Below are 68,704 nucleotides of genomic sequence, written 5' to 3' on the forward strand. Positions count from 1 at the left end.
TTGTAGTTATCATAAATGATTGTGTGCTTAACTTTAAAATATGCATGATTTGATTTTTTTTTTTGAAAATGATTGCTAATATCATTTATAGAAATGAACTAACAAAAAACATTTTTATTGTCCATGAAAAATATATAGATATAAATTTCCGTTGATAATAGAAATATTTTTCATCACCTCACTATTTCAGTGGATATAAATGATCAATTTTTGATTTTTTTTAAATTTATTTTTTGTGAAATAAATAGGATTAAAGATTTTTTTTTTTCAAAGTAAGAGCATAGAGGCATGACTTCTTCTATCATTTTCTGTAAAGGCGTGACCTGGCCCTTTTATGGCTAGGAGCCTAGGACCATAATAATTCCAACAAAGTGAGGAGTTGAATAGTACATATTACGAGGTGGGCTAGTCGACTCATCGGGAAAATTGTTCAGAAAATCATAAACTTATAATATGACAGCCAATTTAATTCTAAATTTTTTACTTTGACCAAATTAGTCCTAAAACCTTTTCACAATATATCGATGTAGTCCTAAAATTTTCCATTTTTTTTTTTATCCTTTTCTTTCGTCCCCTCTCCATCACCCTATTTTTTTTTTCCTTGTCCGTTTGTTGGTTGTTGTGGCCTTGGCAATGGCTGGGCGCCGTGGCTCTTACCAAATTCGGGCACGGGCTTGTGAGGGTATCTTTGCCATTGCCTAGCCAGCGATTTTCACTAGCCATATTTGAAGCCCTAGTGAATGGTGGAGGTAGGAGAAAAAAAAAGAATAAAAATGAAAGAAAAGAAAAAAATGATTTTTTTAATTGCAAAAATCGTTGATGTCACCTTGGACTGTACTACGTAGGACAGCCGACATTCACTTTCGAGATGGCTAACCAAAATTGATTGGATGTATGATAAATCTTTAAAAGGTTCAAAATTAAATTGATCATATTAAAAAGTTTACAATTAAATTGATTGTCGCACAAATAAATATAGTTTCATGACTTTTGTAGAATTATCCTTGACCCAACTCAATGTCCCACTAATGATGAGTATTTCGAGTGCGACATAACGAGTGCATCATTATTCTTTAGATCACACGCGCATCAGATTGCTCAAGGAGAATTAGTTTCTTTCCACATTTCGAGTCTGAACGTCATTTAAAAAAAAATAAAAATTAAATGGCGAGGGAACTGCCTACGAAGTACCTAATTACTACTTATGAACAAGGCAAGGCGTGAGCCAAAGCCCAAGGATCGGCAACCACGACTTTGTCCCTTTTTCTTAGCAGAATAGAGAGGTCGTGTATTATTTCACAGCCATAGAGTCCATAATCTAAAGAGAACAACTTATATTTGGATTTTTCCTAGATGAGTTTGCGTTTTGATTTTTCTTTTCTTTTTGCATGGAGAGATTTTGTGTAAATTTAGGTAGAAAAGCTGTTTTTGCGGTCTTCTGCAAACTGAGATTTCGACATAATCGCTGCTCATTATCTCATTGCTCGAGTCCATCGGCAAGAGATTGAATCACGTATCTACGTGTTCCCTATGCCCTTTATAGATTGTCTTCTCTCGAGCAACTATGATAATGACGTCTATATAAAAAATGCACACGCATTTATTATATATAGAAGATTAATTATTGCTGCCGTCCCTTCCCGTTGTCTTGTGAAACCGAAGTGATCTACAGTATCCTCCGACTCAAAAAAACTAATCCCCATGCAAAAAAAAAAATAAAAAAAATAAATTTAAAAGAAGCAGATAATGCAATCTTGATACTTAATATGTGCCATTGTCTCAAATAAGAAACCCTAGCCAAGTGACGATGAGGGAGACTAAAGTTGATACGATATATCTTGATAATTTATTATAAGGGCTATCTAAAATAAGATATTTGCTTCAACAAGGAATGCCGACGCAACATGGCCAGACCAATCAATTGTCGGGGTTCGTTTCCAGCCATCCATTAGTCCAATAGGAAAATGTTTGGAGGAAAAGAGAAATCGATGCCGTGCTTGGATGGAAATGATGACTCCTATCATATTCGATTTCATACCGATAGCTAGGGTCAATACCATTTATAGTATCGAATCAGCTCGAGGGAGATTCCTGTGGATGCTAGGAGTGTTTGAAAACAAAATAAGAGAGATGCCGAAGGCCATTGAAGAGAGAGAGAGAGAGAGAGAGAGAGAGAGAGAGAGAGCTTAAGAATGGAGTGTTCAAGTCCCACCAAACCCTCATCAAGAATAGCGTTCGGATTTATTAGGTCAATTTTGACCTTAAGAATGGAGTGTTCAAGCCCAAAATAAGAAGGCCTTGCGCGAGCGGGCCATCGGATTATCTCAAGCGTACAGAATTTGAAGCGAGCTCCCTCAGGTCCGACTCGTCCAAGCCCAGCGATCTGATTACTTGTCCAGCAGCAACGACAGATATCCTGCGACAAGGTACAGCCTGTAAGAAGACCAACTCTCATGTAGACCACAAGGATCTGTTCATCGACTCGTGATAATTCGCAGCAGCATTAGGTAGAATGACAAAGGACTTGATGTACACGGGCTCTTGCGCATCCAGGATTGAATCCAAAATGTGGCCTGTTGATCTTTTACTCATTTTCGATTGAGCAAACTTAAGAAATTTCACCATATTGATTATGAGATTAAAGCCCTGTTTGGTAACTATCCAAATATTGCCAAATTCCGATTCTTTGTTTTCCGGGAAGTAGTTTGTAAACGTAATCATGTTTAGTGAAATTTTTGTTTCCAGGAACAAATTTCTATTTTTTTGTTATTGGAAGTAAATTTGGAATAAAATCAAGAATAAAAAAAAATTAATTCTTGTTCCTGGAACAAATCTAAGAATCAAAACAACTCTTCTTCTTCTTCTTCATCGATTGCCTCGTTTGCCACCGTCCGTCACCTCTGCCATCGCTGCTGCTGGTCGCCGCCACTGTCTGCCGTTCGTCGGCTATCGCCGCCGTCCACCGCCCGTCGGCCGTCGCCGCCGTCCACCACCGTTGCCCGCCACCCGTCGGTTGCCACCCGCCGTTGTTCGCCACCGTTGCCTGCCGCCCGTCGACTGCCACCCGCCGCCGCTCGCCGGGTTGCTAGCGAGCCTTCGGCGAGGCTCGCCCCCCATCGGTGGCTAGGTGGGCCTCACCCGCCCCTAGCGAGTCCCGCCTGGCCACCGGCAAGGCTCGGCCTCGCCGACGCTAAGCAAGCCTCGCGACACCCAGCCTCGTCAGTGGCCAGGTGGGCCTCACCCAGCCCCAGCGAGGCTCGCCTGGCCACCGCGAGGCTCGGCGGGGTTGGGCGAGCCTTTCCGCGGGCCTCACCTAGCCCCGGGAAGGCTTGCCCAGACCCAGCGAGGTTGGCTTGGCCACCGGCGAGGCTCGACCAACCCACCAACGAGGGTTGGTGACGCTCCAGTGAGGTCGCCGGCCCTCGTCTGGCCGGTCGCCGGTTCGACGATCGGCTTGAAGAAGAAGAGGAATAGGAGAAAAAGAAAAAAAGAAAAGAAAATAAAGGAAAAAAATGAAAAAAAAAAAATATAAAAATTATTTAAAAATTAAAAGAAATTGATTTGGAACATAATTAATGAGCACGGTACCAAACACAATTCTATTCTAGAATAAAAAATTTCAGATGGTTACCAAATAGCTTAAAATGCTTAGAATTTGTTCCCAGAAACAGAAAAAAAAAACATTTTTGATTAAAATCTATTCTCGATAATAGAATCGTTACTAAACGCGCCCTAAACAGGGTTCAAGCACTGACATGCTGAAGACTTTTAATTTGGGGCAGTTGAATTCTTTCCATCAGTGGATGGGAACTTCCATTTCATAAATGCCTCTGTTACGATGGTGGTATATCATACGTTAATCCCTAATGTTACGAGTTGGCCCTTCACCTGCGATGGCGGTTTCTTTAGCAAACCGCCGTCGGTTCGTGGATGTAGAATCTTCTTCTCTAGGACTATGGCGCCCTTGGATGTAGAATCTTCTTCTCTAGGACTATGGCGCCCTTGGACTTAGTAAACCAAAGAGGAAAAACGAACGTTGTTTCTAGATTTTCTCGAGAACGTTGTTTGATTCGATCAAAGAATACACACGCGATCCGAATTCAAAAATATATCGTTGCTGCTCCTCAAGCGCCAAGTACGAAAAAGTCGAACAGTGACTTTTCTTTAGTCGGTTTTCGAGTCGGCCCATCTTGACCTTTAGCCTTGAAAAAACAGTAATCACTATTCAAACCCTAAATGCTTAGACTCATTATTATAAGAAGCAACGGAAGATTTCGTGTGACTATTCTAATGCACACATTTTCTTTTTGTCGCTTTAATAATTCCTCCAAATCATATAATCTCAATTGGGCTATTCATAACCCCGTTAAACGGGTTGTTTGGGCCGGGTCGGATGAAGTTCGGGTATCGAAATGGCAAACATGGAGCTGATTTTACTTGGTCCGAGCCTCGTCGAAGAGCTGTTCAGTGTGACGTGCGGCTTAGACATGGAAGATGTCGGATTAATGGAGCTACGGAAGTGGTGAGCTAAACACATTGCATGCTGAAGTTTCAGTGGATGACCTTGACCGTTGTCCACAATATCCCTATATAAACAACATCATAAATATTTAATGGGTATTTAGCATGAGTTTATCTTCTTTTTCTTTTTATTGTTACAATATTATAGAGCATAATTTCTATTTTTTTTTTTTTTTGGAAATGAAGACAGAATAATAATGACAAGCAATCAAGAGGACAAAAAGAGAAAGGAAAATGAAATTGGTGTCACTAGAAGCTGGGATCAAGGTTACCGTCTCTTTATTTTATTCACCCCGTTATCGGGATACCTACTTGATGCCCATTTTAGTCATATAGTTGAACAAAAATGATCTTTAGAAGATTATTATGGTTAAAAAAAAAAAACTTGACAATTGCAATGAATAGAATTATCTGTAGTTATTGTTTATTTCTTGTACAAGTCGTGTGTTGGAATATTCAAATATTAAGCTGTTCATTCATTAAAGAACTTGATTTTACAAAATAATTAACAAGTGGTCCACAAAATCCTACATTTTGACTGAATGGGCATCAAGTGTGCTGTTTATTTGTACAATAAGTAATCATGATTATAAAACTAATCATAGTGTGCTACAGAAAAATTAAATACTGGAATTCTGTAACCAACCCAATTTTTTTTTAAAACAATATATATATATACATGGATATCAAGTCTATAAACTACAGCTCCATGATTGAAAAGACAAGGACCATATCACTCCGTGTACCCACTAGTTTTAGCACCAACGTATGAAAATGGCCATCCGTCAATCATGATGAGAGCATTACATAGATTTTGCTCTCCTCTTTTCCAAGAGAAAACAGTGAAATAGAGAAACAGGGTTTTGATCGGTGAGGTCACAAATGACCACGCATGAAGTAAGCAGCTAGATTAAAAAAAAAAAAAAAAAACCAGCTAGCCGCCATTTCTATGGACCTTCGTGGACAATCAATTGAACTCTTATCCCTTTAACATTAATTTCTCCTATATAAATTAAAGAAAAAGACCGGTGTCAATTGTTATTTAAAAAAATCATCATCCTAATATGTTAATTGAACTCTCTCTCTCTCTCTCTCTCTCTCTAATCTTCATCACCTCGTTCCTTTGTCAATTTCCCTTACATATACGTATTTATGTAGGTCCCTTTGCTAATTTCCCTTACATATATGTATTTATGTACCTCATCAACTGTTGAATTTTAAGCTAACAGTTTCTTGATTCATTGCATAAATTGAACTTGCAAACGAAAAGGTGCGATAACGTAGATGCATGTAGCATGAGGGGGGAGATTATCAAATCAATTATAAACTTATTGCATCGATACTAATTTAGTTTTAAATTTTTTAATTTTACAAATTGAGTCCTAAATTCTTGCGCGAAATTCTAATACAGTCCTTCCGGTTAATTTCCGTCGGAAACTATTGACATGACGATCCAACCATCATTACAGATCACTGCATAAGCAAATACTGCATTGGAATTTTATGCAAATATTTATGATTAAATTAATAAAATTGAAAGATCTATTATTGAATCGGTATTCAAATAGTAAGTTTAGTGGATAATTCCCCCTAGCGTAAGGTATGGTCAGTTGTGTCATTTTTAAGCTCGATGAGCAGATTAGGTGAAGCAAAGGCAGTGAACATCTCATCGACCACGTGATAGTTACGGTCATAATGTATGCATTTAAGAATCGTGGGCGGTGTTAAGGGCGTGCCGACTCACGTCAATTATTCTCTCTTGCTTGGGGGAGAACTGGGGCCAAGGAAATTGCGGTCGATTTTAAACGCGAAGTGGACCGAATATGTTTTCTTGTGGGCAATCTCAAGCGGCCGGCCAATTACATCGAAGTGACACGATGGAAAACCGGGAATTGTTTCCACACGTCCCACCCGTGTATTCTCCGGGGCCATGATTATACCTCAAAAGTGGGAGCCCGGTTGGCTCTTCACTCTTCAATGGTCACCTAAGGTAGAAAATGCTCCCCAAGCGCATTGGATTTTCATTGGAGAGAATGTAAAATGCAAATCACACGTCTTTCTCTCTCTTACTTTTGCGGAAAAATGAATGATTGATCAATAATTTCATTAAAATAATCGCTTTTTTTACTTATTACAAAAACAAATGAACGAAAAATATATATATCGTTCGGGAATATATTTAGACATGAGCTGTTATTAATAACGGAAAAATAATTTTCATCTGCTAATTATTTCGAGCGATACAAATGATTATTTTCAATAAGTTGTTTTTCAATTCATTCATTTTCTATAAAATAAGTGGAGCATGATGGATGAAACTCACTTTGGTTGGGATCAACACTTCAAACTTTGAAATAGACAACAAGGGTTTTTTAACTTATAGCATATCAATTCTATCAATCATGTCAATTAGAACTTTATGTAAATATGATGTGATATGTTGTTGAATCATGTCAATAAGAGAACTTAGTCGATTAAACGCTTCAAATTCATGTTGTGGAGATAGTTACCAACTTTGATTTGGCTTAATTCTACTTTTGACCTAATTTGAAATATTTACGGGAAAATTATCTAATTTTTTTTTTAAATTTATTGCACTTTGAGCAATTCAGTTATAAATATTTCAGTTATGCTCATTGAGTCCTAAATTTTTTCGCATTTAGTCAATAAAGTCTATCTAATTAATTTTGATTCGAAATTGCTTATGTGAATACCAATTGTTCTATGTGGCATGCAACACATGGACATTTTTAAATAATATTTTTGAAAATTTTCAATTTTTTTTACTTTTCTCTTTTCTTTTTTTACTTTTACTTCAAGTGAGTGTTCATGGCCCTTGCCCAGCCCTCTCAAGCCATCATTGGTGGCCAACCATTTTTGAGACAAGCCACCGACAAAAAGAAAAGAAAAATAGAAAAAGGAAAAAATAAAAAAATAAGAAAATTTTAAAAAAAAAATATTTATGTCAATGCTAATATGTCATTCGAGATGATCGGCGCTGATTGGACCATCACATCAGTATTTTTCATTCAAAATTGACCAAATAGATTCAATTGGCAAAACATAAAAATGTTCATAACTCAATTATAGGTTTAAGACTAAATTGGTAAAAGTGAAATAGGTTTAAGATTTTTTGAATAATTTTCTCAAATATTTATACTTGGAACTTGATAATTTTCCCATAACGGGTTTGAAAGATGCAACGCTTACTGTGGGTGGAAGTTGTTTTTTTTTTTTTAAATAACATTATCCTGGATGATGTTTCGGGATGTTCGTGTATCGCGTTTGACGCGTTCCACATCTTTAATGCAATGTCAGGCTTTCAAATAAACAAAAGATGTCAACGTTTCAAAAGGTGGGTCGGCCACATATTAAATGATATCCACCGTCGACTGATTTCACAATCTAACGCAGTATAAGTGGGTGATTTTGAAGAATTTAAGAGGTTAATCGGATGTAATTTTAATCGATGTTCTTGGTAGATATATAAAGAGAAAATGTATGTTCATGAGAGAATACAGGGTCATATGTAGGCTGTACAAAACTCTCTATATATGAAATTTTCGATCAATCCTACACTATTGTAATTTAAGATTGCTATTTTACGCGCGCGCGCATATATATATTAATATATGTGTATAAGTAATGGATGTAGTAGCTTATGAAAAAGCTATGAATAGAGCTTCAATTCTTCTTTTTCCAAGGTAGTTTGTAAAGGAGGCAAATCAATATAATATAGGTAGCTCTAGTCAATAAAGAAGCTCAATCACAAGTATTGAACAACCATTGATGTGAATATCAACCATTCTATGCAGCGTAGATGATGTTGACATGAACGATATTTACCTTTCTTTTTTTTTTGAATTTCTTCCTTTTCTTTCCTTTATTTCTCTTTCCGAGGCCTTGACAATGGTTGATGGAGATTGCTAGCCACATGCAAGGGCTAGTGAATGTCTCCTACACTGGCCCAACCTATTGATGGCAAAAAAAGGTAAAAGAAAAGAAAAAAATTGATAAAATTTAGAAATATCATACAAATCGTCCACATTAGTGTAACCTTACCATGTTGGATGGTTAGTGTTCACGTAAATCATTTCGGGCCAAAATTGGACAAAAATACTACGTTGATGAATCATCAAAACATTAATGATTAGGGTGATTAAATTGAAAAGTTTAGAGATAAATTGACAGCTATATAATAAATTTAGGACTATTTGGATAATTTTCTTGAAAAGGGGAGGAGTGATGTTTTATATGTTATCCATTCTTTTGGGAGGTGCTACGTTCAATTCTTTTGGCACCTTGGCCCAATTCTTCTTCTTTTTTTACCAATCCTTTTTCGTATGTTTCGTTTGTTTTTTCCCTTCTAATTATGATTTCTACAAATACATTGCACTTAAATAATGTCCAATACATATACTAAAAAAGGTATCCTTCAAATTACAAATCATTTATGCTTTGATGTAATTATTAAGGATTCCTGATATGTTTTTTTTTTTTTATCATAAATAGTAACGCCCAAGTTACGATGACAGTAAATATAATAATTATTTTAATTGAAAATGAAACACGTCATGTAATTAATTCTCCTTCACATCGATTGATATTTCATTCATTTCGTTTTCGGTAGTACGTCTAAAGTAAAATGTCAACGAGGCATTAACCATTGATTAGAATCTGATAGCGTCTTATCAAGGAGATTAGTTTTCCCCCACTCTTACTCTTTCTTTTGTTGCGACACGGTATTGAAAACAACAATGAATTTGTCTTGACTGAAGAGGAAATAATTGATTTACATAAATGCAGTCCAACGCACCAACTTCAAATTTTTTTTCTTTGTTAGTGTTATGATCAATAGAGAGAGTCTCTTAGATTTTCAACATTTTCAAACTCTTTAAAAAAGTCCATAGAGAATTAAATTTGAAAAGACTATATTGCATCTAAGTTGTGGCTTAAGCAAGTAAATATATGCAATTGGAGGGGCAAAGTGAGATTTGGAAATACTAAAAGATTTAAACTTAGGATCTTCTATATTGATACTATGCAAGATCTTATAGGACTATTGCTAATTGTTCTGAAAATTTAAACTAGATGAAAGTAATATTTTTTATTTAAATATTCTAATAACAAGCATACCGACAAGAAATGAAAATGACATTAAATTTTATCTCAAGAATGGGCACAGATTAACAAGACGTTGGCGGACTTTCAGTGTGGGAACGGCAGGTCATCTATTTGTCCGAATCATACTAGTGGCATGGAAACTGTTTTGGGTCAGAATCACACGTGGCGGAGGCTGCTCGTGGGGCTTACAAGATCTTTGGTCTGACTGCAATTATATTACAGATGTCCCCAACTTACCAGAACCACCTAATCCTCTATAGCGACGGCCCTGATTGATCTTGAAATGACGTCCTCACGATAAGGACGTGGTCCATACTAAAGCACAAATCACATGGGCATGCGGAAATTCTTTTGCGTCGTGTCTAAAGATTTAGATTTTTTTTTTTCAATAAATTTCAATAAGTGTTAATAAATATCGTAAAAGTATTGGTAAGAAAGATTGACATGTGATTCTTTTTAATAACTTATTGATTACTTACCAATACTTTTTATAAAATCACCAATTTTCTTTATTGTTTGCAAAGTGCGAAGTTTTTTCCTACTAAAGTTAACATTTTTTTTTTTTTTGGTATATCTTACTAAAACTTCAAATTCATCAAAGTAAGAAGATTTGATGATTTGCAAATTGTCACAATGAGTTGGTAATTTCATAAAATTGTCAGTAAGTTACCAATAAATTATTGGAAAATGAAGTAATCGGTTCATAATTTTTCTTATAAGCATTTTTTTGACAGTTCTTGGCTCTTTTAAAGATCTATCACATTGGGAAAAAAAGGAAGAAAAAGAAGTCTATCTTCTTAATGGAACAGTAAAATCGTTAGATAAGAATAAGGTTGGAAATGAGCTTTGTATAGTATTAGCTTACCATCATAAGAAAAATTTGGACATGAAAATTAATTTGCCCTTATAGCATTTTCACATTCGTTCTGAATTAAGGAGTGAAATAAGTATCATTTATATAGTTAAATTCTAATCGGTTGACTTCAGGATCAAACTCTCGAGGGGTTTTGCCAAGTTTCACCGGCCTTATTAGGGTTTCACAGGAACTAATATTAGCATTTTTTTTCCACATGTACTATATGATATATATATAATATATCATGCCAGACAATCTAATATTTTATTTAATTGTAGTATCTAAAGTGACACGTGATATGAAATGCCATTTGATTGCATAACGACAACAAACATTATAAAAAGAAACGTCATGCATACATTTTCTTAGCATAAGATGGGATTGCTTCATCACATTGTATCATATGACATAGTTAAACAGACTCTTAATCAGTTGCTTAATTTGCTTCCTACTCTTTCTTTGAGAGGGACTTTTGAGGACTCGTTGTGATTTTATTTTAACTTAGAAAGGATAACTTTGCCGCTGAGTCTAGTATTTGCCCGTTTGAGATGAGAATAAGACATCTTAAGTACAACAATTATGAGTTAGGTGTTAGATTGAAATGCTGTTGATATTTTTAGTCCTATGATTTACGCAACCTTAGCTAATAAGTTAGCACGGATGAGATTTTTGTTTTTGTCATTATACATGTGTCTATAGAACATCACATATGATGCGCATGCTGCAGTCCATTTCCAAACAACCAGTGTGAAGTAGGAAGCTGCGTTGTTAAGCAAGGTAAGTTGATTAGTTATATTTGAAGCCGAGGATATGCGCGGTTTTAAGGATGTTTGTATTTACAACGATGGCATTGATGGTGATCTTCCGTTAATTTATTTTCTTTGATGATTTAAATAATGGAAAAATGAGAAAAATATTTATTTTTTTTTGGGGAATTTTTTTGCGAAATAAACAGATTTTAAATTGATAGAAACTCAAAAGAACTCTTGACTTTGTGGAGCAAAATGGAAAATCTGCGCCACAAATTTTTAGGCCTATTCACGAGACATATAGAAGTGTAGCTAGAGGCTGCGTCTAATGGGAAACCATCCATATCAAAGGACTTTAGAAGGATGAGACTTATATTAGGGTTTGACAATTTCTGTCTTGTAATTCTGTTCATGTTGGACATATCCTCATAATTTTGTAACAGTTGCAAACAGCTTCACCTAAAAAATCCAAAAAAGAAAAAAAAAAACCTTTCACTAAAATATACTAGAACGTTTTAAGCCGTGCCGATTTTAAGTCAATAATAATAAAAAAATCCTTCGAGATTTATGCCATATATGAAATCTTTAGCTTTTCATGTCACATCGTCAATTGAATCCCCCTAAATGGAGTCTTAAGGAAGAGGTTAATCTGAAGTTTACGTTCTCTACCATAATTATTTGGGTATGTTTTGCTTAATCACATAGCAGGACGCCATGCAACACGAGTTGGTCACCAGTAATACACCAATCAAGAATGCGATTGCTATTAATTTAGCCCTTTAAAGTCAGATTTCATTTCACCAAGAAAGATTGCTTAAGCGTCAATGAATGTCCCTTGTCCCTATCGCGTAGCAATTTGTCATGGTGATGGAGAGAGAGAGAGGCGTACCTGTGGACTTCAAGCTGATGCGACGCATACTAGCAAAACCTTGCGCTGACCGATACTTTGCTTGTTGAATGGCACAACTTCAGCAAACGAGTATTCTATTTTCGCCCCTTCAAAATTATATACTAAAAAAATACCCCTTGAAATGTCAAACAGGTTTTTTATATTTGCCCTTCTAAATCGGGACGTTGAAAAAATGTGTTTCATCTCGCGCTCTGACCTAAGTTTTTGCGGTCATAGGGAAGCACCTGTCACTTTAGGGTATTTGCGGGGAAATATCGAATAATCATAGGATGTGCCTTACCACAAATATCAAGACAGTGAAGGTGTGTGCAGCCGAATGTCCGTTAATTGTATCATCAGAAATTTCGAGTATTTTATTAAGCATGACCCTTGAGATATTTTGTGATCCTAGAGGAATCTTCTCATGGATTCAAACCTTATTAAGGCAAATAGGATATAAATGGCGCATCATTAGTGTCTAGAAAATGTCCCTACTGGACTCTCCACCATGGTGGACGATTATTCTAGACTAAATAAACCATTTAACATTTTCATTTGGGTAAAATTGTCTCTGATCGCTACCCAAAACAGAAACAATAATTATTTGTCTTTAGAAAGAAATTATGTTGAACACGCATTATCACATGTCAATTATAAAATGGTGAATTTTTTTTTTCCGATTCCATATTCTATTATTGGTAAGTTGACGGATGGGTGAGGTGGAAATATATTTTCTCCATAGTTCGTTTTTATTTTTCAGTAAATTTCTCGAAAAAAAGACCGGAACAATTGCAGTCGTCTTGGGATAGCTACAGCCCTATATAGGGGTGAGCTGAGCATATCAAACCAATTGAATTGAGAACCGCTTATATTGGACCAGATCAGACTGATTCTTTTTTGTAAAGTATTTTTTAATTTCTTAAAAATAGCAATAAATTCTAAAATAGTAACAACTCTAGCATTTTTTTTTAATTTTTAATTTTTTTGGCTAATTAGTCAGTTCCATTGGACTGGACTAGTTGGTTCGGTTCGGTTTTTAGTTCCAAGATCGTTCAATCTTATTCCCGATCTTAAAAATTGGGAATCAGTCCTCCTGATTTGGTTCTTGGTTCCTAGGTGGGACCAGACCGGATTAGAAACTGATCACCTCTAATTCTATACGGATTCATACATCTCGAATTGTGCACTTCTATTATTGATCTTAAGCATGCGCTTCCCTACAAGAAACTGGTGCTTTGAAGGTTTTGCTTTACAAGATTTGAACCCAAGATCATAATGATGACTAAACTCTCTTGCTATCCAAGCTGGCGCATTTCTAACAAGCGATTGATAACTCATTTTACGGAGCGTGAACTATAGATCGACCTTGATATTTATGTTGGTGGCGATGTGATAGATTGAGCACGTCGAGCATTTTTTAGCTTATAAGTGAACTTAACTGGATGTAGGTTTTAAGTTGTGGTTGAACCGTCTCTCACCAAACTCGTCAGGTCAGTTCAAGATTTGTAGTTTTACCGTGTCTTTATGTGTTCAGAAGCTCTTCATAACTGCGACGGCCACGAAATGATGTTGAACTCGAGTGCAAGAACAACTCATCACATGAAGTGAAGGGAAGAAAAAGAAGTTGTAACAAGAACATGGGACAAAAAAAAAAAAAAAAAGGCCGCTTTTTTTTTTTGGTAACCTAGATTATTAAGACATGGAGGAACTATAAGCTACACGGGCTGTGTTAAAAAAAGTCTCCACAAACAGTCTCATCCATTATCGATTCGATGGTTGGCAAGACAGTGGATTGTTAGAATTCTCTAACCAAGGTGGATTATGCTGCTCGTATAAAGTTTTCATTATACAGATGGCGTGCGCTCTAACTTTCTCTAAGATATAGAATATGTTCCACAACATGTTCGAACATCTTACACTTTTGGAATCGACAGTAAAGGAATGTAATTATCTTGATATGAAAACTATATTAAAGAGTGGTATCTCACTGATTTCCGGCACACGTGTGAAAGAAATGCCAAAGCCAACTCAGGGAAAAATAAAGCTTCATAGGGTCTTTCTATTCAAGTGCAGGTAGTCAGCATCTTCTAATTAAGTTTATCTTGATAGTAAAACCACACTACGAGGATATGCTAAATAATTCGCTACAAATACTTTATTATTATTATTATTATTATTATTATTATTATTATTATTTGCAATAAGTACATTGTTGACTTGGCCTTTTTTATTAGGAAATGGTAGACCAGGCAAATGGGTACGTCTTATCCAGTTTGGGTGGAGTAAAAAATGCTCCGATCTAACTTGATTCATTTAACTTGTTTTGACTCATTTTCATACATGAAGATGGGTTGAGTTTAAGTAAGTTATCAACCCAATTTACGATATTTTTACTAAATATAACTAACTCATATAACGACATATCCCATCAAATATGGATTATGAAATGGGTTTATGGTGCATTTTGGCAGGTCTAAGAAACAAGTCGAAAATGGATTTAGAAAATAGATTAAATTCTTAGGGATAATTCTCAAAGGAGAAGATCTCTTTTGGTTCAAAATATCAATGAATCGTGTTCACTTAGCGATGCTTTTGGTGGATTGGGACACGTCCACTTCATTCTTCTTATGTGAGCGGTGACGGGTTTGTTCCCCAATCTACGCGAATCGAGGAGACTATTCAAATGAGGAGATTTTCGGAGGGTTCGAGAATGGTTCGAACTTGTTGTGGTCTGGAGGCGGGAAACCTGTCTCTACAGTCGCTTTTGACTTCCTCAATTCTCTCTCGATTTTTCTTGGTTTCGACCGATTGACCCGAGTGCCGGGGCAAGGCATGCAAACAAAATACATATACCTTTCTACCATGACGAGTGGGGAAGGCCAAGGGCATTAAAAAAACAAAAATGCCAGTTGTTTGACCTTGATGCTTCTAGAAATCGATATCCCGAAATCAATTCATTTCTTTTGGTCAAAAGATATTTATAAGAATGATAGCAACATCTGTATTATTAATATTTCACTAGTCAGATCAATTCTCAAGAAGGAAATGTTCGATAAATGCACCTGCGACATTGGTTAACATAACCCACGTGCTATACCATGTTGGGTAGGGAGGCGAACGTCGTCTTGCAATGGCTAAGCCGTCGAGGTCGTTCGAGTGGCGTGGAGCGGCGGGCGAGCACCGTGCGAAAGTTATCACGTGACTAAGAAAGGCAGACAAGCAGGGAAGATAGGGAAGGGTGACGTCACAGTGATGACAATACACGCAATCCGATTAATTTATTCGGGGGTGATTTCTCTTTTTCAAATTGGGAAAATGAAGTGAACGTGGGGGAGATGGAGATGAGGCCGAATTACGGGTCGGACGTCACGGCCCCCGTGACAAGCGACCGGAGACTTTTATCGCGGAAAAGGTTCCGGATCAAATCTTTCGCCCTCGGTTCTGATGGGAGATGGCGCCCTTGAATCTGAGGGTGGGGGCCCCCCTGGGGCCCACTTCTCCCAACACGTGGCGCTGCCGCAGTAGCCCGTCGAATTGAAAATTTCAAACGCTATCTCCCCGTGGTAGGTGGAAAGGTGAGGAAGGGTTCTTTTTTTTGGTAAAGGTAAAATATTCCTTCGAGCCCCTTTTTTGCCCTCATTAATTCGAATATGTTGATTTTTCACGTGGGATGCGTCTGTTTGTCGTATGGTCACATCCATTTCTTGTGTTTTGTGTGAAGAATATATATAAAAAGTAACATATATCAGGTAATGGTAAATACGGTATGCGAAACTATTTATATAAACTTGTTAAGTATTGAGATGAACTTCCATACTTACGTATTTGTGGTATCGAAATTAAATGTAATTATTCATTTATATAACCGATATATGTAGACCTAATAGATTGAGTCGATGATAATACTAAGATAGAGAGAGCTTAATAGAGTTTCCTGATCCTTATCATTTTTCAATGCATGCAACAGGCTCAAATCGTTTTACGCGAGAAACTTTACCCCGGCCTTCACTTGCTCACGGGAAGAAGCACTTGGGGCCTGTACAAATAAAGGAAAGACCCATTCCGGATTCCGTACTTATGACTCCATTTCATCAGGTCGCCAAACAAGAATTCTCAGCACCAGTTTCTTCCATTTGACTCAATATTATCCCAATCGCACCAAGCACTTGGGAGGGCGCTTGGTAGGGTTCTTCTTCAATCAACTTGATTCTCGTAGGACCAGGCTCCAATGCCAAGGTTACGGAGCCATCTCGTCGGCAATTTCACGCGTGTCCAGAACCATCGCCAAATAAAGAAATCGCACCAAATTTGACTCGAATTTCCTCAGCCATGGTGGATCTACTTACTCGTTCAACGCGTTTCCACCACCCAAAGTTATAGAGTTAGGGTTCGAGAGAAGCTCAAATCATGAGCGTTTGGCCAGCCCCTTTCTTCTTTCCCTATGTTGTCCAATCATTATTTGGAAAATGCACTTCGATTTGGAGCTACACTTCAAGTAGTTAGTTATATGTCCGTCCTTACTTACTTTCTACGCAATGAGATGATGAGCTGAAAATGATCTCGGCCCTCTAGAAGATGAAACATCTCCATGAATTAGACCCGAAAAAAGAAAAGTGGGGAAAGAACTCGTTGTTATTTCAGAAATGCTTTTCGTAAGGTTTTGGGAGGGAAAACAAGCAGTCCAAGTTCCAACCACAACGTGACAGAGACATGATGTAAATCTGATACGAACTTTCATCAGCTTGACGCTTCTCCGACGGGCATACAAGACAACATCGGTCTACCCTAATTTATTTTGGTTGCAGTATGATATTGATTTTGTGGACCATGTCGTTTTTAGAATGATATTCCAAAAATAATAAATAAATTGGGTGTACCCAGTCCATGCAAGGCTCATACATTCAATTTTTCTTTAAATGTTTCGACAGTAATTGTTTCGTACGAGAGCGATATGCTACTTAAAGACAAAAATTGTGTCTACTCAATCCATGCAAGGCTCATAAATTCAATTTTTCTTTAAATGGTCCGACGGTAATTGTTTCGTACAAGAGCGATATGCTATTTAAAGATAAAAATAGTGTGGAAAATAGATTTGAGAAGTGTTCATATATTTCGATTTATCACAGCAAAGATTTTATCGACCTATTTTAGGCTTTATAGTGTGACTATTTAAGATAACGAATATTAATCAAGAGATGCACAATTAATAAGAGATATTCTCACGATCTTGAGATATATAGAAACCGACAGAAAATATATTGATTATCTCTAATATAGAATAATATTCTAGAGAAGTATTGTAATTGTGACCACCAACTAAAATGGGGCAGACAAAGTAGAGGGCCAGGTATAGTCAAGGCCAGTGAAAAGGAAAATGAAATGAAATAAAAGAAAAGAAAAGAAAAATCAAATCCTCCAACTTGTGTACAGGATACACCCGAAGCTTTGTGTATATAAAGGCCACTTAATATCTCCTCCAACCTAGCAACACATTCGAAAGATAAGTTGCGCTTAAATCCTCTCCAAAAGAGCTAATCCATGGATATTTTCTATTTCTATTCCCAACTCCAGTCTCTTGTTCAAACTCAACTCCAGCAATCTCCCATGACCCTCCTCCTCTCCGTCGTCCCTCTTCTCCTCTTCCTCGGGCTCGTGGCTCGGCTCCGGCGCAAGCCGCCCTTCCCACCGGGCCCGAGGGGCCTCCCGGTCATCGGGAACATGCTCATGATGGGCGAGCTCACCCACCGCGGCCTCGCGAGTCTGTCGAAGAAGTATGGCGGGATCTTCCACCTCCGCATGGGCTTCCTGCACATGGTTGCCGTGTCGTCCCCCGACGTGGCCCGCCAGGTCCTCCAGGTCCACGACGGGATCTTCTCGAACCGGCCTGCCACCATCGCGATCAGCTACCTCACGTATGACCGGGCCGACATGGCCTTCGCGCACTACGGCCCGTTCTGGCGGCAGATGCGGAAGCTGTGCGTGATGAAGCTCTTCAGCCGGAAGCGGGCTGAGTCGTGGGAGTCGGTCCGCGATGAGGTGGACACGATGGTGCGCACCGTCGCGGGCAGCGAGGGGACCGCCGTGAACATCGGCGAGCTCGTGTTCGAGCTCACGCGGGACATCATCTACCGCGCGGCCTTCGGCACGAGCTCGACCGAGGGCCAGGACGAGTTCATCAGCATACTGCAGGAGTTCTCGAAATTATTTGGCGCCTTCAACATAGCCGATTTTATCCCGTACCTGAGCTGGATCGATCCGCAAGGGCTCACCGCCAGGCTTGTCAAGGCGCGCCAGTCGCTGGACGGGTTCATCGACCACATTATAGATGATCACATGGACAAGAAGAGAAACAAGACTAGTTCCGGTGGAGGCGATCAAGATGTCGATACCGACATGGTGGACGATCTGCTGGCCTTCTACAGCGACGAAGCGAAGGTGAACGAGTCCGACGATTTGCAGAACTCGATCAGGCTAACGAGAGACAACATCAAGGCCATCATCATGGTAAGAAATCAACGCGGTTTTAACTTGATCACCTCTCGCTATCGAGGAAACCTAATCTTGCTCGGTTCACCAGGCGATGTGTCGTGAAAGAAAAAAGAAAAAAACAAAGAAAAACACGGTTTCCATAAATGGTGTGGGGGGGGACGGAAACCGACATGCACCTGTCGAGCTTCCTACACCGTTCTTTTATAATCAGAACAGGACTTAATTTGGACGTGTCGCTAGATGTTTCGCGTATATATTCGGGACGTTAGGGTTTCCATCACATTAAGTAAGTATATGCGAGTTATTATCAGTTATTATTTTCTTTTTACGCTAGCGAAATAAAAAGTGTATTTTCGTTTTCCTTTATGGAGGGTGGAGATTTAGGTACTGATATAATATGCTATACTCACCGTTCTTGGCGTAGAAAATTAGGTATAACTGAGCAATAATTGAAATTGGTTTGAGAAGTTTATACACAAAAAAGTGGGATTTATTTTTTTCATTAATGGTGGGTCGATAGTAGTGTACGATTAATCGCCCGTATCTGGACGCCATCTCTCTTTTGCGAATTACACGTGCATGCATAATTTATTTGGAGTTGTTAGGAAGACATTCCACTTGACAATTCGTGCAGCCTAGCTTTTGTTCTTCGGCTGCAGATCTTCCACGTCATAAACTTCTCAAAAATTTCAAAATTCATCAACGAGTGTTCATGGTAGATGTCCTTTAATTCTTTATCTGTTCTACTTGTGTTTCGTTTAGGACGTGATGTTCGGCGGGACGGAGACCGTGGCGTCAGCTATCGAGTGGGCCATGGCGGAGCTCATGCGAAGCCCCGAGGACCTGAAGAAGGTCCAGCAAGAACTCGCGGATGTCGTGGGCTTAGACCGGAGAGTCGAGGAGAGCGACTTCGAGAAGCTGACCTATCTCAAGTGCTGTCTCAAAGAGACCCTCCGCCTCCACCCGCCGATCCCGCTGCTCCTCCACGAGACGGCAGAGGATGCCGTGATCTCCGGCTACCGCATCCCCGCACGGTCCCGGGTCATGATCAATGCATGGGCCATCGGGCGTGACCCCGGCTCGTGGACCGAACCTGACAAGTTCAAACCGTCCCGGTTCCTGGAGTCAGGCATGCCCGACTACAAGGGGAGCAACTTCGAGTTCATCCCTTTCGGGTCGGGCCGGAGGTCGTGCCCAGGGATGCAGCTCGGGCTCTACGCGCTCGACATGGCCGTGGCCCACCTCCTGCACTGCTTCACGTGGGAACTGCCCGACGGGATGAAGCCGAGCGAGATGGACATGGGCGACGTCTTCGGGCTCACCGCGCCGAGGTCCACCCGGCTCGTGGCGGTGCCGACTCCGAGGTTGGTGGGGGCTCTATATTGAGCAAGCAAATGGAGGGTCGGGTTGGGGGGTGCGGGGAGGGGAACGTATTTTTCAGCTCCTGGAGGGCTGCAAGATTTGGAGTGCATAAACCCATCCATACAAGGGCAAAAGAGGGTGGTGCCAAAATGATTTGCATGGATTTTTCGATTTTTGTTTTGTATTATAAAAAAGGTCAAATAACCGAAGAGGACAAGAAAGACAAGAAAAAGAATTGAGACGGAACTTGAATCAATGTTGTTCTGTTCTCTCTTTCTATTTCTTTGTGGATATTACAAGACTTATCTCATTTGGTGGGCTTTTCTTTTCTTGTGATTTCTTTGATCTTGTCATACACAAATAAATATGGAATGAAGAAACCTTTCCATCATCAAGGGACCGATTCATGTTTGTGTACTTGGAAAGAGCTGGTGATTCTTGCCCTAACCTCTCTTTTGCTTTGTTTGCTCACCATTTCTTGGATGCGTTACTTTCGCCGCCACAAGATGGTCCCTAATACGGAAGAAAAGGACCAATTCACCTCTCCTTTTCCATTCTATTTAGGCGACCAAGCTCTTCCATTTACTGTTCGAGATTTCGTGTCTCGAAGAAAGCTACTTACTTTCAGGAATGGACATAATTAGAGGGTCGTGCCCGTTTAGATGTGCTGCCCCTATAAGCGGAGTCTTATATGATACGCGAGGACAAAGTAATTTAGGGGTTTTAAGCTGCCCGATAAATTCTCTTTGGGACGAATACGGGATTACTTGAGATCAAATCATTCTTTAGAGGTTTCAACATGGCGTGTCTCCTAATTCATGGAAGATAGGTTAACCTCGTACACACATGGAATGTTGCAATGGCATGGTATGGCACGACAGCAACATAAGCCGAAGTGCAGTTCACATGGGGTCAGCCAAAGTTGGTGAAGTCGACGTGTTCCGAATCGAAAAAGAAAGGAGCTCCTATCCAAAAGGGACTTCTCCTCCCCCCATCCATATCGATCGGTATAGTTTCCCGTTCCGTGCAGTGAATTTTGGAAATTCGCAACCGAATATACCGACGGTTGAGACCGGTAAGGAAACAATACAACGACTGAGAGAGCGAGCCTTGTCCTTCTTATTGCATAGACGTGGTCATGTGTATGAATGTCTCCATCGAGAATTCATTCATCATTGGGCATGCGCACGATGGCGTGCTAGTGATCCATGTTGAAAGACGATCCTTTCCGATGGTGATAGAGTGAACAAAATTCAATAGGATTTCGCCAAGAAGAACATGATCCGAAAGAAGATAGCAACATGTACCGACTGGGAGATAGAACTAGGAACATTGTAGGACCATATAATGTTATTTCATCTGCCCAAGGGTTAATGTGCTTCGCCTCTGTTCAGCCTACAGTATCCACGCATTTTAGAGACAGAGACAGACGGGAAACTGGGTGGGAATCGAATGAAAATTGGGGAGGGGCGATTTAGGTGGGAGATGAGGGGGACGTGAGGCTTGCAATTGTTTTTCTTTACATACAATGATAATGATGCTGGAAAAAGAAGCTTTGTGGGGGCAATTTCTTTGTTTGTTTTTCTCTTGGTTTAGTTTCACTGTCAGCAACTTCATCAGAGATAAGGTCCCTTCCTCTCTCTCTCTCTCTCTCTCTCTCTCTCTCTCTCTCAAGATCTCTTCTCCCCCACATCTTTTTCAGCTGTTAAATCCTCAACTACTTCTCAACATTCCCAGCATCATTAGCCAAGCGTTCATAGCCATAACCCCCTTTGAAACTCTCTCTCAAGTGCCCCTGTCCACACTCAACATCCTCCACCAACTCTTCTCTCCCCCTTGAAAATCACTGGACCACGACTCTCTGCAATGTTGGCTCATCAATACTTCACCTAAAAACTAAACTTCGCCGTAAAAAGGAAGAAGGAAATTATCCATATGTCTAGAGAACCAACTGATGTTCGGTTTAAACAACGACTAACCTTATAAATTCCAATATCAATATACGAAATCAATTTACAAAGTCATGTTTTAGATTTCTAGTGGACACCATAGTGATTTAGCCGGGTTCACGTGAGCCAAGCAATGAGAAGAAAGCGCTCTGAGTAACCTCAAAATGTTGACCGTTTAGGATATAACTGTTTAGGGTATTTATTTATAAATTACTCCATAGGGCCTCTCTCATCTGATATGGAATTAAGGATGTGCCGAAAGTCTATGACAATACATGATATTCTAAGTTGACCTGATTCTCACATTAAAAAATAACGAGAAAAAATCACCAAAAACCCTAAACTTTGCCAATTCTGATACATTTTCTTTAATTTTTTTGTAACACTAAAAACTCCAAAATTGTAATGGTATGACATATTTACCTCAATTTTTTTTTATGACGCCAAAAACCCCAAACTTATATTTATGTAATAGATTTACCCCAATTTTTTGACACTAAAAATCCCAAACTTTTTATGTGACACCAAATTTTTCAGGTAAAGGCGTCACATAAAAAGTTTGTGATTTTTAGTGTAAAAAAAGAGATTAAAGGTAAATGTGTCACACTATACAAATTTGGAATAATATGTCACATGAGTATAAGTTTTGGATTTTTGATGTCACAAAAAAAGTTTAGGATAAATGTGTCAGGCGGCCAAAATTTGTTTTTTTTTTTTTTTTTTTTGGTGGCTTTTAACCCAATATAACCAATGAACAATGTTTATGGAAAATGAGTTGCTTGCTCCATTGGTCTCTCTCTCTCCATTGTACGCGGGTCGACGGCCAGCACCTGGTGCGCCCATCACTTGGAGTTGGGCCGAGGAGGATTCTACAGAATTGACACCTAACCCAGATTATATCAGAAGCGGACAAGCTCTACAAACTTGCAGCCAATGTCACAGCTGGTCCCGGCTCTTGAAGATTGGTTGGTTTATTTCACTGTCGCTACCGTGAAATCTCCTTTCAAACCCTCGATCGCGCGTCTCCTTCAGCACTTATGTCATCTGTATCGCCTTTTAGCTTATAAATTATAATAGATGCACGTCAAAAGAAATAGCTTTCGGAGTTCTTCAGTTTTGACTCTCGGAAATCTGCGTTCCATTGAATTGTCAACTTTATACACTCGAGCGCCGGAGCGTTCTGGGGTCGGAGCATATGTGCACGGTTTGAAATTGGGAGATGGCCAATCTTTCAATCTGGAATCATATTTTGTATTATCGATATGGTCAGATGAAAAGTCAAAGAAGCTTCTGAACTGCATTAATACCTAGCTTGAAGGCCAGCAAATAATCTGTCATTATATATAGACATGCGTAAATGAACCCGACATGATCTTTGTCTTAGTCCTCCCATCCACACTAGAATGGCTTTGAACATATAAGAAATATCTGGAAGAGAACTGCATAATTTTCGTGAAATTCCTAAAGAAGTGCTAGATGCGACTCGAGCTTTTGCTTGTGTTCAAGTAAATATATGCAGCCGCCCAAATCGACACAAAATACGTATGAACATATCAATTTTCTTCTTGGATGATCTGTACAGGGAGAAAGAAGACACTATGGACCATTCAGCGATTTGGTATGCATTTCTTAGGAAAGGAATTGACAGCAACATTATGTATGTTCAAGTAAATATATGCAGCCACCCAAGTCGACACAAAATATGTATAAACACATCAATTTTCTTCTTGGATGATCTGTACAGGGAGAAAGAAGACACTATGGGCCATTCAGCGATTCGGTACGCATTTCTTAGGAAAGGAATTGACAGCAACATTACGTATGTTCAAGTAAATATATGTAGCCACCCAAGTCGACACAAAATACGTTTATGAACACATCAATTTTCTTCTTGGATGATTTGTACATGGAAAAAGAAGACACTATAGACTATTTAGCGATTCGGTACACATTTCTTAGGAAAGGAATTGACAGCAACATTACGTATGTTCAAGTAAATATATGCAGCCGCCCAAGCCAACACAAAATACGTAAGAACACATCAATTTTCTTCATGGATGATCTTTACGGGGAGAAAGAAGACACTATGGACCATTCAACGATTCGGTACGCATTTCTTAGAAAAGGAATTGACAGGAACATTACGTATGTTAAAGTAAATATATGCAGCCGCCCAAATCGACAACAAATACGTAAGAACACATCAATTTTCTTCATGGATGATCTGTACAGGGAGAAAGAAGATACTATAGACTATTCAGCGATTCAATATGCATTTCTTAGGAAAGGAATAGACAGCAACGTTACGTGTTCCCACCGATTCGAAGTAAGAGTTCCCAAGGAGTAGACTTGTGTATCGGATGAAAGTCAAAACAGAAATGTGAAGCGAAAATGACGAAATGCTTGACATTTTTCCCAAGAAACGCCCTTCTGCGGCCAAATGGAAACCGAGAACCTGTCAAACGGAGAGGGCCGTTTCGCGAGTAGATGCGGGTCCGCTCTAAGGCCTCGCCCAGCAATCGCGGGTGCAATGACCCGTACCCAGCCAGAATCTCTTTTCCCAAACACCCCTCCCCCCCCCCCCCCCAATTTTATTTCTTGCTAAATATTTGACCATTAGAAATAGTCAATAAGTCCATTTTTTCCTTCTCTTTATGGCATCGTGGCATCTTAAGCAATTCAAACACGGCGTCCTATAGAATTAGACCGCCTTTTATCAGTTATTTTATACAACATGCGCAGCTGCGACATAGAAAATAGGGAAAAGTGCTTAAAAAGTCCTAAACCTTTTATATTTGTGTCAATCTAGTCCTAAACCTTCTTTTGGTGCCAATTTAATTCTAAACATTTTTACTTAGTGTCGATTTAATTCTTTCCAACTAATTTTAGCCGGATTTTGCTAATCGGACGTCGGCCGATTGACATGGCACGATCGGTCTTTGATGTAGATAAATTTTAATAATATTTTAATATTTTTGAATTTTTGAATTTTATTTTTATTTATTTTTTCCCTCCTCCTCCTCCAGCCGGTCGCCGAACCTCGGCGACCAGCTAGAGGCAACGGCCAACAAGGTCGACCTCGCCGGACCTCATTGGCCACCTTGCCCTCGCCACCAAGCGCGACAATGGTCGTGGGGCTCGCCCTCGCCGGCACCACCCGGGCCGCGAGGGCGACCTAGCATCGGGCTGGTGAGGTCGAGCCTTGCCCATGGCCGGCGAGGCTTGACCTCGCCGAATCATAGCTTGGGCGGCGCCGGCAAGGCTCGCCCTCGCCGCCCGCGAGGCCACCCTTGCGGCCACTGTCGCGCTGGACGGTGAGGGCGAGGTGGCCGGCAAGGTCCGGCGAGGTCGACCTCACCGGCCGCCGCCTCTGGCCGGTTGCTAAGCTCCGGTGACCGACTAGAGGAGGGGAGGGAAAAAAGAAAAAAGAAAAAAGAAAAAAAAAATTCAAAAATATTAAAATATTATTACAATCTGTTCATGTCAAGACCGATTATGCCATATCAGCCGACCGATGTCTAGTCAGCAAAATTCGGCCAAAATTGGCCGGAAATGACTAAATCGACACTAAGTAAAAATGTTTACAACTAAATTGGCACAAAAAAAAAGATTTAGAACTAGATTGACACAAATACAAAATGTTTAGGACTTTTTAAGCACTTTTCCCTAGAAAACATGATGCGACTTGTATAGACCATTCAGCTTGATGTGAAAATTCCCAAATTAATCATTCCAATTGGATCTACCAAGTCATTATTAGTACTGTTAAGGTCAATATGTCATTTTAGCTTTGATAAGTCGGCTTTATCATATATTCATAGAATACAGTCTCTGTCGATAACAACATTATCAGACATATGAGAATTTGATTTCAATGGAGTAATAAAATCCTCAAGCCAATATATGGATATGAGTATGGAGAGATTAGGGTAAGTTTATTATAAGAACTGTTAAATGATCATGAGTTGCGCATTGAGCTTGAGTATTGCCTAGGGAACCATGGCGGCTAAAGCATAGGGGAAAAGTGATCAGATCATTCATAGAATTCAAACTTTGCCGATAACGACATTATCGGACACATGAGATTTTGATTTCAAAGGAGCAATAAAAATCTCAAGCCAATATATGGATATGAGTATAGAGAAGTTAGGGTAAGTTAATTACCAGACTCGTTAAATGATCATGAGTTGCGCACGAGCTTGAGTATTGCCTAGGGAACCATGACCGCTAAAGCATAGGGAAAAAGTATTAGAAAATTTTTAAATCTATTACATTTGTGCCAATTTAGTTAGAACCTTATAATAATGTCAATTTAATTATAAATCTTTTAACTTGGTGCCGGTTCAATCCTTCCGGCTAATTTTAGCTAGATATTACTAATGTGAATGTTGATCGACTTATGTGGTATCGTTAGCCTTAACGTGAACAATTTTAAATAATATTTTAATAATATTTCAACTTTTTATTATTTTTCTGAAATTTTTCTCTCATTTTTGTCTTCCTCTTGCTAGTGATTGGACACAAGTGATGGTCCAACAAACTAGCCTCGCCTAGCCATGGTGAGGTTGAGCCTTGACAAGGGTCAACCTCACTTGATCTAGCCAGGGTGAGGGCTGGCCTTGCCATGGCTAGGCGAGGCCAGATTGCCTTACCATGGTCGGTGGCTAACCATCACTTGTGGCCGGTGGCCGATCACCAGCAAAAGGAAGAAGAAAGGAAGGAGAGAAAAGAAAAAAAATTGATGATTTTCTAAAATATTATTTAAAATTGTCTATGTCAGTGTCACCGGTCTTACATAAGTCGGTTAGTGTTCACATTAGCAATATCTAGATAAAATAAATTGGAAGGACTAAATTAGCACAACGACTAACCTTATAAATTCCAATATCAATATACGAAATCAATTTACGAAGTCATGTTTTAGATTTCTAGTGGACACCATTGTGATTTGGCCGGGTTCACGTGAGCCAAGCAATGAGAAGAAAGCGCTCTGAGTAACCTCAAAATGTTGACCGTTTAGGGTATAACTGTTTAGGGTATTTATTTATAAATTACTCCGTAGGGCCTCTCTCATCTTATATGGAATTAAGGATGTGCAGAAAGTCTAAGACAATACAAGATTTTCTAAGTTGACCTGATTCTAACATTAAAAAATAACGAGAAAAAACCACAAAAAACCCTAAATTTTTTCAATTCTGATACATTTACTTCAATTTTTTTATGACACTAAAAACTCCAAAATTGTAATGGTGTGACATATTTACCTCAATTTTTTTTATGACGCCAAAATCCCCAAACTTATATTTATGTAATAGATTTACCCCAAATTTTTTTGACACTAAAAATCCCAAACTTTTTATGTGACACCAAATTTTTCAAGTAAAGGTGTCACATAAAAAGTTTGGGATTTTTAGGGTAAAAAAAAAATAAAGGTAAATATGTCACACTATACAAATTTGGAATAATATGTCACATGAGTACAATTTTTGGATTTTTGATGTCACAAAATTTTTTTAGGATAAATGTGTTAGGCGGCCAAAATTTGTTTTTTTTTTTTTGGGTGGCTTTTAACCCAATATAACCAATGAACAATGTTTATGGAAAAGGAGTTGCTTTCTCCATTTGTCTCTTTGTCTCTCCATTGTACGTAGGTCGACAGCTAGCACCTGGTGTGCCCATCTCTTTGAGTTGGACTGAGGAGGATTGGGATAAGTGCACCATCAGTGCCAAAACTTGAGTACAACGCTCATTTTGGTGCCAAAAGTTTCCGTCGGATCATGCCAAATCGGAGGAAAAATGATCACTTTGGTGCTACCGGCGAAAGATTCCGACCAAAATGATTAAGTGGCTTTTAAAAAAAAAAAAATCGACAGGGCCTTTAAACAACGTCGTTTTGCTGTCCTACATGGATGGCCTCACGGAAACGACGTCGTTTAGCTCACATGGGGATTGAAATTAGGGTTTCCGCCACTCAGCCACCGTCGTTCGGCCATCGTCGTTCGGCCACCATCGCTCGACCACCGTCACTCGACCATCATTACTCCACCACCATTGTAGTTGCTCGACCAAGTGAGCGATGAGAGACTGAGATTGTTGCTCGAGCAATGAGTGGCGGGAAAAATCAGAGGCAAGGGTGGAGGAGGAGGAGGAAGAAGATGGGTCGAAGGTGCCGTTGGTGCGCTGTTGCTGCTGGTGCATTGCTGGTGTCACTGCCGGTGCGCTGCCGATGCTGCTGCTGGTGCCGTTGTTGGTGTGGGTCTTCGAGGAAGAAGAAGACGAAGACGAGCCTTCCCTCTCTCTCAATTTGAGGATTAGGGTTTCTAAGTTAGGGGATAGATGCCAAACAGTGTCGTTTTGGTGTTTGGATGCTGACTCAACTTTTTGACAAGTCACATTGGCTTAAAAAATTAATAAAAAAAAGGTCACGTCGGATTTCCGACCAATTTCATCGGTGTCGGTACTGAAATGATCGTTTTTCAAAATTTTTGGCATTTAAGTAATCCGACGGAAGCTTTTGGCACCAAAGTGGGCGCCATACATAACTTTTGGCACTGATAATGTACTTATCCCTGATAATGTACTTATCCCTGGAGGATTCTACAGAATTGACACCTAACCCAGATTATATCAGAAGTGGACAAGCTCTCCAAACTTGCAGCCAATGTCACAGCTGGTGCCGGCTCTTGAAGATTGGTTGGTTTATTTCACTGTCGCTACCGTGAAATCTCCTTTCTAACCCCTCGATCTCGCGTCTCCTGCAGCACTTATGTCATCTGTATCGTCTTTTAGCTTATAATACATGCACGTCAACAGAAATAGCTTTCGGAGTTCTTCAGTTTTGACTCTCGGAAATCTGCGTTCGATTGAATTGTCAACTTTATACACTCGAGCCCGGAGCGTTCTGGGGTCGGAGCATATGTGCACGGTTTGAAATTGGGAGATGGCCAATCTTTCAATCTGGAATCATATTTTGTATCATCGATATGGTCGGATGAAAAGTCAAAGAAGCTTCTGAACTGCATTAATACCTAGTTTGAAGGCCAGCAAATCATCTGTCATTATATATAGACATGCATAAATGAACCCGACATGGTCTTTGTCTTAGTCCTCCCATCCACACTAGAATGGCTTTGAACATATAAGAAATATCTGGAAGAGAACTGCATAATTTTCAAGAAATTCCTAAAGAAGTACTAGATGCGACTCGAGCTTTTGCTCGTGTTTAAGTAAATATATGCAGCTGCCTAAATCGACACAAAATACGCATGAACACATCAATTTTCTTCTTGGATGGTAAGTATAGGGAGAAAAAAGACACTATGGACCATTCAACGATTCGGTACGCATTTTTTAGGAAAGGAATTGACAGCAACATTACGTATATTCAAGAAAATATATGCAGCCACCCAAGTTGACACAAAATATTTTCTTCTTGGATGATCTGTACAAGGAGAAAGAAGACACTATGGACTATTTAGCAATTCGGTACGCATTTCTTAGGAAAAGAATTGACAGCAACATTACGTATATTCAAGTAAATATATGCAGCCACCCAAGTCGACACAAAATATTTTCTTCTTGGATGATCTGTACAGAGAGAAAGAAGATACTATGGACCATTCAGTGATTTGGTACGCATTTCTTAGGAAAAGAATTGTCAGCAACATTACGTATGTTCAAGTAAATATATGCAGCCGCCCAAGTCGACACAAAATATGTATGAACACATCAATTTTCTTCATAGATGATCTGTACAGAGAGAAAGAAGACACTGTGGACCATTCAGTGATTCCGTACGCATTTCTTAGGAAAGGAATAGACAGCAACATGATTCGAAGTAAGAGTTCCCAAGGAGTAGACTTGTGTATCGGATGAAAGTCAAAACAGAAATGTGTAGCGAAAATGACGAAATGCTTGACGTTTTTCCCAAGCAACGCGCTTCTGCGGCCGAATGGAAAAGCGAGAATCTGTCAAAGGAGAGGGCTGTTTCGCGAGTAGATGCGGGTCCGCCCTAAGGCCTCGCCCAGCAATCGCGGGTGCAACCCCCCCCAAATTTTATTTCTTGCTAAATATTTCACCAGTAGAAATAGTCAATAAGTCCATTTTTTTTCCTTCTCTTTATGGCATCATGGTATCTTAAGCAATTCAAACACGGCTTCCTATAGAATTCGACCGCCTTTTATCAGTTATTTTATACAACATGCGCAACTGCGACATAGAAATCAGGGAAAAGTGCTTAAAAAGACCTAAACCTTTTGTATTTATGCTAATCTAGTGCTAAATCTTTTTTTTGTGCCAATTTAGTCCTAAATCTTTTTACTTAATTCCAATTTAGTCATTTCCGATCAATTTTGGCTGGATTTTGCTGACTGGACGTTGGCCGATTGACGTGGCTTGATCGGTCCGACGTGAATAAATTTTAATAATATTTTAATATTTTTGATATTTTTGATATTTCTTTTCTTTTTTCTTTTTTCCCTCCCCTCCTCCAGCCGGCCACCTCGCCCTCGCCGCCTAGCGCGACAGTGACTGCGAGGCTCGCCCTCGCTGCCCACCTTGCCCTCGCTGCCTAGCGCGACAGTGGCCGTGAGGCTCGCCCTCGCCGGATCTAGCGAGGGTCGAGCCTCGCCAGCCATGGGCGAGGCTTGACCTCATCGAATCACGGCCTAGGTGGTGCTAGTGAGGCTCAAGCCTCATTGCCCAACGCGACAAAGGCCGGTCCGGCGAGGTCAACCTCGCTGGCCGTCACCTCTAGCTGGTTGCCGAGGTCCGGTGACCGGCTGGAGGAGGGGAGGGAAAAAGAAGAAAGAAAAAAAAATTAAAATAAAAGAAAATTTAAAAATTTGAAAATTTGAAAATATTATTAAAATTTGTCCACGTCGCACCGATCAAGCCACGTCAGCCGGCCGGCGTCCAGTTAGCAAAATCTGGCCAAATTAGCCGGAAATGACTGAATTGGCACTAAGTAAAAATATTTAGGACTAAATTGGCACTAAAAAGATGTTTAGAACTAAATTGGCATAAATACAAAAAGATTTAAAACTTTTTAAGCACTTTTCCCTTAAAACATGATGCGACTTGTATAGACCATTCGACTTGATGTGAAAATTCCCAAATTAATCATTCCAATTGGATCTACCAAGTCATTATTAGTACTGTTAAGGTCAATATGTCACTTTAGCTTTGATAAGTCGGCTTTATCAGATATTCATAGAATACAGCAGACATATGAGAATTTGATTTCAATGGAGTAATAAAATCCTCAAGCCAATATATGGATACGAGTATGGAGAGATTAGGGTAAGTTTATTATAAGAACTGTTAAATGATCATGAGTTGCGCATTGAGCTTGAGTATTGCCTAGGGAACCATGGCGGCTAAAGCATAGGGGAAAAGTGATCAGATCATTCATAGAATTCAAACTTTGCCGATAACGACATTATCGGACACATGAGATTTTGATTTCAAAGGAGCAATAAAAATCTCAAGCCAATATATAGATATGAGTATAGAGAAGTTAGGGTAAGTTAATTACCAGACTCGTTAAATGATCATGAGTTGCGCACGAGCTTGAGTATTGCCTAGGGAACCATGGCGGCTAAAGCATAGGGAAAAAGTATTAGAAATGTTTTAAGTCTATTGCATTTGTGCTAATTTAGTTAGAACCTTTTTATAATGTCCATTTAATTATAAATCTTTTAACTTGGTGCCGGTTCAATCCTTCCGGCTAATTTTAGCTGGATATTACTAATGTGAATGTTGACCGACTTATGTGGTATCGTTAGCCTTAACGTGAACAATTTTAAATAATATTTTAATAATATTTCGATTTTTTATTATTTTTCTGAAATTTTTCTCCTTTTTGTCTTCCTCTTGCCAGTGATTGGACACAAGTGATGGCCTAGCAAACTAGCCTCGCCTAGCCATGGTGAGGTTGAGCCTTGACAAGGGTCAACCTCGCTTGATCTAGCCAAGGTGAGGGCTAGCCTTACCATGGCTAGGCAAGGCCAGATTGCCTTACTATGGTCGGTGGCTAACCATCACCGATCACCAGCAAAAGCAAGAAGAAAGGAAGGAGAGAAAAGAAAAAAAATTGATGATTTACTAAAATATTATTTAAAATTGTCTACATCAGTGTCATTGATCTTACATAAGTCGGTTGGTGTTCACATTAGCAATATTTGGATAAAATAAATCGGAAGGACTAAAATGGTACAAAATTAAAAAGTTTGAGACTGAATTGATATTAGGTCAAAAGTTTGAGATTAAGACTAAATTAGCACCATTAAAAGGTATAAAATTGAATTGACACCAATGCAATCGATTTAGAACTTTTCTTACACTTTTCCCAAAGCATGGACACTTCATATTATGTTGCCTGCATGTATTTAGGTATGAACTATTCTTTGTGCTCTTTGAATTCTCTATGCCAGATCCGTTTGGTACTACGGGCACTCATCGCACTTAAAGGCCACTGAGAGGTAGTAACCATAAAAGGGAATGGTAGTTCAATTGCATGTCCTGGAAGCTTAAGCTATCAAAAAACAGGGCCAAGAACGCATATCAGGCAGACTCCGTGACAGAATTTAGTTGGTTAGAAGGGGGAAAACAGAGAAATCAAAAGGCACGTGATATTTGATAGATAATAGAATGCCCTGGACAATTGCACGGTAGCATTCGAGAGTGGACTGAAAATGGTAAAGTCAATCTTTTGCAAATAAACAAATCGCCTCTTTCATTCCTGGAGTATACTTAAGTTTTATGCTCATGATAACAGCAGTTGCTTTGGGATGAATTTCACTATAGAAAAGGGTACACTTTCGCAGTACAAATAACATGAAAAAATATTTACAAATTGAATCAAAGCTTTAGCCAGGACAAGACAAATTTGGCGGCCAGAAAGGATATTTATTTGTACAGGCATGAGAAGATAACCATCATCTTCGTGAAGGGCACCTGAAAGTGGGGTAATAAGTGTCCAACTCAAGACGGTCCAGAATATCTTGTGTCGCCCATAGATAGGAACTGTGCCCTTCAATGAGATCTGTAATGTCGACCTGCAGAAGAAACCAGATTGGAGAGTGATAAATACACCTTAGTCTGACATGCGTCGTCCAACTGAAGTTGATATGTCTTACATTCTCAATCCCAGGATGGTCAGTTGCTTGAATCCCAGCTAATCCTTGAGTAAACATACTGCAGAAATGAAATTTCTAAACACGATCAGAATACATTTTGCAAACCAAGTAACTGGAAGTCCATGTTAATCAGGAATTGATGGCTCAATTAAGAGTCATGCAGTGGAATCTATTTCTCAAGGCTAAAGCAGATTAATAGACAGATTTATGGTATATGAGCTGGAAATATATACTATAGTCAAGTCCATCATCCATCATGATTACCTGGCACGAAAAGCAAGCCCAAGCATCCAATCATTCGTAGAGTACGCATTAATAAACCTTCCAGACACCATCTGCAAAATCGTGGTAAGAATTGAATCAATAAATACAGATCTACAAAGAAGAGTTACAAGCTGTAGGAAGACATTCTTTGAGAGTCCAAGTTCAATGACCTTTCTGGCAGCTTTCCAATTCTCATCTCTAATTGAGATAGGCGCACCCAGAAGGACGACTCTTTCAACGAGTTCAGCTGTTAAGAGCAAGCAAGTCCTTGACGATCACTTTAAATGAACCAAACACTTGAGCATTTACCCACCTAATACACTGCCGAGGCAGCCAATGAAGCAGAAAAGACTGAAGAGGGTAGAGAACCATAAAAACACAAATTCTAGGCTCCACGGTACCAGTCTGTTCCGTTTCTGCAAGAAACTGGAGACATTTGAAAATGACCCGTGCTCCAAGTGAATAACCTATAAGCGTCACAGGCCTGGGACATTTTCAGATTGAGATCAACCGCATTTAAAACTTCCGGAGGATTACAATAGTGCTGTTACTAAGCTCAATACCTGTTCCCTTGCAAGCCTTTTCCTAACACTTCAGCAAGAAGCTTTCCTGCTTTGTCCGATCTGCACAAAGAGCAAAACAAGAACCTTTTGAACCTTGAACGCCAATGGTTCGATTAATCTAATTAGCAAAAGTGTCCCGAAGACCCCAGGGATTGGAAGAAGCCTAGATCAACTCATCTAATTCAATTAATTGAATGGAGAAATAGGCAAAAAAAGGAGTTTAAAAACAGTTTTTCTCATCTAATTACCACATCAAGAGATTTCCCTCTCATTTCCTGTGGTTATTATATAATTTCTTTAATAACTGAATGGGACTTGAGAAACCACTAAAACCAGCAATCCTTGGGAAATATTAGCTTTTAGAGAGACAAGAAAAAAAGGTTCATAGGGGTTAGGACTGTCATAAGTTTGAAATATGGTGGAGGGATGGAAGTAGACAAAGTTATTTTCCTTGTCCAGTTTTACATACTATTCTATGGCTGAGCGGAGGGATACCTGTTTATAGCAATTGTCCACTTGCTGTCTATAAAATCAGTGGCAACGAGCAATGTAGCTGGCCAAGCCAAAGCAGTTAACAGTGTGCTTAAAACAGTCAACATTGCACCTTGCTTCATCAGTTCCATTGCAACTCCTGAGTCAAGCATTGGTATGTCGTAAAAGGAGTGAGGCCAAAATGCACTTCCATGGAATACAAGAGCGATATGATCAAAACTAATTACTTGAAGTAAGCCAATCCTGAATCGCAGTGCTCACAGCTATTAGATGCTTTGACTCCCACTGAAGCGCATACCTACACAAACCAAAAATAGGCAACTAGTATCACTCATCAAATGCCCCGTCCAAACATACATTTGTTTTGCGATGACAGTTGTCAGCGTGAAAAGAGTTGAATGGGGGAATGTGCATCAAATACGTTCAAGATTATGCACTTGTAAGAACTGAGAAGTCGGACCTATTCAAATCCACAAGGAGAAAAACAGGAAAATTAATTTAAATCAAGAGAGTGAAGTCATGAAAGGATATCTGACCTTTTAAAATCTTCTCCCCAGTAAAAACAGTACTCTTATTGATAATAAGTACTGCTAGTTTTCTGATCAGCTTTTCTATTGTAAAGCAATAACAACACTGCACTACAGGTGAAACTGAAGAGGGAAACAACTATATGCCATAATCAAGCTACACAGACAAGTGACATAAAAATGATACTCAATGAGGTGCAGACTACATATAAGGTCAAAAAGCTGTGCAGAACAAACTCGGATGCAGCCGATGGTGCCACTATAATAAAAAATCAGCAGACTCCATTGAGATAGACACCTAAGTTAAATGTTAAATTACCTTTCCAAGTTGTCATTTTGTCCCTGCCATGGTTTTACAAAATCCTCCTCATCAAATACAAATCCAGAGACCAAGATCTCAACTGCTAATCGCTGACAAGAGAAAAAAATATATTAAGAATAAAGCTTGTGCTGAAAGAACTACTCATGGGACTCCTGCAGAAACTAAACCTTTAATGTGCTCTATCTTTTTCTAGCATCGGCAAAAAATTATCAGAAAGCATTTCCATGGCAATAAGTTTACATAGTACCAATCTCCTATGTTTCATGAATGCATAGGAAGGGCATCTAATTAAAACAAGATGATGGCATGTCACAGAAGTATGGCAGATGAGATTGGTTGGACTTGGGGTGCAGAAGCTGAGAGTGATTCATGAAACTGGAGGTAACCGTGATAATAACTGATGGAGGAGGTGGTGGAGACAGTGGCGGTTAATGTAAATGCTTGAGTTGCTAGGGTGGTTTGGTCAATGCCAGTCACCCAAACAACTTGTAAGCTAAGCAAATTCCAAACTACATCCTTTTTCTTAATAATAGAAGCCATTACTGAAGCTTAGTACTCATTTTCTGTTCAGCGAGAAAGCATTTCCAACAGACTATTTTTTTCTTGACTTTGCTGTTGGAAAATGAGAAAATATGTTTCCACACAGCTACTTTTGTGCAAAGTCACATTCTTGTTAACAAGTCGCATCTATGCGAGTGTCTTTTGTTAGGGGGTTAGAGGGAGGGTATGACATTCATAGCAGACCATTAGAAATGTATTCCCAAAATTGCATGGTGGGAGAATATTTTATAGTGTGGAAGCATAAGTATTTTACCCCTTGGTTTTGGTTCTCTCCAATGGATTTAAACTCAAATTCATCAACACCTCCAATTCTTCTTGCCATTTTACTTCCTGTAAGACCAGCTCCAGCAGCTGGATTTATCAGAAGACAAAGGGAATACGGATAAGGTTTTCAGAGGGTAAGCAAAAATTTAATTTCAGGAAAACAATTATGCTTTGCTTGCAAAGCAATCAAAGCATTGACAAAATAGCAATAAAACCTTAAGCGGAGAAATCTCTCTCCAGTTGAAGACATATAAAGAACTAAGAAAAACCACAAAGATCCAATAAAAAAATCGAAACTGCTCAAGATGATAAAGTACCATCATGCAGCGTGATTGTTTCCTTGACAAACTTCAACAAGATGATGAAGTAAATTGAGTGAAGCAGCTTTCGTAGATAAACTGAACTGTTAAGGCTAGCACAAAAAGTAGACTGCTCAAAAACCTAACTAGGAATTGATTTATGTTTTCACATTTACCTGCAGTATTTTATTCCAATCAGATCAACCTTTGCAGGTCATAAATTATTACCAATCAGTAATATGAGTAAGTGAGTCCAAGATCGTAACCCTTAGCCAAAAGGAGGCATTTACTGCTTTACAATCAGCTGTTTAGAATTAATATTCCAGTTGAAACTTCATCTCAAAATATAACACTTTGATGCATAATCCACCCTCTTGAAACAAAACTCTATGATTCTATTAATGACAGCTGAAAACAACTAACTGCAACTCTATCTGTATCTGATGATTAGGTCAAGGATTATTCAGAGAAATGCAATGAGCTTTTCACCTCCAAAGGACGCAGCAACTGCAACAGAACCAGCCACTGTTCCTGCAGCGCTCGCAGCAGCAGCAAACCCACTTGCTCCAATCACAGGAATCAAAGTGCCTAATGTTGGAGCTAGAGCACTTAAACCTGCGGCAATTGCTGGTGCAGCTAATCCTGCTTAAATATGGTAAATGTGAATAGATAATCCAAAAAAGTTTAAGCCACAATTTCCAGTTATAGCTTAACTTTCTTCTAACTCATTAGATGGCCAGATTCATACCCCCAGTAATAGCCATTAAGGCTCCTCCAGTCAATGCAGCAGCACCAATGATGCCACCACGCTTCCATTTGGCCCATGATTTCTTTGGCGACTGCGCTTCTTCTTCCTCTTTTAATTCTTTTTCCCTGGCTGCAGCCATTGCAGAGCAAGCAACCATTGTTTCAATTGCTTCCTGCAGCCAAAACATCCCAAATTGGCAGAAGTTTGAACATGATTACATAACTAAGAGCACTTTTTAGGTGTTAATAGTATCAATGCTCTATGTAAATGGATTAGCAATTCCTTGAGTCACATCTCATATCTCTCTATTTGAGGCCAACTGATTTCATATTTAAGTTGCTACATAGGGGAGAAATTGTGCTTGAGGCCTGCTAATGTCATATTTATGTTGCTATCTAGAGGAGAAAAAAATTGTGCTTTAGGGGTCTCTTCCCCCAACCCAAACCCACTTATGGCTCTTGCAAATAAGGCGGTAGGCAGAAGGTAGATTAATTTAAACAAGAATTTTATTATATAGAAAATACTAAAGTATTAAACAAGTCAGAATGCAAAGAATGATAATTTTCAAAAAGCTTTCACAAGAGAGAGATGAGTGCAAGCATACAAACCATTTTTAGCCACTTGATATCAAGCCAAGTAGCTAACAACCTCAAGGCCACCCGATGTCTAGCATCATACCCTTTCCTTCGTCGAGCAACCTTTTTGTCATCATCACGAATATCTGCTAGACAAGCTGAAAGAAGCTCATAAAGAACTGTCACTTTCCTCTGGTAACCAAGCACTCTGCCTTCTTCTACTGACTCCCTGTCAAGTTTGTATCCAGTCTCGAGAGACGAGCTTTGGATGTTATAATCGCTCGTATCAGAAGAAGTTTCTGAGGTTGTGGCCACTGATGCAGCATTTTCTTGTGCATCACCCGTAGAGAATTTCTGCCGGCACTCATGCTCATATTCACGGTGCTTCTCCTTCTTAGACTGGAAAGACGCGGGATTTGTCTCCATGCTAAGCGCCATACTGTCTATAGCTTTAGCCAAAGCAAATTGCTGTTCTAATCTTTCGGAAGTGTCATCAGCACAATCTTCAGAAAGTAACCTCAAGAACTGTACCAAATGAGTATGGGGAAGACAACATTAAGTTTAGCAGAAAAGTTTGCTAAATCACTGGTAGAGCCAGGAAAGCGACAGATTCAATTATTGTGATCTGAGTTACTAAAAGCCACACTTTTCTTTCACTAGCCAAAAGACCAAGATCTACAAATATCTTCCCCATTATGTCGTCAACCATTGGTCTAAGGCAAAAGAATAGGCGTGGATAGCAGCACCCCAGCAGAGAGCAAAGTGTCGTATCTCATCAAATATGAACTTAGGGGGCAGAAGAAATATCTCATGAAATCTCATACTGATGTTTCATATCCTGGAATGTACTCGAAACACGTTAAAATGGGAAATGTCGGCACACGCAAGGAACCAGAGAGACCTACAGCTCCAATATGGTGCTTTGCAGGAGATGAACCAGCCGTTTCCTCCAGACCCAGCCATGCCGCCTGATTGATATCCAGAAATCTGCAATTTGCAATTGCACAATCAGCATTTCCAAAAAATGAATGAACCCCCAAAAAAAAAAAAAAAAAAATCCAAGGAAAGGGGAAACGGGATAGTATCATCCTCAGTGATCATATGGACCGTACGAAGTTTTCAGACGGCCTAAGATCGCCCGTCCAACAACCTCAACTGATTTTCACTGATTATGGTAACTGCTGGACGAGATCGCCAATTCAACCAACCACGAGCTAAATTACGATGACGATCGAGATCATAATCCCGCCGGATAAGCCGCGAGAGGATCAAGATCAATTTCAACCTAATTAGGCAACGTCCAATCTGAGACGAAAAGGGCAAAGAAAGAGAAAGGACCGAAACTCACCTGAAAACCGGCAGGAGCAACCCCGCGCTCTCGTGGACCCAGAGGTCGGGGTCCTCGGAGACGGAGTCGCCGCCGCCGCTGCTGCTGCTCCCGCTGCTGGTCCGCTCGCCGGAGGCCCCGTCGCCGTCGTCTTCGTCGGAGGCGGCGAAGGAGCCGAGGGGGCGCGCCTGGTGGATCTGAGCCTGGTGGAGGGCGAGGGCGAACAGAGCCCCCGCCGCGTACCTCTGCGTCGGCGAGAGGAACGACGTCGCCGCCGCCGCCATGATCGGAGGAGGGGACCCCGCGCGCGCGCCGGAGGAGTCCTCGGCTCGAGAGTTTTTCTTCTTTATTCGAAGACGTCGAGCTTTGGCGGGTTCGCGGTGGCACAGGGACGAGGACAAGGACAGGCCGGCCTCCTCAGGAGTCAAGGTGGGGGCGTGAAACGACGACGTAAAAATCAAGTACTCGCCGACGAGACTTCTTCTTTGTTTCTTTGCAAATTTCACTGTTTGGCTTCGAATCCGTTCACGCTGGGAGTCAGCAGTTCTTGATCCGGTCGGGTCCTATCCAAAGAACGAGAACCAAACCAAAAAATGATAAGTGTTGCGAAAATTCTAAAATTTCTCACAAAAATGTAATTGAATTTTAAAATTTATAAAAAGTACAATCAAATTTTAAAATTTGTCAAAATGATTCAAGTGAATTCTAAATTATCACCGTCAGTTTTATTAACGAAATACGTAATATTTTAAATTATTTTTTATTTTCTAGTTGGCTTTTTAAAATAATTTTTATTTAATTTTTAAAAATATATATTTAAAAATTAAAATTCATTTTTTTTAAAACTGTTAAAAAAGAAAAAGAAAAGAACAAAAAAGGGGCAGGAGGAGGCGGCCGCCCTGTAACTCTTGCATCCTCTTTGAATGCACGAAGCAATGAACCGGGTGCTGGTAAATTTGTTAAGATGGGAGTCAGAAATTCAAATTACCGATACATGAGAATATCGGCAGTTTTTCGACGGTTGACTTTCCTATAGAATTCCTCATCTTAGTATCGAGATTCGGTTCGCTGAACAATCAGAATGTGTTCATAAGTTCGTGGTTTCAAGCATGACAAGTGTTCGATCGATGAATAATAACTTGGGCATAATTCCTTTTCGCGTCTTTGCGTCTCCTGTGCAGCCATTTCAAGCCGCGAGGCTTGTGAACACGAATACAAAACAAATTTCATCTCTCGGAAACGGAAACTACCGTGACCTTCCAAAGTAATTATGTGAATCTAGCAAGATACACGTACCACATACCACTTATATGGTTCCTTGTACAAGCGGATGCAAGAATGGTACAATTCTTATATTCTTATACGCCCCCAACTTCAATGATGCTTTACAAGGTTAAATTAGATCCCTCACGAGGAATATAAAAACTTTCCCTACAACAAAGAATCGATCCGAGAGAATTATAAAGGTCTTGCACGACCGCTTCGAAACAAATCAAGGGTGCCAATAACTACAAGATGCTCCCTTCTTGCAATACCCGCTTTCGTAGAATTTACAAACCCGCTGCCCTTTGGGAGGTTGACGGTAACTGCCACTTCCTCCGCCACTGGGATACTGCCTGCTCCAAACAGATCTACCCCTATTAAATCCTGAATCTGGTCCCTGATATGCCCGTTCTCTTGGACTTGCATACCTACTTCCGCTGTTACCATATCTAGGCTGGTTCCCTAATATACCCTGATTTCCAGAAGCAGCACCTGAGTTAGCATTTCCATTGCTGACGACTGCTCCATGCCTCAGATCCCAATCCAAGGCGGCATTTCCGTGATTTGCTCCCACCCAACCCAAGTTCGCGTTTCCCGGCAATGCTCCATAGTTGCTCTGCGTTGTCACTGACGGGGCCATCCAGGTATTAGTGGTGTGGCCTGCTTCCCAGCTTGCGCGAGGATGCATGGGACCAGAGACGGAGGAGCTAGACCCTGATCTCCACTGGTTAACAGATACATCGCTGTGCTTCTGATCTTCCACCACTTCAGCACTCACAGATGGACGCCCACCGGACATCTTTCCAGCATTAGGAAGGCCCTGAGGTTCTTCAGTAATTGTGGATTGGGAAGGTACGTGCGAATCACTAGCAGAGCTGAAAGCATCTCTCTTTCCCGAAGTGGGACCAGGACTGAACACCTCTACAGGACTGAAACACTCATCTTTACCTCCTTCTGCCAATTGCGGACCTGACTTCAATATTGAAGTAGGCGAAGGCAAGCCATTAAGAGACTCCATAGCTTCAACTTCAGCCAACAGGTCAGAAACCGACTCCTCGACTAGGGAGCCAAAGTCATTGGGTTCTGTAACCTGCCAAGCAGTGGTATTGGGCACGTTACCTGATGGTGAAGGATGCACTATTGGGCCAGAAGTCGGAGTGGTGGCATGATCACTACCCATCTCAGCCGGTTTCAAGGATGACGCAGACACAAGCGTGGAGTCCCATTCGTCAACTAGTTTAGCCGGGGTAGAAGAATACACATTCCATTCTCTTGACACTTCATTGACCTGTGGTGCGCAACCCACTAAGCTCGAATTTGTGCTCCAGCTTGGACCCGAATCTGGCACCGGAATATTGGATGACAAAGAATGTTTGCTCTCCATGACTTGATTTTTCATTTCTTCAGTGTCTGTCTTTGGCAGTTCAGTGTGCACAGATAAATCAGTTTCTCCATTTTTCGGTGGCATTTCGAGCGATTTGTCCAAAGGCACAACAGGAGGATTTGGTTCACAATCATTCGTAGAACGATCAACAGGGGGTGCAGTCACCCAATTCTGTCCAGATAACTGACTGGAAGGCCCATCACCACCGACTTGCTTATCATTCATACATCCACCATTTGCTTGATCCTCAATAGCTGGAGGTGGGCTTGGGTTTCCATTATTCTGGGAAGATTCATGGCTTTCATTTTGCTGAGGAGACTGGACGTGAACAGGAGAAGCATTACCATCATTACTTGGGAAATCTGCTCCCAGCAAAACATTTTTAGTGTTTTCTTCTCTGCTACTAATAGTATCTATTGCACTGATAAGACTAGACAAATTGGAGCCTAGTCCACCATTTGGAAAGGCTTCCTTACCAGCTTTACTAGGAGAATTGGAGATGCTTTCCTTGGGAATGCAGCTCTCTTCACCAGTACTTACATCCGTCACGACACTTTTCAATTCCTCCTGTATATTATGTTGGTCAATGGAGCTCACCTTTATTTCATTTGGTGGCACCGAGGGCTGTTTAGTACACTGTCCATTCAAAGCATCAGCCAAGAGAATAGAATCTTCTAAAGTTTCATCCACCCTCCATATCCTCAGATCAGTTGGGAAATGACCACTTTCATTCCATTTACGCAGCTGCGGCAAATTAAAAGGTCCTTGAACTTTCCCACTTGGATCATGGTAGAGCCATATTTTGTATGTCTCAACATCGTTGACAGATTGTTCAGTTCCTGTTGAAAGAGGTGAAGGTGAAATTTCTGATGCAAGTCCAGACAGCGATTCTGTCTTCCAACTGCTCATTATAGACGTTTCACGTGCCTGAATTCTTGAGGATCCATTCATCTCAGGCATTTGGCTTGGAGACTCTCTATCCATATCAGTCAATTTCTTTTTCTGAGACCTGCTTCGAGTTTCTCTTGAGTCACTGCTCCCCCTCTGTGGAGAGGTTGATGCCCTCCTCTTTCTGCTGGAGTGAGAACTAATCGCAATTTTATTCCCATCTGCATGTTAAAAGCAAAATCACAATGAACCAAACTATACTACTGCAAATATGAAAAGTTCATAAAACCAAGATACATTGGAGATCTTGCTCTTCTGACCTGGTAAAGAAGAGTCACTTTTAGCTTCATATATAGGATCCATGCTCAGATCCACATGTATATCAGGAGGTTCATTCAGCCTGCGCTGACGTTCTTCAGCTGAACTCAGGAGTTGTAATTTCTCCATGAATTCTCTAAGCGTGAAATGTGGTCAAGAAATACTCAGAAGAAATCCCTATCTTCATTTGAAAGCAAAAAGCAGAAAGAAGAAGACACAACTTTGTTTCTGAAGCTCAATTCAAGAGGTGGTGTTTCAGGTAGAGAGCTGTAACACTATTGTGATTCTGCTCTATTCATGTACTGACAATGGGGACAACAACATACTATTGCCTCAGCTTCTATTTTATTCATACCCACCACTACTACCATCTTCCAGATATTAAAGTCCTCAAAGGCTCAAACCAAAAGCCAAGCAAGCCCCTTCCCACTGCAAGGCAGCTGAGCTATAATCAGCATGTACATAGAAAAGGGCATCAAACAACACAAAGCCAAGCCCTTTTCTGCAGAGTGTGGTCAGGCATCATTGGGGGAAATTTTTGGCAAATACCAAGAGAAAACTTATCTCAGGTGAAACATTTATAAGTGTACATAAGCTAACACGGAATAAATCTTTATCAAACCTGTAGCAAATAGAAAAAATAAAATGGGTAGGACCTAAATAAGAGTTCAGCTAGGTTCTTCAATGGGATCAATATAAAGACAGATGACATGACTGAACCTGAAAACATCAGACATGAAGAATGGGCTATAATTATGATTATAGTACATCACAAACCATGTCATTAGTTTTATATGCCCCTTCGGAATGATCTTTAAGTCCGTCGTGACATTGATTACTACATGTTTGGCGAATGGTCACTAAAAGTACAAGGATACATCCGATTAAGATTGACTAAAAATGCTTGGTCATTAAAAGGCAGGTCAGGTTTGCGCAATTACTGGCAGAAAGCATACAAATAAGCATCATAAGATCTAATAGAAGAGGATATTCTTTTTCGTGTCCCTTTTCACTTGCTCGATCACGAAGATGATTGAGCCGTGTTATCTCCTTCTCCAGCCACTAAATCAAAAATGAAGGCAAGGGCAAAATAAAATTAATGAAATAATTAGCCTCCTGGCAAGAAGAACAAAAATAACATTCCCTAACAGTAGTGAGATTAAAACGAAGCTAAATCCTTAAAGAAGGTACAGACAGCAACATGTGATTTTGGGTTGAAAGAACTCACATCAGTAACTCTTACTTCCTGCAATGCCAATGCTTTCCTCTGGATCTCACCCTGCCAAGAAGCATGGACCATCTTCAAGTTAAGTTAAATCCTTTACGCAAGAAATGACCGAGATTAGAACATGCCACTCACCACAGTCAACTGTTTTATCAGCCCACACTTCATACTCTCCTGTAATCGCCTGCATTCATCCTGAAAAAGGAAAAAGGAAAGACCCCTTATTGCAAAACTACAAATTACGTCACATATGTGACTTAAAAACTTTTGAAATTACAACTAATTCAATCAAAATCACTTGATCCCATGGATGTTATGTTCTAAACCTTTCAATTAAGACTTAAAATCCTACAGAAAATCATATTCCTCATGGAGCTCCATTTAAATAAGGGGAAAGCCAGAAAAGATTGAAAGGCGATATACTTAGTAGACCCAAAAAAATGGAAAAACTTGGATTCTCCCCAACAACATCAAAGGAAAGAACTAGAAAAGACTCCAAAACTTTGACTACTGGTACTCATGTAGTATTTTTTTCCTTTATACGCAAAGTGAAGATGAGAAAGGACAGAGCTGTAAGTGGGCTTATTGTCGAAAGCTCACTCGAGCACACAAGATGGACAAGAGTTTATAGAGCCTAGCAAGCCAGTTCCAAAGGGGCCAACCTTAGGAACTGCAGGGACCAGGTTACAAGTCCCATGCTCCTAATATAAGTTGAGATGTTTAAGACATTTTTTTGCTAACAAAGGCAGGGTGAGAGGAGGCACCAGTGTAGCTGCCTTCCTCGGACGTTACTACAGGCACTCCATACCGTGCCACCAAAGTTTAAGACACTCACACTAGGATTAGTATTGCATATGAAATAATCCACAATCAAGTTGACCTCAAAAGGCAGCAGCTATTTAAGTACATTGTGCAGAGGTACAAACTATGAAGCTAAGTAAAACGAGGATACAGGATATCATGCATTGATCAATCAAAGAGAGCATCTAATGATACTTGTCTGATCACCTCAGAAAATTCCTGACTAGAAATCTCATCGATTGATATGGCTTCTTTCTTGTCTAAATTTAGTATTTCAAGCGTCATACTTGCACTTTTGCCGCCAGTATTATTCATCTCTTCTACCCTGCTAGAATCTGTATAGCAAAAGATAGCGCTTGATGAGTTTGCACAGAATATATTACCAATCAAGCATTGCTCTCATAACTCATAGGAATGGCAATGAAACAATTACCGACAACTTGGACAAGCCTATGATGATCCTGCTTTTGGTCCCCACCAGAAATCTTTATGCGGACAAACGATCCCACAACCTTTTCATGAAACTTTTCAGAATCATCGATCAACTTATCCATCATGTTCCGCTCCAAATATATAAATCTTATGTTATGAACATCTATCGCAGCATAGTCATCTGGATTAGCCTGTGATACCCTCTCATCGATCTTCTTCCTACTTTTACGCCTCTTATCAGTACCCACCATCGGCTCATTATGATTGTTCAAATCAATGTTCATCTGGTCACTAACACCATCAATAACTGACCCCTGAAAGAAACCATCAATCCGAGGTTTATCCTTTTCAAGAAAGTGAGACTCAAGAAGCTTCAGCATTTCAATATGCCCAACAACAGCTTTGCCAAATAGACTAAACAGCATTGAATCACAAAGGATTTGGCATTTCTGGCGTGGGTCACGAAGATTATTCCTTTTAATATATTCCATCAATAGTTGCTGCACATCAAAAGGAGATAGAATGGATGTATTGCCATCCTTCATGAGTGCAACAAACTCCAAGAGCTCCTTAGATGCCCATGCAATGCCTTCATTAGAGGATGATAATGGCCCTCCATCAATTGGGTTTAATTGTTCACTTTGAGCCTCTTCCTCAACAACCTTCACCTGCTTCTTGGTCTTTCTTCTGTTTGAGCAATCAGCTGCCCCATATCTGTTGAAGTCATCCAATCCAAAGCCTTTTCGACCATTATTACCATAAACTACTCTAGGAGGCACTTGCTTATTAGACATCATGTCAGATTCTTTCCAAGGATTTTTAGCTTGGATGAGTTCGTGTGTAGCTAAAGACAACTTCTCCTTCAGGTATATCCAGTAAACCTTGAAGAGATACTCCCAGCTACTTTTGTCATCAAAATCTACTTGAACCTGCAGAGAAGCATCCAAAGGACAAATAGTAAAGGTTGAATGCCTAAAATCAGTGTGTGCATCAAGAAGTGAGTGCCACACACCTGCACATGCACATGCATGTGCGCACACTCGCATGTACAGTTAGTGAGGCACATATATGAAGAATTTCAAAATCAACAGACCAACTTCTGTAACAAGCCTTAAAATGCACAGAATAAGACAGAAAAGTAACACTAAAAAATACAAGTACACAAATTGAGAGACAGCATACATACCCCATTTAGCATAACTGTAATCTATACTCACGCCATGTTCATTTTTCCTTTTCACATATAGAGAGACAAGATTCTCAAAGGATAGAGGCTTCTTTCAGTGGACCCAGACATAGATGGGCTGACACGATGCCTTTTTTAGCATAGGGATGGAATACAAATTGGCAGATTATGTAAATTCTCTTTGTGATGGAACTGCTAAGCACTTTCAATACCTGAGCTGGCACCCCATGGGGCCTTGATAATTCAATTCTTCTCCATGCTTATCCAAGAGGAAGATAACACTAAGCACAAGAGTAAGAATCCAAGGGATGGTTGAGTTACAACACAGTCCTATTGCGAGCTAGTTGTCCCACAAAAACATTTGAGACTAACAAGATGGTTCATTAATACCATCATGGTCAGTGTTAATAATGGCAGTCGGATTGTACAAAAATGAGTCAACCAATTTAATATAATGCATACATTAGTTCTCCATGGCTTGTGGATGGAACTCTTCTTGGCAAACCTCACTTCATCTAAGAAACCATCCAATATACTAATTTAGGAACTTTCAACCTTGTCATTCGTTAATAGTTTCTATAAAGGGTGTTATAATAGTAGGTATATCTTTATTCCTAAAGATATTAATTGGGGATAATTATGGGGAAAGTATTAATACATGCACATGATAGTGACTTTTAGTAGATAATGTGGGAGTTATCAGTGAAAAGAAACCTTAAATACAGAGAGATTAAACTACCATACAATTTACTACATATTAGTTTGAACCAACAAAATACAAATCGAAGATTTAACGAGTGTGGAAGGCACAAACACATTTGACGGAATGAGCTGCACTTTGGAAACACATGACAAAAGTTAATGACACTAGAAAGAAAATTTAAAATGCCAACTAATCACATAGCCAAAGAATCATAGATCTATGATTTGAATAAACGACAGAGCAGCATCACTAATGCTTTGTTTGGAAGGGAAGGGAGGGGAAGGAAAATGAGGGATGGTTGTGGAAAATAATGTAAATTTTAAAATTTCTGTAAGGAGAAGAAGAGAGCAATTTAGAATCTGCTCTTTGTTTTCCTCTCCTCCATGTCTTCCTGACAACACGTAATAGTCATAAATCAGGTTTCCATCATAGGCTAGATGAGTTGTAAAGTACCAAAGAAGGCCGCATTTCTGGAAGGAATGCAATAGCACACACTTTTTATTTGTATCATGTCAAAGCCAATTAGCTTCCCTTTTAGAAAACAAACCTTCAGCCTCTATTTAGATATAAAAAAGGAGATTTCCCCAAAAAATCTTATCAGCTTCATTAAAGTTCCCTCCTCCCTCCCTCCCTCCCCCGGGGGGCTTTTTCTTATTTAAAAGGAAAGATTTCATTCTAGTTGAGGCGCTTTAACTTGTATTATTGTCAAATTAGCAACTTGCGATAAGTAGTATCTAAGGGCATAGTTGCAAATTGTTCACTTTGACTCGAACAGTTAGATGGTTTACTAATTGATGTAAGCAAAGAATGTATGCCTAATTTCTAGCCACAAAATTTTAGCATATAGGGGTAGAGGCCCAACATCTGCAAGTAAGTATTCGTCAAAAGCAGTTTTGAAGTTAAAACATGCCCGGTGAGACGGTCAAAAGTGAGCCTGGCAAGATCCTGGTAACAAAACTCCACTTTCTAGCCAACACCCCCCATTGTACAATTTTGAATGATTCCCATCAAGGTAAAGGTCCCAAACTTCTTAGGTTTCCTCTTAATCCAGAGAGAGCTGTGTAACTATTGAACAGAACTTGGTCCATTGACAGCTTCTCAATCAAATGGAAGTGAGTTGGAAAATTTTTTCCATCCGTAGTTCTATGCAATTCCCAAACATGCAAAGCTTCTTCAAAAGAAGAACAACAAGATAATCAGCCTGGAAGTTGGCACATACCCTTTCCTCATTTCCCAGCCTTATATTTTCAATAAGCATGATGGTCTTCAAGCATGTCCCACACAATCCTTTGTTTCCTCTCACACACACATAGTCAGCACCTTTTGTACAATTCTTGCAGAGAGAAAACGTGCAGGTATAACACATATGGTGGGCCGCTCTTTGACAAGTGCTACATATATGCCAACCTGAAATGAATGAAATACACACGTAAATCACAACTAAGGTTAACAGTGGAATTCAAGAAGGCAACATAATATATATGTTAACTGAATGAGTTAAATAAAGACAGATAAGCCGTTTGAACACACCATTTATGACGGATAGGAAAAGATAAATGCCAATTCTTTAAACAATAAAGTAAGAAAAGGGCCATTAATATTACCAATAAAAAGTGGAAACATGTAAAAGAGGCACTCAAGTTTGCCATGTGGACATCTCTTTTCCAAGAAAGTTGCCTAATTGCATGCTGTTTTTTTTTTTTTAAATTCATAGTATTAGTAGGATCAAAATAATGCAAGGTTATAGGTGCTAAGCTGAATTTTCTAATGATGGATACCCACTAAGTAGGCTTTTTCTTATCATGAAGCCAAAAATGTTATAAAATTGGTCATTTATAATGACATCATCCATTCAAGGAGGTACAGTGCCATAGTTTATTTGCTCCTTAGAAGGATCATGGCTAAATTGTATGACGAATTAAGATGGGGTTAGTTTTAAGGATCCGACATTTTAACATTAAAAAGAAAAATTGACTTGTTCACGAGAATTTAAGGACCCAATTGTATCTAGCCTTTCCCTCTCTATCCTTGGCTACTTCCAATCTTCGTATTCTTTCCCTCAATAACTATAATCATCAAATCCAACATTTTTAACATTAAAAAGAAAAATTGACATGCTCACAAGAATTTAAGGACCCGATTGTATCTAGCCTTTCCCTCTCTATCCTTGGCTACTTCCAATCTTTGTATTCTTTCCCTCAATAACTATAATCATCGACCATGCAGACTTTAATGATTTAGTGCATTAATAACCTTCCTCTCCCTCTTTCTACCTCCTTGATGAAGCGCTACCGAGGCTCGCTAACCTATGAAAATGACATGCACCATGGAATGTACAGAGGATTACAGTTTTCTAAACCCAACTTAGGTTACAGGAAAATATCCCCAACCAGTACAAACCACACCATCATTGAAAAATCATTTACGAACTAGCCAATAGATGTGCTTGACCTGCCATTTCATGCAAGCTTACAGGAAGGTCAATTCTACAACCTCCAAAAACATGGGAAACATATTTTGGTTTTAACCATTCAGTATTAAATTTCCTGCAATTTTGAAAAGCAGCGAGTGTATAGGGAAAGACTTTGCTTTAGTAACTAACAGATCCAATATTTCTGTCCGTTTACATTGATAATTAATAAACAGTAAAGTTACTTATTGTAGAGTTAGCTTTATAGCTCTGTTTCCTAGAGATTTAGGCAAAGGGTGCATGCCATTATAATTTTCGATATTTTGTTTCATTTCACGACTTCTTCACAAATTCTTTCAAAAGTTAGAGATGTATGTCATCCCTAAATCCCCAGTAACCATCATTCCCTTGTAACATCTCAGTCCTACTTAGATGATCACTTGAACTCATTTGCTGGCTTTATTGAGCATACAAGAGGCTAAAACCAATCGTATTATACGAAGGAAATGGAAGCCCATGCAGAAAATTTGCAACAATACCACATATCAGGTACAGGGCCTCCACTGGAGCATTGCTCACACAGAATTTCATTTTCTTGGTTCAGTTGAAGCAACAAGTTCTTTTTTCATTTGCCAAGTATTGATGCAACAAGTGCACTAGATAATGTGGACCCATCTTCGGACCCATAGTGTTTTATGAAGGTCAGGTCTCCTTTTCCTATTTATATAAGTATAATGAACAGGTTTGGGCACATGAGTGGTTCTTTCCTTACCTTTAGGATTTCTTTCGATACATCTCTATTTCTCTCTTTCACATCAAAATTAATCTAAGCTATGTCAAATTTCACAACATGAACAGTTTTGTGTGTGTGTTTTTTTTTCAAAACGAAATTATATGAAACATGTGAGTGCCATGCACTCAAATGTGTTTGAAATGGTTATTCCGACATGTCAATATGTATGGTCATCATTACCACAGTTTTTTCATGCAGATCCTTTATAATTTTCAGGTCCAAGAGTTCAACTACCATCCCAGTAATGGAAAGGAATATCTACCATGTGTGTATTAATGTAACTTTGTGCGTGTCATAAGTTGATTATGAAATTTATTCATAGTCTTACCATGAAACAATATGATTTGCACTTTGATCCACTGCTTCATTATTCAGTCTAAAATGCTATTTTCATTATTCTTGTTATTCTCACAATCATCAATTCTCCACATTGACATGAGAAAATAATTCACTTTCACGATTTCACGATTTTGCACGACACGCAAGCTTGAGTCGAGTCTCCAAAAAGACTTCCTTCCACTGCGAAGTACGTATAAAGGCAATAATTTATGCTCTTATAGCACCCAACTGCGTGAGTTCTATCTAAAGGCAAGAACTCTGAAGTATTTAACTGCAAATAAGGGGTTATATCATGGTAATGAACAATGTTCTCCCTCGGAAAATATGTCGTGTCCAGATCTAAACCCTAGCTTAAGAAAAACAACAAAATGCCAACCGACAGAGACTTATGGGTAACTGATAAAGTTTGGAAAATTGGCATACCGCAATTCCATTTAGCTCTTGACCTGAAGAATGCCTCCTCCCGTTTGACACAAGCAGGATGGTATGCCTTGGGGCAACCCCTACAGTTAAGAAATTGCAACAAATTAACCATAATGGACCACACAAACCCTCAAGAAACCCCGATAACGTCATGACGACCGAGACTGCCTATTCACTTAAGACAAGATTAAAATTAAGTTATCCTATCCAACATGGGATAAACGAGGAAAAGGCCCTAATATTGAGTTAAAGAACATCTCGTAGACCTTGCTAAACAAGTTTGCAGTTTTTTCTTCTTCAAGCAAGACACCAAAAATTGAATGAAACAAACGAGACAAATTTTGCTTTCTCGAACACCAACAGTCTTGGTGGGGGCGAAGGAATGATTAAGCCCACTAATCGAAGCTGGTGCACAGATTAAAACATTCCCGTGTTCTTGCCACGAAACTAGACATCAAGTTCGCCTCATAAATGATATCCAAACCAAGCAGAGACTTATGATATTAGCTTCGAATGCCTATCCTAATTTACCAAAGAAAGCACCATTATTATTCACTCTAGAACGTCCCCCCTTCTTTCCACCAATTCTCTGGTTACTGCCAAATTTCAAACTCTAACCGCCAAACGATCGAAAACACGAAGCCCAGAAAAAAAATAATTCAAAAGAAATCACCTGCGATCGCATAAAACGAGGTCGCCACCATCGAAGCAAATGAAGCAAACATCCTCCTCCTCGTCCACGGCTTTATTCCTCACCACCACCGGCTTTGACACCTTCACCTCCCCAATACCTTTCGGCGGCCTCCCGCGCTTCCGCCTCCCCGGAACACTCGCAGCCGTGGCCGCCAATTCCACGCCCGCCCTCACAACAGCGCCCCCACCACCCACCACCGGAGGCACCGCGACAGGGGCGGCGCCGCCGGCACCATCCCGCACCTCTGCCGGCCGCCGCGAACCATCTGATTCCCGAGCCGGAGCCGCCGCAGCGGCCGCGCCGGCCCTGCGCCGATCGACGCCGGCGAGGTCCTCCCCGCCGCGGCCGCCGCGAGAGCCGCGGGCAGGGCCGGGCGGCTCCGGCTCCTCGGCGGAGGACTCGAACAGTCGGCGAATCTCCTGCTGCCGCTCGTCCTCCCGCAGCTGGAGATGCTGCTGCTGCTGTTGCTGCTGCTGCTGCTGCTGCCGAAGCAAGTTCATGAGATCGGGGCGGGAACAATTCCCGGGACAGCGATGGCCGGAATCAGAGGAACTCAAGGCTTTGACAGGGGAAGGAGGGAGGGAGAACAAAACAAACCCTAGATTTCAATTTGGGGAATTTTGAGTTTGGGGAAAGAAGGAGAGGGGGAGAAAGGGCGAATTTGGTCTTCGATGCTGGTCTAATGGGGTTTGGGTTGGGAGTGGCCACATGGGGAATGGCAAAAATATTGGGGCACTGTTGAAGAGTCGAGAGATGTGACGGCACAATTCTCTATCTCTCTCTCTTTCTTTTTATATTAAAAAAAGGGAGCAGAAAAGGAAAACATTTTGACCTGGTTTTTTTTTTTTTGGGGGTTTTTCTTTTTTATATATATAAGAAAAAGTGGGGGATGGACGGAGGGAGGAAGTTCAGATGAGTACGACGACACGGAAAGAGCGTGTGCGTCTGCGTGTGCGAGGGAGCGAAAGTGAAACATGAGGTTTGGACGGCGATGCTCGATTGAGATGTTCTCTAAAGTTTTGCTCAAATCCGTTTCAACCAGTCAAACTAAGGGTCACACGTGGTTTTGGTGTCGCCCAAAAAAATTGATGTTGTTTGAAAATACTATTTTGAAAATTAACTTTTGAAAAAAAAAAATAGTTCTACTTTCTTTGGGTTCCGATGATTTCTTAATGTTCTCTTTTGCCCTGATAGAAAAAAAAAATAGTCAATATTTGCCTATCAATTTTATGTGTTCAAGTGCCCATGGCATTGAGGTCCTAAGCACTTCAAGGCTATGTTGAATGTCTGAGCAATGACGGCTCGGATTCAAGGGTCGAGTCCGAAGGTCTAATGGCCAAGGATGGACTCTAGGGCTAGGATCTCGTGTCCATGAGCCAATGTCTCAATTTAGGCATCAAGTGCAAGGTGTCGACGCCGAGACTTGGGCCTCAATGGTGAGGATGGTTGATTATGGTGGTATAAATTGGAGTGAGCTTTTTAAAATGGCTAGCTTGCTTGCCCTATGTTGCCCTAGATTTTGTTTAAGCTTTAAACTTGCAAAACGAATTTCATGCATGGCATAATATAAATTAATTATAATAACATGCATTCGGATGCTGCAACAAAAATTGTAACGTGTTCATAGAATATTTTATTTACTTATCTTACTTTTTTCAACTTGAGGTATGATTTAGTCATAAAATGAACTTAAATATTATCCTAGGTGTTATGTCCAAGAAAAGATTTGGTGATCATTTGAATATAATTGTTGCTAAGTCAAGTGTGAGTAACTAAATAAATTGCAAGCGAAGCTCATTTACACGGCACATATATAAATGTACATATATAGACATGTATATATATGAATGTCCTATATATGTATCTATATGTACATATGTATACATATATACGTATATATATGTGTGTGTACAAACCAAAAACTCTTGTTTAATCGAAGAATTAAATACTAAACTCAAAGAATCAGTCGCGATATTGCACGAGTTGTGGATCTCTCGATTCTAGTGTGAAAAAACTTCGCAAACCTTTATTTAGATTGAATATCTAGTTTCTTACTTCTTTCTCCTGGGATTACGAAGTCGACGGCAACATATAGCTAAAAGTAGTTTACTGAATATCAGTTTCTGCTTTTTATGTCATTTGATGATGGATAATATTAAATAGAAGCGGTTTGCTCTTTTAATTAATGAAATTAATCCATGCTCACGTAAATTTTAAGCTGAAATATTCTACAATATACTAGGGTATCGTGCTCCATGCATGCATATAACACAACCAACTATCGATTAATTTCCCTTCCAGAAAAGGCAATACCTTAATACAATGAAGTATAACGGTTATATAAAAGAATCGGGCACCTACTTCATAAATTAAATTCGACTTGCTACATTCCTTAAAATGCTTAACATGATCGAAAAATTAACAAAGCAAAGTTGTTTGGGAAAAAAGGAAAATCGAGATATAGAATGCTCAAAGGACAATGTTTAAGTAACAATCATTGTTATTATTGCTAAGTAACGGTGGCATCTAAGCCACAAGATGCAATTGATTGAAAAGGCGAGATAAAAAGTTTTTCTTCCCTCCATTACAGCTAGGGTTATGCTAGCATTAACTAGTGATTCACATATCACCATTACTTCCAACAATTTGTATGACTGTCATGCTATCATCATCCAATGCTCAACAAACAAGGTTAATCCCCGCCCCACCTCCTAAATCGAAGCTTATGATCCACTGCCGGATGCATGGTATTGGTATATTTGCATTTGTATTTATTCATATAAATTTGCTGATTTCTAAATATAATGACCAAAAAAAGATTTAATATTACAAAATACTCCAAACTGGTACATTCGTGACATATTTACTTTAAAATAATTTCCAAAAATTCCAAATTATTATCTTGTAACTAATTTAACTTAAGCTAATTTTTTGACAACTACTAACTCCAAACTATTTACTTTCCATTAGTTTCCATTAAATTGGATTAATATTTACATTTATGATAAATGGAGGGTGAAACACCAAATTTGTACATTTGTTAACTACTACGTGCTATCAAACTTAATAATTATTGGTAAGATTTATTGAAAATTAACAGGAGATAAACTTATTTATAGTGTCTTAGTTTAGAGTTTTCCATGTTAAAAAAAAAAAAAACCATCGTTTGACTTTGACCGGGAAAGGTATGAGAGACGAGCGAATCCAGGACCTGTAAAGGCGGGTTCAGGGATTGGCGTCTGAGTTCATGCATGGGGTGGATAGACTCGCACTAGAAAAGCTTGGTGTGCCATGAGAATCCAGCACAAGTAAGCGACACGTGTCTGCAATTCAAGCTCTTCTTTTTCACTTTGTCACCCACTTGCTCCTTTATTAATTTAGATAAACAACCCAACAAGAAGATCAATCTCAATTATTTGTTGCACGGGGAAAATTAACTAAATTTAGTATGATTACTAAGGAATAAATGATAAGTCTGCACCCAACGTGGTCATTTCGAGATTGCTTTCATTTTTTAGTATTCAAGCGATCATCCATTCCATTCACAATCCCAAGCAAAGAATGTCAGCCGAGTGATCGGCAGGTGGGGCTTGCGATGAACCATCCCCAACCATACTCCCAAGAGGAAAAGCGTGGCGATGGAATCTACCTCGAAAAATTTGAGTGTTCAATCCTTGAATGAACAGTATTGATTTGATGCTGTTGTGGCCTATCTTACAGTATGGACTGCGTGTACTTGAGCAAGGCAACGGATGATCGAGATAGATCGGTGGTACTATTGAAGGATCGGTTGAGCGAACAAGAACCTCATGGCTTGGCCAAAGTATAAATTGTTGCTCTTAAATCGAAATGCAAAGGGACTGGTTCATGACCGTGATGCACCAACACGGTGCCAATGCACGAGCATGGCTTGCATGGATAGTGAATGAGCGTGGTTCAAGCTTTAGAAATCGGCATTGGGCATTGCATGGACGGTGAATGATCATAGCTTGAACGAACAGTGAACGAGTTCGGCACTACTTATGCCAGCAACCGAGTCTAGCATGCGAGCTGCTCCTTGGCCATGACCCGGGCCATTTGCTGGTGAGTAAGCTTATGACCAATCACATCTTCTAGGAATAAGGATAGCTTCAAACAGAGTAATTGCCCGATGATAAAACTGAGATACTCTAGGAGGATATCTAGAATTGTTTGTAACCTCAATGCTTGTAAAAAGTTCGGGTGGCCCAATGTAAGCGTGTCCCTTCTTGAGAAAGTATTTGGTGGTTGGATACACCATGTCAAAGGTTGACATGGCATATATTTTTGTATTGAAAACCAATAAAAAATCGACACGTGTTCATGGTGTGGCAAGTAAATAAAAAAATAAAAACTTATTTTTTATTTATTTCTTGTTGGATATTTCAATAATATTTTGAAATATTAACAATAATAACTTCGATAATAGTTATGACCGCATTGAAGACCATTATTATTTTAAACGGTCACATAACGGTTTCTTAACGGTTATATAACGGCTTTCCAATCGTTTTGTAACGTTTAATTTATTTCTCAAATAAATCATTCATTATTTTACAACGGCTCTTTTAACGGCTCTATTTTGTCTGAATATAAAATCTCACAAGACAATCTTAAAAAATACACACCGAATGAAATAGAGAATATTATTTCTTTGTGAAATCTTTCCTTTCCTTTTTTTTGCTGGGTTATACACAGACGTTGTTTCTGTTCCTTCTAATATTCAGTGCAGAATATAGAAGAAGGTCTGTTGTATCTTGGGAGGATAGCCGTCAGAAGCCTATCGCACCGAGTTTCGCACTCCGAGGGGCGGAATTATCCTTAAGGACAGTGCTTACGTTTGCACGCCTTAGACAAATTTATTTGTTTTTATCAGCCTTTTTCCTACAATCTTAAAGATAATACCCATGGAGCATCAAGTCGATACTGTTGTTGATGCCTCAATCTCCACTAGTTCAGTGGCAAGAAAGGGTTTTCTCTATCCTAAATGTGCACAACGTGGCTTTCGCACTTACAGAGGCCGAAGCAACTGATAACAAGCTTTGAGATCAATGGATACATGCTAATAAGGTATGTAGGCACACAATTATTAGTACTCTTTCTAATGAATTGTTTGATGTCTACTGTCCGTACAAGGAAGCAAAACAAATATGGGACTCCATGACTCGCAAAGTACACTTGCCAAGATGTGGGCGACAAAAATTTGTAATCGGAAATTATTATCGATGGGAAATGTTCGATGATAAGGAGATCAAGACACAAATCAATGAATATCACAAGCTAGTGGAGGATTTGAAGGCAGAAAACATCAACTTACAAGAAGAATTTCTTGCGGGCCTGCTAATTGAAAAGTTGCCTAAGTCTTGGAATAACTACAAGCAACAACTCAAGCACAAGGACAAGCAATTGTCACTAGCCGATCTGATCGTGCATATCATCATTGAGGATACAACTTGCAAGGAGATCAAAGCTGCCAAAGCTAAGGAAATTGCTACCAGGGCAAATTTGGTGCAAGGCAAATTTCAACATCGCCAAAACAGGTATTATAACAAAAAACCTGATTACAAACCCAAGGTTGCTCACCCCACCTTAAAAAAGAAAGGCTCTTGCTTTGTTTGTGGAAAACCAGGTCATCATGCAGCGCACTGCAAAAAGAGAATACTGGGAAATGACAATCCTGCTAAACCAAAAGTCAATTTGGTTAAAGCAGATGACTCTAATGATATAATTGCTACGGTTATTTCCTAGGCCAACATTGTGGCCAATGTGAAAGAATGGGTGGTAGACTCAGGTGCTACCAGGCATATTTGTGCAAACAAAAATGCCTTTTCCTCCTACACGCCAGTAGGGGAAGGAGAAGAAATTATTTATCTTGGTGATTCAAGAACAGCTCAAGTTCTTGGGAAATGAAAAGTTCTTCTCAAGCTCACATCTGGCAAGACTTTGGCCCTGAATGATGTATTACATGTCCCTAATATAAGGGCAAACCTGGTCTCAGTAGCACTTTTGGGAAAGGTTGGGGTGAAGGTGTCATTCGAATATGATAAGATTGTAATGACAAAAAATAACGTCTTTGTGGGAAAGGGTTATTATAATCAAGGACTTTTTGTTCTTAATGTTTCTAATGTTATCAATGAAAATGCTACTGCCTTCGCTTACTTGACTGAATCTGTTGATTTATGGCATGGTAGATTAGGTCATGTTAGTATTTCTTATATTAAGAAAATGCAAAAACAAGGTTTAATTTCTGGAATTAAAAACCCATGTTTTAATAAATGTATAATATGTGCCGAAACAAAATTAACAAAAAAGCCTTGTATTTCTATAAATAGAGAATTTGATTTGTTGAGTTTAATTCATACTGATCTAGGAGATTTAAAATAAACTATGACTAGAGGAGGTAAAAAATATTACGTGACCTTCATTGATGATTATTCTAGATTTACCAAAGTTTATTTACTTAGGCATAAAGATGAAGCTTTTGATATGTTCCTTTTGTATAAAGCTGAGGTAGAAAACCAATTGAATAAAAGGATAAAAAGAAATAACAAGAATTTCCGTCAACTTGGCATTACGTGATTTAAGATTGCCCCTGAAAACATAACAATAATCCCATAAAATTCATTTGCCACAAGACGTGCAAGGCACATTATATCTTAACAATCCAAACATGCATGGCCCAATTAGCCCCACATTCATAGGATCGTTCAGTCAATCGAACAATTCAAGGATGAAAACGAAGCATCATTAACCAAACCGAAGTATTGCCCTTCGAGGATAAAATCAAGATTTACCAAAATTTACCTGATAAATTGGCTAGAAATACAATGTTTCCGCCCCTTGGAGTACGAAACTCGGTGCATAAGGCTTCGGCGGCTATCCTCCCAAGATACAACAGACCTTCTTCTATACTCCGCACTGAATATTAGAAGGAAACAGAACAACTTTTGTGTATAACCCAGCAAAAAGAAAAGGAAAGACGTGAGAACATATTGTATCTTATGAGATCTTATTTTTATATTCAAACAAAATAGAGCCGTTAAAAGAGCCATTGTAAAATAATGGAGGATTTATTTGAGAAATAAATTAAACGTTACAAAAAAATTGGAAAGCCGTTAAAAGTATTAGAATACATAAAATAATATAATTATTGGAAATACATTACAAAAGATAAGAAAATAAAATGAAATGTCTGAGGCGTGCAAACACTGTCCTTAAGGATAATTCCGGCCCTCGGAGTACGAAACTCGGTGCGTAAGGCTTCGGCAGCTATCCTCCCAAGATACAACAGACCTTCTTCTATACTCCGCACTGAATATTAAAAGGAAACAGAACAACTTTTATGTATAACCCATCAAAAGGAAAAGGAAAGATGTGAGAACATATCGTATCTACTTTAGAGATTTTGTTACATCAATAATTTTATGGGGTGGTGGCACACTGAATATTAAGGATAATTGCCTTGAAGCTTTCAAAGTTGGAATTGTTGGCGCTTCCACCGATCTTGGAATTGAACAAGGATTTGGAGATGGTGAAGGACAAGTTTTGCATATTCATGGATGGTTTGCCATGCGACATTGCTGAGTATTAACGAAAAAGAGCTTTTGATCATTTTGGTAAGGTTATCAAGTGCTAGGTAAAATTGTTCTTTGAAACTTCATCATCTATGTCTTTTCAAGAGGAAGGCGGATGTTTGTTAGTGTTTTCTCTCAAGTTTGTAATTATTATTTGGTAAGCATGCATCTAGGAATGGAGTTTTGGGCACTCAATGACTTTATATTTTTCACTGATGAATTCATTAGTCAGTGTCCTCTGACTATACATCGAGGGGAATGGGACAAGCCAACTGAAGAAAATCAATAATGATAGTAACCCAACCTATGTGATTGGTGATCCCATGAATTAGGTTCATATGGGTAATAACAAGTTATTTGTTGATCTAGTGTACTGTAAAAAATTATTGTCCCTCCTAAGGTGAAAATAGTGTAAAAATGCAATGGCTATTTTTAACATTAATGTTGATGACATGCTTATTTTTGGTATGCGTATTGATGTAGTGAATGAAACAAAATGTTTTTTGACTTCTAAATTCGATATGAAAGACATGGGAGAAGCTAATATTATTTTGGGTGTTAGAATCGTAAAGAGTGATAGTGGCCTAATGCTTACTCAAGCGCATTATGTGGAGAGGCTACTTAAAAAATTTGATCACTTTGATGTTAAACCTGTGAATACTCCTTATGATTTTAATATCCAATTAGTGAAAAATAAAGGAGATGGTGTGGCTCAGTCTAAGTATGCTCAAATTATTAGGAGTTTGATGCATTTGATGAATTATACTCGACTTGATATAGCTTATGCTGTGTGTAGATTGAGTAGATATACACAAAATCCCAATGATGATCATTGGACTGTTTTGAGCAGATTAATGAAATATTTGAGAGGAACCATGAATTATGGTATTTTATATAGTGGATTTCTCGCTGTATTAGAAGGATATAGTGATGCTAATTGGATTTCAGATTCAGATGAGACAAAATCCACTAGTGGATATGTGTTCACCCTTGGTGGAGGTGCTATAACTTGGAAGTCAGCCAAACAAACAATAATTGCTAAATCCACCATAGAGTCAGAGTTTATGACTCTAGAATTGGTTGGCAATGAGGCTGAGTGGTTAAGGAACCTCTTAGCGAATATTCCTTTAGGAATGAAACCGACACATTCTGTGTCTATGCACTGTGATTGCCAAGCGGCAATAGCCATTGCAAAGAATAAAACTTTCAATGGTAAAAATAGACACATCCGATTGAGACATGATGTAGTAAAGCAGCTGTTTAAAGATGGAATTATATCTGTTGATTTTGTAAAGTCAGAAGTGAATTTGGCCGATCCTCTGACTAAACCTGTGGGAAGAAAATTAATTTATGACACATCGAGGGGAATGGGACTTAAGCCAATTGAGGAAAATCAGCAGTGATGGTAACCCAACCTATGTGATTGACGATTCCATGAATTAGGTTCATATGGGTAATAACAAGTCACTTGTTGTTCTAGTGATGCACTATTAAAAATTATTGTCCATCTTAAGATGAGAATGGTGCAAAACTGCAAGAAAAAAAGAGGTTGAGTTAAGCTCTTAATGAAATTCCATAGTCATTATTAGTGGTGTATTAAGCTGCAGAATACACTTGATGGAATCACCTATATAAGTGTGGAATGGGGCTGCTCCTATGAGAATTTTTGGCGAAAATCTCTAAAGCACTTATGAATAAACTAAGCACGCGCATGGCCTATTAACGCAAAACCGCGTTGAACAACAAAGTTTGTGGGAGTGTAATGTGATTGATGAAAATTATAATTCACAAAAGAAATTTTTGGTTCATAGAAGTTTCAAACTTCACCAATAATTTCGTGAATTATATTTCATTTTTTCTAGGGCTGGTTCATAGCCTAATAAGCACCAGCCCGATGCATTACACTCCAATAACCCAGATCATATTAATTTTATTTTCAAAATATTTTGAAATATGTGGGGGATTGTTGGATATTTCAATAATATTTTGAAATATTAACAATAATAACTTCGATAATAGTTATGACCGCATTGAAGACCATTATTATTTTAAACGGTCACATAACGGTTTCTTAACGGTCATATAACGGCTTTCCAATCGTTTTGTAACGTTTAATTTATTTCTCAAATAAATCCTTCATTATTTTACAATGGCTCTTTTAACGGCTCTATTTTGTCTGAATATAAAATCTCACAAGACAATCTTAAAAATACTCACTGAAAGAAAGAGAATATTCTTTCTTTTTGAAATCTAACATTTCCTTTTTCTTGCTGGGTTATACACAGACGTTGTTTCTGTTCCTTCTAATATTCAGTGTGGAATATAGAAGAAGGTCTGTTGTATCTTGGGAGGATAGCCGTCAGAAGCCTATCGCACCGAGTTTCGCACTCCGAGGGGCGGAATTATCCTTAAGGACAGTGCTTACGTTTACACGCCTCAGACAAATTTATTTGTTTTTATCAACCTTTTTCCTACATTTCTCTCTCATCTTCCTCCTCCATCTACAACCATCTTCTTCATTCGGTCGTTGGCAACTCACTGGCACTATGTCAAAGTCGACCACTGCTGCTTATGGAACGAGCCATCGTCGCTCGCCAACCAAGCCGTCATTGCTTGCAACTTTAAATCCACAGGGCACTGCCATGTCCACGACTCCGTCTTCTTGCTTGTCCATGGTGTTGCTTATCAATCTAGATTTGGCCTCGTGGAATCTTGGCTAGGCTTAATCTTCCCATGAAGAGCTCGTTGGTGTTTATTTCAATAAACAAGCATACGTGCATAAGTAAGTTAAGATCAATCGTAGCAGAAGTAAAACACTTATATAAGTGTTTCCAAAGCATTTTCATGCATTTTAGCAAAAACGCATAGAAGAGCTAAATTGGCTAATCATATTAACCTTGTATAGTGCTCCAAATTTAGTTTAGAAGTTTCTTCGGGTTTTGAGCACAAACGTTTGATGTCCTCACAACAGTAACACCGGTTGTAACGTTTTTGGATTTTTGACCACAAACGTCTGATGCCTTCTGTAATATTGGTTATGACGTTCTTAGAACGTTTGATCTCTTCACAAGTTCTGACATTTTTCAAATCTAGCCCCACAAGTGTCGGCTCTTGTTCAAACACACCACCAATTCTCACGTTGAACATAAGAGAGAAATTGAAATACCTCACAACTACAATTGTGCTAGCAATTGTTCTCGTGTGAGTGATTTTGATAAGGATTGGCACTCTCAATTATCGATTGTTGATTATTGATTGGCACTCTTAATTATCGATTGTTGATTATCGATTGTCCGGTGATTTGCTCTCTGTATTATCTTTTATAGCCAATGCAGATCACATTTAAATCAACGCATTAACTCTAAATCGTTTTAGAATTAATTTGGTCGTAACTCCCGACAAGCGTAAGTTCAATATTGTTTCAAACACTAATTTGGGCATCAACTTTGTAACTGCTACAGGGCATCATTTTAGACATTTATTTGTAACTCTTACAAGTCTTTATTTTGGGTATTAACTTTGTAACTATCACAAATGTTTAATTTCGACCGTTGCTTCTAAAACTGTTTCAAATCATTAATTGGTCATTTAAATTTGAAATCATTTTAGATCGTTAAACTGCCAATTTATTCTAAAACTGTTTCAGATCATTAATGTGACAATTAAAATCTAAAACCATTTCAAAATTTAATATGACCGTTATATATAAAACCGTTTCAAATATTTAATTTAGCTATTAAGTCCGAAATTGTTTTAAATTATTAATTTGGCTATTGATTTTGAACTCATTTCAAATCATTAATGATGTGATTAATTCTGAATTCATCAAATCATTAATGTATTTATTAATTCTGAACTCACTTCAGATTATTAATTTGGTCATTGAATCTAAACAAGCTTAAGATCTTTGATTCAGCCATAGAGTCTGAAACACGCTTTAGACTTTGTAAACTCTAAAGTCCCTTCATCATAATTTGTATTTTTAACCCGACTCAATCCGATTGGCTCAATTGCAAACACATTTGTTATATTCTCTCCTTTATTTAAACACCATTCTAATTGATTACGGTGTGTGACATTTCCAGGTTCATCACTAAGCTAGCAACAGGACTTGTGCTAATACATTAGCACAACCAAGAAAACTGATTGTCCAAATCAATCTCTTGTTTTTGCAATGAGTGACATTTAATAATATATCATAGTTACCTAGACAGAGTGAAATATTTTCAGAAAATGATGAATCTATCAGCTTTAACGACCGTGTAATTTGATCATTCTGTTTCACTATGCCCCAATCGAATAAAGGCCATGGAATAATTGGTCAAGCTAGCAATTCGATCATATGCTCAAATATAATTTATATGTATTTCTTCAAGATATGAACCATTCATTTTTTATTATAATCTTGACCAAGGATTTCAATACAATGCCACAATTAGATTGCATAGGACAACAATCTTGTAAATCTATATATAACAAGAAGACAAATTCCACATTGCGCACGCATGTGCCTTCATATGTAAACAAATTATGATCATCAAGTACAGGGACGGTTCGATGAAGCGTCAATATACGCACTTGTGAACCATAGCCATCCAACATACAAGTTAGCATCATGCCTCAGGTTTAAGGATCTTATACCTTACCAAAGCATGAACGATTAGACATTGACCCTGCTAAAAGCTTCCATGTCACTAATTGTTCTATGTATGTTATGTTCAATGAACTTGTCTAAGACAAGCACCTATATTCTAGCTTGGATATTACAATACCCAAAGATTTGTGACTCATCATCCCCTCAAGTATCCAATACTGAATGGTGAAGCTTAAGAAGACACCAGTTTCTACAGGATCATCAATGTCCTCTCAATAATTCATCGACCAAAAACTATTTAAAGATTTAGCATAACTGTAAATCTATCACACATATTCTTAACATTTTAAGAAGATGTTTAGTCGTAGTTGATTTTATGAACTTCTTTCATATAAATTGAACGATGAATGAAAAAACTTATTTGTCATTAAATAATCCCTAACATGTAACTATTTCATGATTGCTTTAAGGCATACAGCTAACAGAGCTCCATCTCCAAATCTGGAGGAAGTCGTTGATGGTCCATCTCCAGAACAAACTCAAAATCCGATGCCATAATCATCGAGGAAATCCAAAGGTTTCATCGCACCCATTGAAGAAGCTTCATTTCGGACAAAAATGAAAAAAAAAAACAGAGGAAGGATGATGGTCCATGTCCAGGATGAACTCCAAATCTAAGGCCATGGCTCGTTGAGAAAACCCAAAAGTTTCACACCCATTGAAGCTTTCATTTCGAACGGAAAAAAGAAAAACATAGGACATCTGTGGATGTGGTGGTGCTCTATGGATGGAAGGCCACCAACAACGACGGCTCATCAATGAGCAGTTTTGATAAAACGCCGGTGAGTCACTAGTGACCGAACAATAGAGAGGGTCCCAGATGAATTTGGAAGAGGAAAAGAAAAAATAGAACTTGATTTTTGATTTTTTTTTTTTTGGCTTTCAATACAAAAATATATGCCACATCATAATTTTTTTTTGGCTTTCAATACAAAAATATGTGCCACACCAGCCTATGACGTGTTGGTGTTTAACCACCTTATACTTTCTCCCCTCTATTTTGTCTTGGGTCGTGCCTACTACCATATATAAGTGTGTGTGTTGTTTTATCTTATAATAAGCCTTAGTGGTTTTAGTCAATGTTGGCTATTCAATGAATAAAAATTGCCTTCAAGCTTCCCCTCATTCGTTGCGAATTTAATATAACATTGGATGTAAAGAGCATCGGGGCAACTCTCGGCCCTATTGGGCTTTTTGGCCGGCCATGATTAGGGCGTGCTCGTGACATGATCACCGGGGCGATTGGGCACGCGACCTGGGCATCATGGCCTGGTTCATGGGCAGCGAAATTGGTGGTGAGACCGTGATGCGTAGCTTTAACTCGCGAAAGCTTGTTTCCGGTGACGTGCCGGAATCGGGCGTGGCACGATCCAGGCATGCTGCGCTGTTCTCGTCGGCATCGGAGATCCGAGAATACGATGGCTGAAATCGAGATTTCTCTTTCCACGAAGGGGAAACTGGAAAGGCTATAGTGGTCAAAAAGGCGTCAAGCTCGAACTCCTGCACGCCTAGAATTAAAAGGAACGCGCGGACGTGCTCCCCGCCAAACTAAGAAAGTTAAATTGGAAAATAATCATATTTATCCCTTATTTTACTTGTCTTATTTAATAATCCTAAAAAATTTGCCGGGTACTTTTTGGTTTGGAGGCGCTCTGGCAATGACTTTTCCACTTCTTTTTTATTTTATTTTAATTTTTAGTTTTTTTCTTTCGGCTGTAAGTATTATTACATGGGCTCAACATTCAATCAGGTTCTCAGCCCCCGCCACGTGGTCATTTATTGGGGGTTCCCAGAAGGTTTAAAAAAAAAAAAAAAACACAAGGGGTGGGGCGCACTGCCGGGGAGGGGCGAGCGGGGCCCACTTCGCAGGATTTTGTCCCGACACGATTGCTGAAAAAGGTGAACCAATCCCGCCACGCCCCCGGCGGTGCTGTCCTCCGCACTGCTACTTTTGTCAAGGTACAGTGTTTGGCGAATCCTCTCGGTTCGATAGTTCTCTGATAAAATTTTATTAAATAATTAATTATATAATATACCTAAAATACTAAAAATATAAAATATGTAATAAATAGAAACGCTAAATAAATATTTATATATTAAATTTGTATTATAGAACAGAAATAAATTTGAATATACAGATAAAAATAGGAAAAAAATAAAAAGAATTTGTCATTATTGTTATGTTATTTTGAATTTTATTAATTTAAGAAGTTTGCTTTTTAAAAAATAAATTATATATTATGAATATAAAAATTTTATCCACCTTTATTCTATCTCTTCTATGAGATAATTTTATTTAGGCTATATCTTTTTATATCCGACTCTATTTTATTCTTAAATTTATCCCGATTACTAAAATTAGCCTTATGACTTTGTGCAGGATAGTTCCCCAAAAATGGAATCACAACATTCGAACCTATAATATACACCATGTATCCTTCCTAGCTATCTCGATTCAATGGGTTTCGAAAGTTCCTTCTCAACAACTTAATCGCTACCGATTAAAGATGATCATAGGCATGGCAGTTCTGAAGGGTTCATCTGGGACCGAGTGGCTAAGAGGTAGGAGCCAGTGGACGTTGGCAAGGAGTTTCCTTCTTAAACTTGATTTGCTCACCTCGGAATGTGTCGGATGAGAACGTTCGCCTATGGAGAATTTGGTAATCTTTTTACGATGGGTGGCCGTGGTCATGGATTGTAAATCCAATGCGTTAAGCTTGACCCGTTCGAGCATACCCGCCGCCAGCCACCAACTTCTTCCCATGCCTTCAATCCCGCTCTAAGTGATGGTGAAAACGGCGATGCCGGGATGATGCAGTTTAGGGTTTGCTGAGGTTGGTGCTGAACTCGCCTAGGTTCAGTCCCTTTCACTTTCGAGATCGGCCCCAGCAGGGAATAAATTTTCCCAAGTGATGGGATGGCGTCGTGCGGGAGAAGTTGATTCATCGCAAAGTTCGTGAGAATTGACTCTCCACAGTCGCTTCCTCCCCCTAATTAAACGTAAAAAAGAGAGAAGAAGATATTTGAATAACATAGATGTATGGGAAAGTTTTAAGGGCAAAGATTTTACCTAAGCATATATTTTGAGAGAGCAGGAAATAATTAGTGTGCCTCAAAGGAAATTATCAAGAAAGTTTTAAATTTATTACACTTACACCCATTCAATCCCAAACTTTTTATTTATTTTTTTTTCCTTTTTTTCTTTTCTATTTACCAATGGCTACACACTAGCTTAGGTGAGCATTGGTGAGGACCCTCTTCATAAGGTTTGGTGAGAGTGAGGCCTAGCAAGGTTGCCCGGTTTGGGCTAAGGTTGGCCTTGTTGAGTGTTGCTTGGGCAAGGGTGACCCTCACCAGGCATTGCTTATTTAGCAAAAAAAAAAAAAAAAAAAGTCGGAAAAAAAAAGATTCAAATAAAGTCTAACAAAAAAAAAAATTTTTAACTAAAATTGACGGAATGAATTATATTAACAAATCATGAAAATGTTTATTCAAAAAAAGTTATTAAAAATATTTTGATTCCCTCACTTACATCCATCACTAGGCATTATTCTATAAGCGTTCATGAAAATATTTTGGACTCCCACATCAAAGTACTTGGATTTTGGAAGTTCTCAATAGAAATATGGAGATATTTGTTTTCAAAATAGATTATGTTACCAAATTAATGAGGTTGAAATCTAAAAATAATAAAGCCAAAATAACAATTCTAAAAACACATAATAGCCGGTATATATAAAAAATTCACAACGACTCCGACAAGGAGCAACAATAATGCATCCATAATGAGATCTTCCACTTATGTTGTGCACACATTAGCCGATATTTGATAAAACAAATCAATCTACTATATCTCAGATGTACATATATGTCATGAAATGAGATCGCTTGCAAAAACAAATTCCCAGCATTATAATTATTATTTGCGTATCGACTATAGGAATTTTATAATGAACAGCACGGTCTATGCTTTACCTCTTGCCTTTATTTTCTTATGATTTATAAGCGAGGCGGGTCATAGATTTGACTTTGAACGAACCCTTTTTACCGAAAAGTGGCTTTCTTTCCATTCGAAAGCGAGATGGACAAATGCAGAAGTTAGGTGACCGGGAATCGAAAAGAGCCCATTACAGAGTGACACCGAGAGACTTGAAGCTGGCTTCATTGGACACGACCAACGCGTATCGCTATTTTGCCGTGACTGACTGGGCATATCACATGAAATTGCGTGTCTTGAAAGGAACCTATTTCCTGCTCCATGCCCGACGATAGATGTTTAGGCACATCATCCTTAACAGTCCCCTTCTAAGTTCCTGAACGTTTCCCGCTTAAAGGCGCGGAAACATTGATTAGTCGAATCTTTGGCTCGACTGATTTCGTGAATGCACGATTCGTCCGTGCGAAATGTGGGATAAGATTACCCCATAAGCGATCCGATTTTAGCTCTGCTTGCAGAATTCGATCAGCGCCGAGCTAATTACCATTCGTAAGAAGTAGAAATCTATAACGACGTAGACTATCAATCCTATCGAAGTGAGCTACGTGCCAACGCGAAATGGCAATTCTCTATTGTTGGCTAG

At 39.2% G+C, this 68,704-nt stretch overlaps 3 protein-coding genes and 1 pseudogene across 3 annotated transcripts; 1 reads left to right on the forward strand and 3 right to left on the reverse strand.

Annotated features, from left to right (window-relative positions):
- The first annotated feature begins 17,614 nt into the window (after positions 1–17,614).
- LOC104422739 (cytochrome P450 84A1) lies at positions 17,615–20,385 on the forward strand. Its single transcript, XM_010035157.3, has 2 exons — positions 17,615–18,643; positions 19,391–20,385. Exons 1-2 carry the CDS (start codon positions 17,678–17,680, stop codon positions 20,012–20,014), a joined length of 1,590 nt encoding a protein of 529 aa, XP_010033459.2. The 5' UTR covers positions 17,615–17,677; the 3' UTR covers positions 20,015–20,385.
- A 12,263-nt stretch (positions 20,386–32,648) lies between these two features.
- Positions 32,649–39,571, reverse strand: LOC104422740 (transmembrane and coiled-coil domain-containing protein 4). The gene is made up of 15 exons (XM_010035158.3): positions 39,041–39,571; positions 38,598–38,679; positions 37,726–38,217; positions 37,118–37,289; positions 36,859–37,011; positions 36,060–36,157; positions 35,243–35,334; positions 34,624–34,694; positions 34,400–34,535; positions 33,905–33,964; positions 33,743–33,825; positions 33,512–33,588; positions 33,342–33,412; positions 33,078–33,135; positions 32,649–32,996 (listed from the first exon to the last, which is right to left on the reverse strand). The coding sequence occupies exons 1-15, from the start codon at positions 39,301–39,303 to the stop codon at positions 32,877–32,879; spliced, it is 2,028 nt and encodes a 675-aa protein (XP_010033460.2). The 5' UTR covers positions 39,304–39,571; the 3' UTR covers positions 32,649–32,876.
- A 672-nt stretch (positions 39,572–40,243) lies between these two features.
- On the reverse strand, positions 40,244–52,628 carry LOC104422741 (zinc finger CCCH domain-containing protein 44). The gene is made up of 10 exons (XM_010035159.3): positions 51,858–52,628; positions 51,185–51,264; positions 48,439–48,626; positions 45,332–46,259; positions 45,106–45,233; positions 44,233–44,292; positions 44,101–44,151; positions 43,864–43,934; positions 42,875–43,014; positions 40,244–42,775 (listed from the first exon to the last, which is right to left on the reverse strand). Exons 1-10 carry the CDS (start codon positions 52,376–52,378, stop codon positions 40,512–40,514), a joined length of 4,431 nt encoding a protein of 1,476 aa, XP_010033461.2. The 5' UTR covers positions 52,379–52,628; the 3' UTR covers positions 40,244–40,511.
- A 12,726-nt stretch (positions 52,629–65,354) lies between these two features.
- LOC104423964 overlaps positions 65,355–68,704 on the reverse strand; it is a 5,985-nt pseudogene continuing 2,635 nt past the window's right edge.

The sequence above is a fragment of the Eucalyptus grandis genome, chromosome 10, assembly GCF_016545825.1.
Source record: "Eucalyptus grandis isolate ANBG69807.140 chromosome 10, ASM1654582v1, whole genome shotgun sequence".
NCBI classification, from domain to species: domain Eukaryota; kingdom Viridiplantae; phylum Streptophyta; class Magnoliopsida; order Myrtales; family Myrtaceae; genus Eucalyptus; species Eucalyptus grandis.

Bases quoted from the DNA above. Each gene is read 5' to 3' on its own strand.
- LOC104422739 (XM_010035157.3), top strand. From the start codon at position 17,678: ATGGATATTTTCTATTTCTATTCCCAACTCCAGTCTCTTGTTCAAACT. The intron at 18,644-19,390 runs GTAAGAAATCAA...TGTTTCGTTTAG, and splicing joins ACATCAAGGCCATCATCATG to GACGTGATGTTCGGCGGGAC.
- LOC104422740 (XM_010035158.3), bottom strand. From the start codon at position 39,303: ATGGCGGCGGCGGCGACGTCGTTCCTCTCGCCGACGCAGAGGTACGCG. The intron at 33,826-33,904 runs GTATTGAGCTTA...AAAATGTCCCAG, and splicing joins AAAGGCTTGCAAGGGAACAG to GCCTGTGACGCTTATAGGTT. The intron at 32,997-33,077 runs GTAAGACATATC...TTTCTTCTGCAG, and splicing joins ACCATCCTGGGATTGAGAAT to GTCGACATTACAGATCTCAT.
- LOC104422741 (XM_010035159.3), bottom strand. From the start codon at position 52,378: ATGAACTTGCTTCGGCAGCAGCAGCAGCAGCAGCAACAGCAGCAGCAG. The intron at 48,627-51,184 runs GTATGCCAATTT...CATTCATTTCAG, and splicing joins AAGAGCTAAATGGAATTGCG to GTTGGCATATATGTAGCACT. The intron at 43,935-44,100 runs GTGAGTTCTTTC...TTTTTGATTTAG, and splicing joins AGGAAGTAAGAGTTACTGAT to TGGCTGGAGAAGGAGATAAC.